We start from the raw sequence: 69,249 nt of genomic DNA on the forward strand, positions 1-69,249 counted from the left end.
TTGAGAACCATTAGCAAAAAATAATTCTTCAGTGGACTTTCATAGTATTTACTAGGAATTATACCTTATTGGATACAATTCATATCAGCTCCTAAATCAATCAAAGTAACTTTGAATTCAAATTCTTGGCAAACAACAATCTTTACTTTGAAAAACCATTTTAAAGGAATGAAGCGATCAATTAAACATATTTTATCAGTGTCATGAAGAGGTTCTTGATGACTGGGGCCAACATCATCATCTTGCTCATCAATATCGGAAACATTGTGTTGATCAAACTATTTTTCAATTTTCAAAAGCAATAACTCTTGTTTAATAGAGTTATTATCAATTTTAATATTGTTCAACTCACTCTTGAGTTTAACAATTTATTTTTTTAATAAAAAAAATCTCATGTTGGAGATCATTAACAGAAATTTCTTTGAATTTCTTCTTTTTGAATCTTTCCACAATTTCATCAAGGCTAATTTTGGGTTTAACAGTTTTCTCAGGGTGCTCTTTCACCATGGTTTTCTAGAGTTTTTGGAGATATTTGTTCTTAAGCTCAAGGTTGGTCATTTGGCTAATAAAAGTGATCAAAAGATTTATTGTTCTTCACCCTTAGTGAGAACATTAAGGGTTTTGCAACAAGAACCTTGACAACCAAACGTAAAATTAGGAAAATTAGACTCTTCATTAGCAGAGTGATAGTTTTGTTTTTTTTAGACATTAATCAAATGCACTCGACTGCCAAATTGTTCCGCCATAACATTTATCCTGACAAAGTTCTTTGAATCGAAATTTGACAAAAAAGAAATACTGCAAACTGAAAGTTCCTCGTCCAAGAACACATCCATGGGAGCATCCAAACCTTTTCCAACCAACATTTTTCCTAAGCCACGAGAGTGCTGGCTGTGGTAGATTCATATTTCCATACAGGTGGCAGCTTCTTTGTTTTCTTGTAGTAGCGAGCTAGGTGATGGATCCTGCTCTCAACCAAAATCAACCTGAACTTGGAATCTGTCCTTCCTATTCCTCTCCAAATGTTTGCGGATCGAGATTGCTTTCTTTATGAGGTGGTACAGATCCTCCAAAATTTCATGAACAAGTCCATGGGCCTTCAATATACGCAAAATCTTGCTTCCAGTAACAGTCTTCACCTGAGCAATCCCATGAGAATCTAGAAGAATAACACCAATTTGAGATGGGGTCAAACCCTTCTTGGCAAATTTGCAGATGTTCTCCTCGACATCCTAATAAGAGATCTTCAGCCAACTTGGTGGTGTCCTTTTGTGAGGGAGAGCAGAAGCCAAATACCCTTACCTCGACTGTGCAGGTGACCCATGGTGACGACGAATGAGTGTCTCTGGCGAATGAGCAGAAGCCAAAATACCAGATAATTTAGAAGATCTTGATTCCAAAATACAAATCAATTCTTCTTTAACATTGTTATCAACGTTTAGCTGATTTATCCTCTTTTTCATCCTGCCAGGTTTGCTATTACAGTCTTTACTAAGGTAACCATACTTACCACTATTGAACATTTTCCTTTAGTAGGATTTTGAGTAAAGTGTATTTTGGAAACATATTTCATTTTGTAAAAATCATCACATTTTTTAGACCTATGTTTTCTGGATTTATAAAACATATCAGGATTTTTGTAAACAAGGTTTTTCCTTTCTTGCCTAGAAGGGGCAATAGAAGGTAAGCCAAATTGTTCACAAAAATTTCTCATTCATATTTAGATTTCTTGGTATTTTTCAGCTGTTGTCGTAACATCTTTTGATCATTACATATGCTAATACCAAGTTTTTTAATAGTACTGATAATATCTTCATACGTGAAATTATCAAACTTAATCAAACCAGTAGCATTTGTAAGTTCAAATTTGACTTTATGAACACAAAGATGAGGCAGTCTCTCAATGAATTTCTCTTTCCAATAAGGTTTCAAACTATCTTCCAATAGCATTATTCTGGAAATGAAAACATTTTGTTATCATCTAAAAGAAGACATAGTAGGACATCTTCAATTATTTAAATAATCACTTATACGATTAATAATATTAGAAAGGGTACCAATAAAATGTTTAATAATTGCGTAATCAAAGTGTTAACATCATCAAGGATACTTTGATAGATAGTATTATAAAAAATAGGCATACCATCATTATTATGCTTAACAACTTTGATGGTTTCTCTTGAATCATCAGTAAGATGCTAATCCCACCAATGACAAAGAGTACTGGAAAATCTAATGGCTAACAAATCAACAATTTCAACATGAGTAAGATTATGGTTAATATAAGCATTAGCAACCACATACATTTTATTCATTGTATTGAGAATTTTTTATTTAGATAATTTATCAATATTCTAGTTATAAAACTTATTGGAATAATAGTCTCATATATAGAAACCTACTTCTTCTAATTTACAGTTTGAAAATTTTTTTTTCCTAACGCTATTTTTTGTTTCTTTTGATAAGCTTTATGAATCAAGGAATTAGCAATTCAGCACCAAGATTTGCTTAAAGAGATGTAGATGATGATGTCACGAAAATTTATGCCTCCACCATCTTAGGAATTTTTTCTATATATGAGACTAGTAATTTTTTTTTTTTTTTATATATTTTTTGTACGTGGTTTGATAACAATCTAGACAATTGTGTTATGGATAATTTAGTCAATGGATTTGAATATTTGAATGGGATACAATCATACATCTCTTATGATATGCTATATTATTACAATTTAAAAATATACAAATTTAAATAGTTGAATTTATAATAGTTAGTTTGATGGATTTCTAGTACTGTATATATATAATAGATATATTTATAATATATTAAAACATATATCAGATAGCTTTAGTTTCTATCATAAGTTAACTAATTAATGTAGATTAATAAATTAGTTTAATAGATTTAGGTACATAACATAGAGAAATGACAATTATGTTATGCTGTTTGAACATAAACTATATTATTCGAACGCAATGTATAATGTTCGAACTCCTAATATACCGTTCGAACGACTTACCTCGTTTGTTTTTACAACTCTTCTAAACTCATCTCATTTAATCATTACAACTTTTTCAAATTTCTACACAAAATAAAATAAACAATTCAACTTTTTCAAATCTCAAAACAAAAATAATATTAAAAAAAATATATTATAACAATATTTTATTCAATTTTTAACTTTCATCTCAATTCATCTAATCTCATCTCATCTTCGAAAACAAACAAGTTCGATTGGATGTTCGAACACTAAATTATCCGTTCGAACGGAAACTAGTGTGAATAAATACTCGTATACTTCCCTCCTTATGCACATCGTTCAAACTTCTCTCACATCTTTCTCACATTCGTTCAAATACTCAACCGCCATTCACCACCATATTTGCCACCGCCACTGTCACACACCTCTCTAGCTGCCAAAAGGTACGTTGTTCATAGATGTATTTAATATTCATATACCATTTGGCCAATGGGGTTTGGATCTTGTTTGTGGATTAGAACCCCGTTCTTTTATTTTTTGGCTACCACACACGGTGAATGGTTGTTTGAATGAGGGAATAAACTCACTCCCATCGTTCTTTAGGGGAGAGAACACATGTTTTAGTTTTGGGAACATGTTGACTCAGCCATTGATATCTTCTCAAATCCAACATTTGAACGCCTCCTCTAAATGTTCAAACTTTTAAAGTTGCCAAATAGTATTTCAATACATTTGAACACTAAGTAGTAGAGTTTGAACACCAACCTGAATACTGGTTCGAGAATAACTTTTGATCAAATACTGCTCGTTGATCGAATGAATACTACATTAGTTTGAACAACAACCCAAATAAGTGCTCAAGTTAATAGTAAGTTTACATACTGCTTCTTATTCAAACGTTGTTTACATTAGTTCGAGCACCAACTTGAGTGCGTGTTAAACATTTCCAGTTTTTTGCAATTTGCTTGTTGTTCGAATGAATACTACGTTCGTTCGAACATCAACCTGAATGAGTGTTCAAGTTACGGCTTGTTTACATACTTTTTTTGTTCGAACAAACTCTACAATAGTTCGAACACCTACATAAAATAAGTGTTCAACTTCCAACTTTTTCTTGTATTGCTTGTTGTTCGAACAAAGCTAATATTAGTTCAAACACAACTCGAGTTTGGATTCTAGGTCTAATAGAATTCTATCTCTTGTTCGAACTACATTCCTGTTCGTTTGAACACAAACTAGAATACAAAATCTACTTAAAATACCAATGTCTCAGAATGCTTAGAGTATTTATTAATCTTAAAGTTCGTTTTCTTTAATTCGTAGATTTTATACATGATGTTTACTTCTGGATCGAAATGTGCTAGGTCATCATAGGGAACATCGTTGACTACACTGAACTAACCTCCCAGGTAGATACTTATTGAGAGGGCCATTAAGTTCAGTGACTTCAACAACATCATTTGGGAGGGCAGGACCCTGAAGTCTATATTCACTGATAGGGGATGTGGTCCCATCTGTGACCAATCGAGAGTTGCCTATGCTGACCTAGTGTATGAGTTATATCATGGACTTGATGAGATGAGTGCCGCAGATGAGACATTCAACTTCATTGTACGGGGGGTCAGTATTACATTCTCAACTGACAAGATAGCTAAGATTCTTCACATCCCTCGTGACCTCGGTGCATATCACGCATTGGAAGTGGTTCAACAAGACGATGGAACCAAGGAGCTCATGGAGCAAACTTCCCAAGAGGACAAGTTTTCCAATAAGGAGGTACGTTGGTTGATGGTTGAGGATACATCTCCTCCTTATCATGGCAGTAAGGCCATCAGACAGGTTAATTGCACAACATTCTTTTGGATGTTGGCACTGATTGTCTCATATAACATAGACCCAAGGAAGTATACGATGAATTTTAGCATCGATCAAGCTAGATTCATATTGTGATTGGTGAGAGGCTATCTAATTGATCTGCCCCTATATTACCTATTCTGGATCATAGATGGGTCTAAGTCTACGTACTTGCCCATGAGTAGTTTGCCATTTATGCCAACAATCTCTAGACTACTTGTGTTTGCGGGAGTGAAGGCCACTTGGTTTGAGCATCGACATCGGCCTGATAAATATCATCACCTTGGGTAAAAGCACGGGTCACCTCCGTACTAGGCAGCAGTCAGAGCCTACTGAGAGCATGAGTGTTGCACCCTTAGGGAGATGTACTACCACCACTGTAATAGCTACAAGTATAGATGAGGTTGCTGATATTGTGCGCACAGAGATTCGTGCAACATTTACTGATATTGTTCACGAACAGAGATATGTGCTGCCATTACTGATACGTGATGCCTCTCATTGATTGACATAGACAGGACGTATGCTCGTTTGAAGAAGATAGAGCTAATTACTAGACATTAGCTTTTGTTTTGTGACATTATATATTTTAATATAGGTTTTTATCTAGTTAATGGTTTTACTCAATGGGCATCATGTAAAAATATTTATACATGATCTGTTTTTATATTTAATTAAACTAAACGTTGTAAGTTCGAACAAAAAATTTTCGTTCGAACAACATTGTCTACGTTCGAACGAAAAATCTTAGATTCCAACAACATCCAATACTTTGCGCCCGAACTATATACAATTATCTCGTCAAAATGTCAATTCGAACTACAATTATAGGTTTAAATAGAAATTTATGTTAGTTCGAACAATAAATCAGTTTGGTGACAAAATATTTTTTTCCCCAAATTCTTCCATTCGAACGTCACGTATCTTGTTCGAACGATAATCAGACTGTTAGGACTTTCTAAGACAAACGATGTATTTCATTGCTAAAAGTGACATTTGGGGACGAAAAAAATTCATCCCGTCCCAAATTAAGAATATCAAATTTGTTGTAGTACGTTGTACTTAAAAGTTAAAATACCATGAAAAGTTTACTTTGAAAATGGAGAGAAAATAATTAAAACTTTAGGTACATTAATGCAGTGTATATAATATACACTACAAGAAAACAGGCCTTTCTCAGCGCCAGTTTTCGTCACAATTACCCCCCAATTCGCTGCAGTCCCTCGCTCTCGACGATAAGCAAAACGTCGCACGTTGGTTGAGATTAAATGCATTTTTTTGATGATAGTCAGCGAGATGTCATCATCGCTGAAACTGGTGTTCCTATTCCCGCGAATAGATTTCGCCGCAAAAACTGAAATACTCGCCACAAATGCGTGTCAAAACATGCCAACTTATCGACGGACTAAATTGCTTTCGTCAATTTTATTCGATGCAAAAAATATAATAACTCGACGCAATTATTTTCGCCTCTCGTCGGCGTCTCAGTAATCGCCGTAATTATGATTTATAGCCGCGATTTATTCCGACGTAAAATCTGCCTCTATCGCCGGAAATCTGCTGTCTCGACCAAACTTAGTCTGCCGCAATATGTCTATTCCGGGATTTAATTTCTTCTTGCGGCGTTCCTTTATCACCGCAATAAGTTATTTCCCCAACGATGTTTGCATACGACGGAAATGTGTATGACACAACGTCTGACTCTTGCGTCGGCATTTTTTTCGCCGCAATAGACCTACTTTCCAGCGATTTGTTTGTTCGACGCGCTGTAATTGGCCGGATGCTGGGGTACCCCAATTTCATTCCCATTTCGCCGCAATAGGGATTTTTTTACAGTGCTATTTCAGGCCAAAACGTGGACGTATTAGCGTGGGAAAAAACCCATTAGTGGGCACTTAAATTGCTACTGTCCTGTTGCACTACGTTTGGCACAATTTTGCATACATACCCCAAATACATATATGTTTGTTTTAACATATATGTTATATTTTGCAATATATATTTGCATTAAAATCCAAGTGGTATATAAAGTATGTACCATCGATGGTACATACTTTATAATTAAACAAACATATATATATATATATATGTTTAACAAATTATGACTTAAACAAACAAATTCAATTATAATTATATTTGCAATCTGGATGCAAATTTAACCGACTAATTATGACACTAGTCAATGCATAGTAGTCATCTAGTATAATATAGCATCAAGTTGAGAATGACGATCCTGCTCAGCTAGCCGCTATATACATATATAGAAACACATGATTCCTTTTTCTATATTAAATAAACCATCATCATGAGACAATAGATTAAGATGATCATGATTCATTCATCAAATATCTCAACCAGTTCATATCAACAGCATAGCCCCCCAAGAGGTGTACATCATGTCATTTTAACAAAGGCAGAAGCCACTATATAATTCTGGTCCGGTGCATATTGGATATAGACATGTAGAAAGATTTATGGCTTGAGCAGTTAGGAATGATACCCTATTTCAGAAACAGACATTGACTCAATGACCTGAAGCTTTCTCCTTCAGTCCATATGCCCACACAACTCTTAGTTCACTCTGATATTTGTTGCTGCATGCATGACTATTGGATCTCCACCAACATAAGTACTGCATCTACTTTCCCGTCTACACACTAGCAGCATATTTTTTCCTTTTGTGTACATTAATCAGCCCTTGCATCTGGGTTACAACCCTGCATCTCAGTGTAAATACATCTTTAACATATATCATTAGTGAGATTACAAAACCACTTGAATATAACCATTGAATATAACCACATGACATACATCCTTTCATTGCTTATATATATATACTACATGACATGCACTGAACATTACTTCTCTCTCTGTAGATTCATGGTATCATTAGCCCCAGTCCCACGAATGATATATCATTATATTTACCATTATTGGTCTTGTAACAATGATACTTTGCCCATTTGATCTACAGAGAAGTAATGAAATTAAATCGATCTATGGTAAGCTGATAGAACTAATATTGTGGCATAAAAGACTCAGAAAGCTGACTCAAAAATTCCCCTGGACCTTCAGGTAAAGATGGGCACTGAAAGGATCAGATTTACATGATTATCCTCATGATATAATAGCTGAGGAATATGCAGAGATCTTGTTTTTAATTTACACAATTAATTAAATGAATATCCTCATGATAACATCTATGAGTTTGTTCTTTGTTTGTATCTTAGTACTACTTAGTATTATTAAATCATCCACAAATTTACACATCTCTCTCTCTCTCTGTCTAGATCTTGTCAATAACCCTTCAAATATCAAATCATTTGACAAAATGCGATTAAGCTAAGCTAGCTTCAGGTCTGTATTCCCAGGGTATCCAATATGTAATGTTACCCACAATACAACTCAGTGTGGCTATGTTGTACATAATTAGCTAGTTGGCTCCCTTCATTCTTAATTAGCTAGCCAGCTTCCTTTTCCCTTTTTATTTTAATTAATTTTTGAATGTCTATGTTGTTTTTTACCCAATAATGAGGGATGTCACTTTTACATGATATTTCTTGAAGTTTTTCTTTATTGAGTGGAGGTATATATATATATATATATATATATATACCTCACCTATGCATATATATATATAATGGTATATATGCAAATACCATTGAGATACTAGTTAGAAGTTAGTGCATATATTGTAATTCCCAACTTCCACTTAGCATTCCCCTTCTGGGCTTTGTAGGATTTTTCATGTATTTGGTCCCCGGAGTGTGGAAACTAGTTGGCTAGTTTTATTCAATTTTTGAGAAGGCCTTTTTGTTCTCTTCCAGCATGGATAAATTACTATATATACCATCAATTAATGGCATTGGGTAATTTGTGTTTGTTGTTGACATTAGATTGATATATGCTGATAAAGGTGGGCTATAGTCGTGGACTGATTTCAGCATATATGCTGATATATCCTGGCACTGAGGATGGATAGTTATAATCTAAAAGTTGCTGCAGTCATTTTTCACAAGAAAACAGACCGAAAAATGAGAATATGGCTGTACATGCTTACTATCTCAACAGGCTGTGATGATTTTATAAGTCTTGTTGTACCTATGAACACCCTATGGCAGAGTATTAATTTACTGCTGAAATCTAACTTTGTAGACATCATGCAGGATGTCTATTACACTCTACTGCCCCTACATTCAAAAATTCCCCCACAAACGGAAAAATTCTGTTAAAACTCTATTGGGAGGGATGACAAGTATATCATCAGAATACTTGATTGTTATCATGGAATTACAAAATCACGATCATTTATGTTGTGATGTTCAAATATCATCAGCATATATTGACACTATTGTATGTAGTCTGGAAGGTAGGGAAGATATGTGATGGAGGTGGTTTTTTTGCGAACAAATATCAAACAGAAACATGCTTAATTTCATCTTCCTATTATGCACAATAATATATTCTTAATCTATATAACATGAAAAACAACCGCACCTGAAATGCACCCCAAAGGAAAACACTGGCCTTTTCCCCAAGTATGCATCTTAAATACAACTTCAAAACGTCCGTCTCTCCCATCTCAGTCTTAACCACAACTTGGGTTTCCCAATTTAACCCAAGTCTGCCCATCAGAAGTGCCTGTATAACAACATTATACAAGAGTTAGATAGCATGCCAGTAGTCACAATTTTTATCACTGCAGTGCAGGAAAATATAGGGTACCAAAATCTAAAGATCTTACCTTGTTACCATTACAACACAGCCTGTTGTGTCCCCCCCAAAACCCATATTTGCCAAAAAGCAACATGCATATTACTAGATCGGCAGATCCTCTCATATCAAAAAAGATGTACATGATTCATATCAAATGACAATAGTTTTCATCGAGGTTATTCTAGTTACCACAAAATACTATATCTTTAACCTCCAATGCATATAAACTGCCCACCCACCATCTCTCTACCAAAAATGCACCCAAAATACTAAAAAAGATCCCACCCAAAAATCTACTGATTGTATCTTGTTCACTGAGACCTCCGAAGAGAGTCAGTGAGCTGAGAAGGGAATTCGGCAAAGAATGTCGTCATCATCCTCTCCATCTCATTCTGTCTATCCAAAACTCTGTTCAACCTTTCCTTCATCTCGTCTATTTCAGCTTTGTGCATCTCTGCATCTCCCTTATGTTTGGCCACTAAATCTAAGTATCGTTGATCTCGCTCCCGGTCACGAACTCTAGTAGTCTCTGGTATCACCATCTCACCTAGCCCTCGTGCATAACCTGGTCGACTTCCAAGGACCTCCCTGAAGACTCTCGCCGCTGCCTCCTCAGTACGTTGGGAAGGTTCTAACTCATACATCTTGGAGACCATGGATTTCTGCACATGGTCAGAGAAGATTTGTTGTAAGTGCTCCTATGACATTGATTTGTATATCACGTTTGGAACAAAAATTGAACCAAGAAGTAGTAATGGCTGAATGTAATTGCACATGTATGTCTTCTGTGGTAGGCGTCACAAATTTTTCCATCTTCTTCGACCAACGAACTTCCTTGTAGAAGTCCACCAAGTTGGCTCGTTCAGCCCTCTACAAATTTGTGCATATGACATGTATCAATCGAATATACACTTTGTATACGAAAGATGATTATTCTAAAATATATTCCGTTACTCAAACAATGCTTATTTTGACTACCACAGCTAGCTATAGCAAAGCTAAATCTGTTTTTAGTTTGCATAATAGCATATCCCACCCAAACTATGGCAATATTACCTTCTCCTCTAGGATCCGGACAAACGATTTACGGCCTGCAGTGTGATTGGTATTGAGTCTCTTCCGGTTCTCCCGATTTTGAGCTGACATTTTCTGCCCAAAAACAACCATTCTTAGTACTACTACACGTGTGATCCCACCAGCCAACCTCCAATCTACAGCACTATATATTGTATTACTTATCTAACTAAGTTCAGAAAACAACCACACCATACCTTGAACGCGTCAGATCCCCATCGACCACATAGCTTTACCCATACGAGATTGTCGACCAAAGTAGTCCCAGACGCCAACGCTTCTTCATGGCTGCCATAAGCCATGTACTTCTTATGCAACTCATGGTGGAAGGCGTTAAACCTCTTTCGCAGCTGTTTTGTAACTGCCAATCGATGATTATCTAGCTCCCAATCTAATTCGAAGTCACCCTACATATTTATAACAAAAAATGTAGTTATTTACCAGACATATATGCTAAGTTCACTTTTAGTTTTGTCAGCGAAGTTTTTAGAAAATTACCCGGACCCGTTCAATCAGCTCATCCTTCTCTGCCTTCGGTACGTCACTCCATCTAGCATATGACATGTCCAAATGATGTTTTAATATCCATGTTATCCGCGTAGTAAACATTGACGCGTTCTCACAACAAGGTGCGGTTTCTCCATCATTAATCTTCAACTGAATTTTCCCATGCTTTCGCAATTTTTCAAACTCTGTGCACTTCGCGGGCCCCCGCTTCCGTTTATTCTGAACTTGGTTTACAATAGGCACCATCGTTGCCTCCATGTCTGTATGAAAGACCCCAAATTAATATATAAATCTCACAATAATAAATGTCTATTATTGCCTATTGTACTACTACATGATTAAACTACATGATTAAAACTGTTAATTAGTGTTAATCCAGTTATCAACACTAATTAACCTTACCAATTTCTTCTCTAGTAGGTTGCGGTTGTGGGATTGGATTGGCAGGTGGAGTCTCCCAAACGTGTGAGGGAGGCTGTGTTGAGTCATCTGAGTTGGACTCAGATGACTCAACAGGGCTGTGGTATGACGCGATATGAACACCGCGTGGTCGGCGGGCTCGAGTTGACCACGGTGGCAAACGTCTTCTAGGACGGATCACTGGTCCTCTTCCTCTAAAACGGCCACTTGTCTCCATGAGGGCACCTAAAAATATAACTCATTAAATCTTGTCAGTTGTAGTTATTTAACAATTTATTAAAAAATAACTCCCGGATGCATTGACCATGCCAAAGTACATTTAAATATACTGGAACATAAACTAATGTCAGAGCATAAGCAGCAGAATATTCATATATAGTCGGCCTGCAAGTGATTGCAGCGAATTGGGGGGTAATTGCGACGAAAACTGGCACTGAGAAATCCATCTTTTCTTGTAGTGCGCAAAGCAATAAATCCTTTAGTATCGTGCTACGAAATGAATATATAGTACTCGATCGGTCCCTGTCTGGGCACCACTTAATGCATGCAAGCTAGTGTGCATACTTTTGATCTTTTGAAGGCAGACCAAATTTTATATTCAATTTGAATCTGGACATTTGGTTTTTCCTTTGTTTTTCTATCCCAGCCTTCCTCCATGCATGCATCTAATTATTATAAGAATTCACTTAATATCTGTATTTATTTTGAAATTATAATTGATCTAATATATCATCAGTATATACCGATGTTTAATTATATATATATATAATTAATTAACTACACACTAGCTATATATGTAAGTATCATTACAAGAAAAATTCTGAGCAAATGGTCAATTATATACGATAAGAATGACTATTTTCCATCAATATCAGAATGGAGTAACAATCCTAATAATCAGAAATATAAATATTTCTGTATGTATTCTAATGATCATGTGCATATATATATATCAAGTTCCATCGACATTTTGCAAGCCTAACAAAAGAACTAGTTTCACAACTTTTGGCCTGTGCTGCTGAAAATAGCTTCTACATAGGCATATCTAATATATTATATAGATCGATGGAACTTGATCTTATTAACCACATTCAAAATATTATATACTTCATATATATATATATATATATGGCAATATATATATACAAGAAAACAGACAAAAGGATCACTGGGTTCAACCATTGTATACTAACCTTCTGTTTTGGAGATTTGGCAAGTGGATGCAATACCATATTGATGGCTGAAAACAAATCTAGTTCCCGTTACAGAGAACCAGTAAGTAAACATGCTTTCTTTAGCTTTTTACATCAACTCCACGTATTAGAATGGATATAACTATGTTGTAAATAGCTACCCCCTCCCTACATGTTATATATGCTGACAAACCCCCCCCCCCCCCCAAGCCAATATACATCAGGAGAACACCCAGAAATTGCAAAACACCTAATCTCAAACATGTTTCGGGGAATCCTCACACTTTTATGGACAAAGTGTGCTTAAGGGTCTTTAACAATACGTATAACTAATTTATTGCAGAAGCCTACCATACTATACCAGCCACAACTCAGATGACTTGCTTAAAAATGGCTCCAATGCAACCACTTACCAGGAAACAGCTTCTGTTATGGAACCTTTATGGAGTAGATCAGCACTGGTCCAGTGCAGCTTCCAGGTATGGACGTGGGTTGGTGAAAAGCTGAAGCTTTTCTTCAGGTTGCAGCAGGGCAGCTAGAGGTGCATAAAGGCAGGAACATCTATATTCTTCAAGTGTTTTCTGGTTCTACCGTGTGAAAGTATGAAGAGGTGCATGACTTAAACTGTCTTAGCTCTCAGTCTGATCATGTCAGCAGCATGAGATTACTATTTTGCCCTCAAACTGTCTCAGCTTTTTGTAAAACTCCCGCCCATCTTCTCTTGGATGTTAGCGCCAACTTTTTGGGATTTATCCTGAGATACATAATATTCGAATATTAGTAGTATATTTGTCTATGCTAATTGGCTTGTAACTCCCACGGTGACAGCTGTATATATACTTAGTGTAGAGAATAACTATCATTTTGAAATACAGAGTGTAAGGGAGTGTAGTTCATGCTAAATTAACATCGTACTGAAAATCCTTAGCACCTCTCTACTTGGCCAGATTTCATTGTTATTATCCCCCAGTCTTTAACATATGTAGTTGACACCATTTATATAGTTGTGCTTTGCATCATATTTATAGAACATATGGAAATCACATTTTACTGGCAGCAGTATGGGATCACCCGTTTAAGTCTTTAGCTGAAATTTGAGAGCTCCATATAACATATTAAATTTCAATCTGGGTAATATATATATATATATATATATATATATTTATATACTTTTTCTTGGGGAACTCTATTTATTCATCATTCGTACCTCACTTCTCTCTAGGCCTTGAAGAAATGTCTTACTTTCATGGTTGGGGGATTTTATTGTCAACCTGCTTATTATCCAACATGCAATTCCTTCAATCCAAAATAGAAATTAACTATGTTGCTCATATACGTTTTACATGCAACCAGTTTTTCCATCCCAATTATAAAGTTACACCTGATGAATTGACCATCTTGCATTAGATTTCTAACATTACTTATAACATATTAATTTAACACTCTCATCACCATCTACACTCTGTTTGGCAAATGTTGCACCCAAGGGTGATGTCATTTGTACCACTATATTCCATTTGACATACTTTTTCAGATTTTAAACAAAATCTACGTGGTATTCCAATATGTAATATAGCATTCGAAGCACCAGATTAATCTCCCATTAATCTGGCAATACCAGCTTAATTCAGAAAAATTTCATTTAGGGGGTGGGAGGATGAGTTAGGAAATGCTGCAGAATTGTCGTAGGATTTTTCATGGTTTGTATAGATTTGCTAAACAATTAATGGACTGCTTTCTTTAGATTTAAGTTGCCGCTAATGGTCATGCATATTGCTGGATTTTGGGAATTAGCCTATACATTACATCTATCTTCTAGTAATATTCATTTGAAGATCTCCCATCTTATATCCCGTGCCACGTCTTGCGAACATGTACACCAACCTCGCACCTATCACATGTGTATCAAATAAATGAGGTAAGTGGCATCTAAATCTTATATATCTTAGTGGGTGAACAAAATGTGTTGGAAAAAATCTTTTACCAGCAATTACAAGAAGTTAACTTGTATTATTGATGAAATGTTGTGAGTTGGTGATCTCGCATCAATAGGGAGCATACACCTGTTAACAACACGACAACAGTTGGGTTAGCTCAATAAGGATATGTAATTATTAAGCATATTAAGCAATTCTGCAGCAATCCTGTGTCCAACATCCCATTTCGGGGGTTTCAGAAATACAGAGTATTTACCTTCCAAGAAATATTCCCCACAAATTGTGTAATTTTACATGGACTCCTCATCTGTGGATATGTCTTCCTCATCGGAATATTCTCCATCCCCATACCCATCATCTGAACCAGACATGGCGAGTGGATCTTCCATGCTTGCTCTTGTAATTAAATCTATGCCTGCTGGACCCATCATCGCCACTTCACGTGCATCAATTTGCCTAGGTTCTATATCAATCCGACTTAGTGGAGTCACCACAGGAACTTCATCACATTGCATGGGTACGTAATCATATGCAGATTGATTTTCTTGATAAGCATCATCGTCACTACATTGACCATCCAAATCTTCTAACACCCTCATGATCGGTGGAATGTCATATACATTCCTATTATTGAACTTCTGCACAACACACCAATTTCCCCTCATTCTTAGATCTCTAATGTAAAAACACTGCAAAGCCTGGCATGCCAACACATATGGGTCATCCTTATACCAAGTCCTGTCCATATTAACACTAGTCATGTGGTGGTCTACTCGTACACCCCGTTTCTTATCGCCAACATCAAACCAATCACAAGAGAACAAGTACACTCGACGCCCTCCCATGTAGTGTAACTCCACGACATCATTGATAACACCATAGAAGTCCACATTATTAGAATGTTGGTCCCCAGTTACCACCACACCTGAATTTTGTGTTCGTCGCCAAAGTTCGCGCTGCTTTGTATGGAACCTTTTCCCATTTATTATGCAAGCAGAATACGATCCCACCCAATTGTCAGGACCACAAGCTAACGCATATAGATCGGCAGATATGCTAAGTGGGTTGCTAGCTCGCTGGTCTTGAACCTACAAAATAGTGACACGTTAACTGTCCGATGTAAGTCACACAGGACATATATAATGGATTGGATTGGTCATTCTAAGTAGACATGCATCAGTCTAACTTACACGTTTCTTGAACCACGCTGGAAACTCATGTTGATGTGTTCGATCAATGGAATTTTGGTTGTTCACCTGACATTTCGCGTAGTGCTCCCTGCACACAGGACATAAAGGAAATCTGCGTCAGTTAGTACTACCGCTTGATCGAACATGCAACAAATTTTGCCACAAATGGGAAGGACTGAAAAACGTCGTCTGTGGGTAACAAGAAATTAATAATGGCAATGGTATATCAAGGATGCTTACTCCAAGTAGGGGCCAATTTCAGCGCAATTGTTAAGCACGTACCAACGAGCTACGATAAAGAGTTTGTCTTCTAATCGCACATCAGAAGCAATACCCAACAGACGAACTTTTTGGTTAAAGATTGAAAATCCATCTATAGTCGGCTCTTCTTGAACATCAACATTGCGGTCTGGTCGATTAAACCTCGTCTCAACATCATTAAGATACATAGAGCAAAATGTCAGGCATTCGGTGTGAATGTATGCTTCCGCTATTGAACCTTCTGGGCGTGCTTTATTTTTTACGTACCGCTTCAATTTGCCCAAATACCTCTCAAATGGGTACATCCACCGGTATTGTACTGGACCCCCAAGTATGGCCTCACGGGCTAAATGGACAACTAGGTGAACCATGACATCAAAAAATGATGGAGGGAATATCATCTCCAATTTGCACAGGATGCTTACAACATCAGTTTCAAGCTGGGACAGGCGATCGATATCTAGTGTTCTCGCACACAACTCTTTGAAGAAAGTGCTTAGTTCAGTCAACGCTAAAGCGATATCACTCCTTAAGTACCCGCCGACAGCAATAGGCAGTAAGCGCTGTAAGAAAACGTGGCAGTCATGGCTTTTCAAGCCAGAGATTTTGCAATCATGTACAGAAACACAACGGGAGATATTGGATGCGAACCCATCTGGAAATTTAACATTGGTCATCCAAGAACAAAATGTCTTCCTTTCATCTCCGCGTAACGTGTACAATGCATGAGGCATGGTAATTTTCTGCCCTTCAACCTTCAAATGCAATTCCTTTCTTAACCCTAATAACTGCAGATCACGTCTAGAGTTTATATTATCCTTTGTTTTCCCAGGAATATTCAATAAAGTGCCGAAGATGTTATCGCATATATTCTTTTCAATATGCATGATATCTAAATTATGTCGAAGTAGTAGTGTTGACCAATAAGGTAACTTGAAAAATATGCTGTGCTTCGTCCAGTTCAACTCTACAGCAGTCCGTTTTCTCTTCCTAATAGATTTTCCAAATGGTACATTCCCAACCATCTGTAGCTGACTTAAAATATCTGCTCCCCCTAACAGTCTTGGTGGAATGCGATGATCTTCATTACCATTAAACAACAACTTTTTCTTCCTCCAAATGTGGTTTTGCGGGAGGAAACGCCGATGTCCCATATAACAGTGTTTCCGGCCATACTTCAACCAATTAGAATCTGTATTCTCATTGCAACATGGACATGCAAATTTTCCTTTTGTTGACCAACCGGAAAGATTCCCATAGGCAGGAAAGTCATTGATTGTCCACAATAAAGTGGCATGCAGCATGAACGTTTCCTTGGTGGAGGAATCATACATAGGTACCCCATGTTCCCAAAGTTCAAGCAATTCATCGAGCAACGGCTGCAAATAAACATCGATGTCATTCCGCGGTGATTTTGGGCCAGGAATAATGAGGGATGTCATAAAGAATTGGTCTTTCATGCATAACCACGGTGGCAAGTTATATGGTACAAGGATCACTGGCCATATGCTGTAAGGCTTAGCCATATTGTTGAAGGGATTGAAACCATCACTTGCCAAACCAAGCCTAACATTGCGAGGATCGTTAGCGAACCAACTATGTACCTCGTCAAAAGCCTTCCAAGACTTAGAGTCAGCGGGATGACGCAGAAAATTCTCATCTGTCACTCGCTTCTCTTTATGCCATCTCATTTCAGCTGCTATCTTTGTAGACAGGAAAAGCCGCTGTAATCTTGGCTTTAAAGGAAAATGCCGCAACACCTTATGAGGGATCACCCGGGTCCCATTTGTAGTTGACATCCACCTTGAGGCCTTACATATAGGGCATGAATTTAGTTTTGAATATTCCTTCCAATATAAGATGCAGTCATTGGGGCAGGCATGAATTTTGTTGTACTTGAAGCCCAAACCTCGCTCCAATGAACGAGCATCTTCATATGAGAGTGGCAATTCAGCATCCGGAAAAGCAGACTTCAACAAGTTAAGGAGCATATCAAATGACTTGATTGACCATCCACCAAGGGTTTTTATGTGTAACAATTTCACAATGAACGAAAGTTTAGAGAATTTTGTACATCCGCCGAAAAGTGGACGTCGAGCATCCTCTAATAGCTCGTCAAACGATGACACTGGTAATGCTTCAGGAAATGAATCCCGGGTCGGCAATGGAGTGCTGCTTTGGGGAACATCAACGTTTGTCCCAGCCAATATGTCGTCTAACATATTGTCCATATCATCGATGAATTCATCTTCATCACTAACAGCAACTTCTTCATCGTCCACATCGAAATTTCGGGTTTCCTCCTCACCATGGAAAATCCATTCAGTGTAGTTCAGATCGATCCCATTTATGAACAAGTGAGTCTCAACGGTAAATAAAGGGAGGAAGAGATTATTAGAACATATTCGACATGGACACCGAATGCGATCACTTCCCCTAGCATGGTTTTGCGCCATCTCAAGAAAATTGTTAACGCCTGCAGCATAAGCAGGTGATCGAAGTCTATTGGGCTCAGTCATCCAGCTTTTGTCCATCACTACAATAATGATACAACATTATTAGAAGAGTATAGCAACATTGTCGTTTGGAAGATATTCAAAATGAGAATATGGCAATATTAGCTCTCTGTTCTGAACACCTAATGGCAATCAGAACAGAGAGCTAATAAGGGTGGATGACAAATGTTGGGGTCTTTCTAAATAATTAGAAAGACCCCAACTACGTCTTTATGCCAATATAGTTACTGCATCTGTGGGAGAGCTAAATTAACTTGGTCTGCCAACCTCCAATGCCAAAAATGGATATATTTCTGGTGATATATATGGTGATAGAGGGGAAGTTGGCGGGGCTAGTTGGTTGAGATGAAAAAATGTAGGGTTGAGAGCGAAGACGTCTATTAAAACCAAATCGCCTTGGAGAGTTGTGAAGTGGGTCTTGAGTTCAACGAATCCCAATCTAATTCTTTGAACTCAATAAGCAAAGGTTTATTGATAGCTGCAATAGCTTTAAATCTCACATACCAGTAGGGTATGCAGTCAGCGTTCAAATGCTCGAAATATAATCGTTCATATTCCGAGCATAGGCCCTATGGATGAGAGCACTAGTCTGTCTAAATACAATAACAATTACGTACAGTTCATGAGAGCACAACATCTTCACAAATTATCTAGAGAGAGAGAGAGAGAGAGAGAGTTTGGCGTGTGAAAAAACAAAGGGCCAGGAGAAGTGCATAAAAAGAAATGAAACATCTAGGAAAAACATTATTAGATCATATTGTAGACCATTGAGAGAAGAAAACAGAGAGTAACACCCACATTGGATATGAATCTAAGGAATATATAGGGTTGCAAATACATGAGGAATGTATCATGTATTTCCACAATTTCTTATGCAATGATGTAGGTAGAGCTCCACATGGTTAGAATGGAGTTTTACAGACAAAATCATGTTATAATCTAACTTGCTGGTCCCATACCAATTTTTCAAACTTTGCACAGTAGGAAAAACTTTTGTAACGTGACATTTATGAGAAATGTATTACTTTTATATTCCAAGGAAGGAAAAGTGAGTAGTTGAGTATTATTCAAGGTAGAACTAATATTGTAGTTCTAATCCAGACTCAATTTACAAAGCCAATTGAGTCCCCCTTTGATCCGCGTCATTCCCCAAGTATGCACAAAACCATCAAACTCCCAACTAATATTTAAAATAGCGGTGTTAGACAGTCATTTGCGGGTTTTTGGTATCCAAGCTGATTTTAGGGCATACGTGATTGGGTTACGTAAAGAGAACAGATCCACATAAAAAACTATAACACTTCAAATTTGTTATTTGAATTGTTGCATGGTAAGCATTTCACATTCACAATTTTCCCCAATGGCTTTTGACGTTAGGATCAGATTTGAAATCTTACCAAAGATTATTCAACCTTTTATCGGTACACAATAATGGCCTAGAGGCGAATCCAATGTGGTGAGTATTCCTTACCATTCATGTATCGCACATGAACAGTACTACTATCATTTACCAGCAATTAGGAATTGAAGTTAGTTTTCCATCGAGGTTATTCAATATGGTGAACGTTGCCATAAAGTTAGTAATATTTGGCCTTATTGATGCTGGCATCACCTGATCTATATTTGTGGGCTTCACAGGGGTACCCTTCAAATTTATACGCAAGTAGATGTGAAGCCTGCGCACAGCTTGAAGTCAGCCAGCTTTTATCCCAATTATTAGTGTACTATGTGAGTTCCTCAAGTGGCAATGGGAGTTGTTTTCCATACTAATTTATGGTGGGAACGAGTTTTCTGTTAAGCCCACATTTCTGGCTCAGCTAGCCATATCTGGAAGTTATGCAAATTTATTGAGTTAATGTCATGATGATTTTAATCAGTGTTATGATCCACTAACGACTCATAACACTGAACTGGCACACTAGAAAAATAGTCCAAATGCACCAATTAAACAAACTAGAGGGCTAAAGGACAACCTCACACTAACAGAAAAATTCAGGTTTTTATCCTCTCATTGCTGAAACTAAGTTATAGAGAAAGAGGAAACACATGAGTTGATGCAATTGAATATATATTACTCGCGGAGACGACGAAATAGTAAAATTTCCATATGAATTGACAGGTAACAATGAAGATCTGCACAGTAGCATGCAGCAAGATAGGGTACCAAAATAAGCACAGAGCAAAAACTCCCCTTCTTGATCACACTCGTACAATGACAAGTCAAGTTGTCGAGTACCAACATAGAAAGTAATAAGCATCTTGTAGTAATTATTCGCATATGTAATGACCACTATCATAAAACAGAGAACATATTATGTAGTGGCAGTTAGGAATGATTAGCCCTTCCAAGTAGTGGGAGGGATTCAGTCAAGTAAGATCCATTAAGTAGGTAGCATGAATGGCTGCCAGCTAAGATTTATGATGGCTATAGGGAAAATAAATAAAACAACAAGTCAAGAATCCAAATGGTGCAATTGGTTGCACAGTTGAATAGGGAGAGAAATCCTGAACCCAGAAATTTTCCCCAATTGAATGTAGTATATCAATTGGTTGTTCATGAGGGGCAGGTGAATTTGATATATTCAACAAATGCAGATTCTCTGTCCTAAATGCCACGGGGAAATTACAAAACAGTTCGGGATCCGCTTAACATTACCCAACAAGACTCTATATACTTTATGCCTTAAGTGTCTCTATAAACTTAAGATATTTCCTGAATAAATGCAGGATATTTATTGACGTTAACAATAATTAAATTTGCCTTTGTTGATGACATATACCTAGTAGCTACAGTGATGAACGAATATTTGGAGGATTTAACCATCTATTAAACAAGAAAACAGGACTTATGAGAATTTGCCACAATACATTCACTAATATAATTAATAAACTCAATATAAAGATCTAAAGATATTTAATGAGTTTAATTGTAAGAAAGATACAATTTAATTACACTCAATATATATCCAAGAACCAGTAACTTAATGGGGATTCAGGTGGGAGGTGTCAACCATTCTTAGTCAGTTTGATGGAGGTCTAAAGACTGAGGTGCGAGATGGTCCAACATGCATATATACCTCATTTAAGTCACTTTTATAGACATGCACCATTATGACATGTATGTGGGTTGCTAATAATGCCAAAAACAAATGTTGAAAATATTGCCAAAATAATGGTATGTTTGGCATTCCAGTGCAAAATCCATGCATATGTGCTGTGTCAACTGCAGAATACTACCCAAGGAAAAATTCACCAGAAACTAATACCCACATCATAAGAATGGCACACAGCAGACAAAAGGCAGATACCTAGAGGAATTTGTAAGTATGTACTAATCACTAAAGATTAACTAAACCACAGCAAAATAATGAGTAATGGAATATGGCAATGCAATATCGAGAACTGCAAGGGTGAAGGGGAGCGGAAATCCATAGAGGTATAGAGTTACCTCTAGAGTTGTAAAAATTCGGGAGAAACTGAGAAATATTCAAGACAATAAACCTCCGATGTGGGTTGCCCAACAGTCACTCGACGGCGACTTAGTAGAGTCAATTCAGGTCAAAATTGGTGCCAAGAACAATTCGGGTTCCCTGTCACAGGGAACCAGAATTTCCACACTTTGTGGAGGGATCTTCTCTGCAAATAATCAGTAGATTTAGGTGCGGTGGAAGACGTTGAATGAGGAGGAGCTATCAATTCGGCGGATTTGCGACTTATCCCAACCTTTGGCCGAAAATCTTCTGCGAGTCCTGTGGATTCGAAATGCTAGGGGCCCCTCATTGTGGATGCGAATGCAACTACAGGGAGAAGGTGACCGAAGATTGCGACAATGGAGTGGAGAAGGTTGCTATGGAGAAGGGATTTCTGTGTGAGCACTGTGATTTCGTGGTAAATGGAAGAGGAAATATGAGAAGGGGGAAAGTTTTTGTGTGTTTTGTGTTTTGGGTTTCGAGGGTTTGCGGAAGGAAATTTGGTGCGTATAAGACTGGCGCCCAATTGATCTTATCTTACCGTTGGAGCACGGTTTTTGCCGACGGAAAAACCGACGTAACAAGTTATCATGAAGTTGCGACGAAAAATTCTGACGTAGTAGACCATAATATCGCTGCAACAAGTAAGGCAATACCCAATAAATGAAAACAATTTAAGTTGCTGTTAAATGTGACCAGCGACCACAAACTCGCTGTAATTAACCGCATATTGCGGCGTTTTTTATTACGGCAAAATTAAAACCGCCGCAATAGACCTGTTTTCTTGTAGTGATAAAACTTTAGGTACGTACATATATATTTCAAGCCGCAATCAACAATATTTAAAGACAGATCGTTACAATATTCCAAAATGAGAAACATTTCTATTCTCAGCGAGCTCAATGAACTTCTGGATATATAGGTATTGGTCATTGCCATATTGGCAGATAATTTCTACAGATTATCTTTCATGAATGTCGCCATCTTACCCCTGATCTTGAGGCCGAGAGACGTACGTTATTCTTGTCCATTATCGTTGCTGTCATTACATACCATAAGTACATGAGGGGTGATCTTCCTTAACAAGAGGGACAGTCGCGCTAGATTGAGATGAATATATATATATATATATATATATATATATATATATATATATATTATCTATCAGGTTAATTAATTACAATAAAAGGCAATCTTGATCATGGTACAGGAATTAGAAATATCGATCCTTATAATTCGCAGTTATAAATTTCTATATACGAGCTTAAAGTACGTACTAGCTAGCTTTAATGTTTATTTCATATATGAGATCTCCTAATTAGGCTGGTGTGTATTGGTTTATTTGAAGGGCAACTTCCTTAATTATATCAGTTTCCATTTTCTACGATCATTGCGTTCTTGCATCAAATAGGGTTCCATGGTCTTCTTTCAAATAGATAAATGGTTTGTACAAACTCGAAATGATCATTACTCATCATGTTATACTTTTTAATTAATTCCTCATATGCTTGTTTAACTTTTCACTGTTGTAATTAGCATATATAGTATGGAAAAAACTTTAGCCACAAAAGGATTATATAAAAATAATATCACAAACTTATGTGTCTTAATATAATTCATCAGATTGTATAGTTATTTTTATTAGAAAGTATATCTAATGGATCACGTGGCTTCTCAGATTCTGAGATTACTTTTATGTAATTCCTTTATGGTTGTGGTGCTCCTCATAATATAGTATAGATAGGTTTTCACTAGTTTTGCTTTTGGAAAATTTTTAACCCAAAATTCTTTTACTTGTAAATGATATTCTCCTGTCAAAAGTAATGAGTACTATTTATAAAATTAGGATCTATCTTCTTGTTTATATATATATATATATATATATATATATATATATATATATATAACTAATCCCATATAATTATTTGCAGTATCAAATTACATTTAAACTTGCACTTTAAAAAGATTAAAAAGGAGAGGGAGAAGTAGTCTGTCGTTTTAGTACTATTTATTTAGCAAAAGCCCCTAGCCGTCTCCCCTTCTCTCTCTCTCTCTCTCTCTCTCTCTCTCATAAAAAATAAGAACTCCAAATCTAATTTTCGCCAGAGGAGGAGGAGGATCGAAGGTCTCGGCTTCCTCTTCCTTCTCCCCCTCCTTCTCTTCCTTCCTCCAACCACTCACCTTGTCTATCAAGGTAGTTCTTTTGGTTTAGTTTTATTTTGCTTCATTCAAGGTCGAAAAAGACAGATCTACAACTTCCGAGAGTCACACGCGGCACAAGTAGACTCCCAAGTTGCAAATCGTTTAGAAGAAAGTGGAGGTTTTGCGAAAATCACCATGAGTGGTCCTCACGCGCCACCCTTTCTTGCCACATGCATAAGATCATCACACTCGCTACCACTAGATCTTTTAGATCTGACTTTTGTGGTTAAAAAGAGACAAGCGTATTACCTTCATGTGCTGTCATAGATTTCGAAGTTTATCGGAGTTGATAGAAATTGTAATCCGTCATTTTTTGTATCTATCTTACTGATTTCTATTTTTCTTTTCTTATTGTTAATTAAAAAAAATAAAAAGAGTTTGTCCTTCGGACTTTTGTCTGTAGAGGTTGAGTCATCTCTTTCTATAAAGAGTGTGGTTGGACTATCTCTTGGACGTTTGTCTGTAGAGAGTATCAACAGTAGTGAAGACCAGACTAATCACAAAAAGAAATAGTATACTTGTAGAGCTCTAAATTCATTATTTTGGTCTATGATGTCATGTTTGATATGGAGACATCTTGAAATGTATTCATTCATGGATGTAAGTTTCTTGATGAATGAATAATTATAATTTCCCTTAAAATAATTAATAAAAAAGTTGCTACTGTTGTAATTTTTTAAATCATTACAAAGGACATGTAAGGTAACTCATGATTCAAGAATTTCATGTCCTGCCTTCCTATACTAATTAATTCAAAATTTATTCTTTCATATGATTCACATATATTTTTTATATGAGTTTTGTTATGTATAATTATTTTTATATATTTTTTGAATATTTTATTAATATAATTGATCAAAATAGTTATTTTATATTAAAAAAATGACACAATCAATCATATTAAAAGAATTTATAAAATATATGTAAAAGTGATTACATTGAATTTTTATTCCTATATATATCATTTTTCTTATTAAAAAATGAGATAGAAGTGAAGTGCACCCAATGCATTATGGGTGGTGCAGATTTGATATGGAACAGTGGCTCATGCATAATCCTGTGGGAACCGAAAATTTCTATTCTTTTCTTTCCCTTTTGTTTTGCTTTTGCACCTTTTGGGGGTGGGGCCTTGGGAGTTGTCCGAGACTACAGCAATTTCAACTACCAATTATCTACCCCAAGGTTCTTCATATGTGAGAATTTTATTAGAAATGCAAAAGATATATATATATATATATATATATATATATATTCTTAAGACAGAAAAATGAAAAGGAATTTGGCAACTTGGGTATTCCACAAAGAGTCATTCTATATAGTATCCATTATAGTGGTATACATAATATACACATTACGTAGATGCAAGTGGTCCATTTGTTTTTTTTTTTTCCTTTGCAAAACGCACAGATGAGACGCTACCTCTCTCTCTCTTCCTCTCTCTCTCATCATCTCTCCAGCATCTCTCATCATCTCTCTCTCTCATCAACGACTCTCTCTCTCATCAACTCTCTCTCCGACTCTTTCTCTCTCCTCAACTCTCTTTCTCATCATATCTCTCGCCGGCTCTCTCTCTCCTCGACACTCTCTCATCCCTCATGCTCTCTCTCTCAACTCGGCCTCTCTCTCTCATCTCGGTTCTCTCTCTCATCTCGGTCTCTCTCTCATCTCCGACTATCTCTCTCATCTCGGACTGTCTCTCTCTTATCAGCAGCTCTCTCTCTCTCTCATCGGTTCTCTCTCTCTCATTCTCTGTCTCTCTCTCATCTCCGCTTCTCTCTCATTATCTCTCTCTCAGTCAGATGATAAATTAGACTTAGGGAGATGTGTGGTCTAGATGATGCCACATCATGTATCTAAAATGGTTGCTCATAAACAGTGGCTGCTCTCTATATTTGCATCCCAGGTCGATCAATAGTACATGATCATCATCAGAATGACAGTTGTGATGTGGACCTGCAATGCCAATATCAAGCTGTGGACCAGAGTAGTTAGATGTCTTTGTATTTTCATGAAAGTCAATAAACAATATAAAAGATCCCTTTTTTATATATAAAATAACAATTCTGCTTTGTACAACCGCCCTTGCGGAACCTTGAGTAACCAAATGACGTGATTCTGACAGAATTTAACAACTCACCTATCACTGTCACACACACTCTCTCTCTATTCTCTCAAAAACCGAAGTGTTTCCAGACTCAAGCGGAAGAACAGAAATGAACCCACCATGTTATGTCTGAGACCAAACCCTTCATTTTTTTTCTTCTTCTTTCTTTATCTGTCTTCCTCTTCATCTCTTCAGCCTTCGCAAGCTCTCGAGTCCACTTATATACCTCTCTCTAAAATTCAAGATCATCTGCCGTTGCTTAGCACAAGATGGAATCTCAAGTGAAGCATGCGGTGGTGGTGAAAGTAATGGGTCTGACCAGATCAAAATAACAGGTGACTCAGGTGAGAGTCAAGTTTCTGGACAATCAGAACTGGTTCATCATGAGGAATGTCAAGGGACCTATGAGGGAAGGCGATATCCTTACCTTACTCGAGTTTGAAAGAGAAGTAAGAAGATTGTGTTAATTGGCTACTAGTTGCTCCCCTCCTTCTCAAGTTCATTTTTTTTTTTTTTTGGGAGATAAGATGAAACCATCTTGCAATCCAAACTCAAAGTTCATATCCATCAACTATCCATCAGCAATTAAATCAACAATAGTACATCTATAAGCAATATATACAAGTAAAAGAGAAGTTCGTATAATAACTTGGTATGAAGTTTCACAAGTGTTTCAATACTACAATTGCATCAGGCTTGAGAGGTGACAGATCCATTTTTTCCTAGTTCCCGTTGTCTTGCACATTCCATCTTTCGTTTACGCCATTCCTCCATCTGCAGCAGTTTGCTTTGTATCTTTTTGCTAGACCGTCTCTGGCTTTGCATATGCTTCTTGCTCAATTTCCATCACTCTTTTGATCAGTTCCAATGGTTGCATAGCAAGGCGGATCTCTTCAGATTCTTTGATATACTGGATTTGCACAGAAGTGAATTGAGATGTAGAGATTCTATAGCGGGAAGATGCCGAAGAGAAGAAGTTATGAAGCGAGAGAAGAGCAGCGACGACGTTCAAGAAGCAGACCACAATGGTTGCGTTCCTGAAGGAGAACACTCTCCATGACTGCAGTACCTCCATGTTTCTCCTCTTCTTCCTTCTTTTTCTTCTCGAGCTAAAATAGCGATAGAATTCCAACAAGAGTTGCCTCTCTCAACAAATTGCCTTGTTTGTGGGTCCCCAACAAAGACTCCAACTTTGGTTGCATCTTGCCTCTTGGGATCCTCCGTCTCTAGTGGGCGGTACCCCTACGTCTAAGTCATCCCAGTAGCAACAATTTGTGGTCCTTCTCAAGTTCTTGCTGGTTTCTCATTGTGGTTAGTCAATGGCACTTTAAGTACCGTTGATTTAATGAAGTTTGATTTTGCAATTACCGAGTCTATTATTCTTTGAGGTGTACACAATACCATTCCATTTCAGAAAGTTTTGATTGAAGAGGGTCAGAAATGTTTTGATTGAAGAGGGATTGGGAGTTGGGAGTGATAAGTTTCAAAAAATTTTGCGATGTGCAGAGGAGAGAAATGTATAAGAAGGAAGAAGAAGAATGTCTAAAAAAAAAATTGATAGAGAAAGAGAGAGGGAATGAAATGATAAGGGCAAAATATTAAAAAAAATAATATTTGTCATTAAAAGGAGTGCCGATTGCATGGGGTTTCCCAAGCCCGATTGAAAGTAGAGTTTCTCATAAAATAAATAAATATTTATTACATTCTTATCTCATTATTTTCTTACAGTGTTGATATAACATTAATATTCATCTACTCTTTATTTGTTTTTTTTTTTTTTTTTGATAGACAATATCACATCAATATGGTATAATCGATCATAATATATATATATATATATATATATATATATATATATGTATACATATATATAACTAAATAAACGACTAGAAAGGGAATTGGAATTGGTATCACTAATTTTTTTTTCTTAACCCATATTTTATTTTTGAAACTAAAGAACAAAGAACTGGAAACTAAATTGTCCTGTTGAGTATAGTTTTGTCTGGGAATAATTGTGTGCCATAGATTGCCATATCTATATATATGTGTGTATATATATTATTATATATATGTATATAGAAAGAAAAATGCTAATTGTATTTAAAAAAAATTTACAAAAAACTTACTTCTTCGCGTGTCAGTTATTGATATTGTGAAAATTATAAAATTAGAAAAAAAAAACTAACAAAATGAGTTTTGTATTAAAACTATAAAAAAAAAATTATAAGCATATATATATATATATATATATATATATATATATATATATAACATTACTGATATAGAAATGGTCGGTCTTGAAGATATAATATAATATATATATATATATATATATATATATATAAAAGATTCATATAACATATTAGGGACTTAATTAAAATTGAATTCCAAAACAGGAATGAAGTTAATCGTGATAGATCATTGAATTACGTATGGTACTAGCTGGCCAAAAAACGAATACTATGTATCAGTGGGTCCTACATGATGAGCGAAACTCACGCATTAAGGTGCGCACCTTTAAGTACAAAATATGAGGCCCAATTTTTTTTTTTTTATTCTTTTTCTTTTAAGAAACATAACTTTCAAGAAATGAGATTACAGACATTTATCAAGTCAAAAAATTGAGTAATAAAATCTAGAATACAATCCCACCAAGAAAACTAAATTCTTCTCTCTTTTCTCTCTAAAGAAGAGGTGAAGTGCGAGGGGTGCGCGAATGGCACGTAAAGACGGTTATAACGGATTTTGGTCTTTAGGGGGGACCACGGTGAGGGGTTTTTGAGTGGAAACAAAGACAAAAGGAAAAGGACACTGCTGGTGCACGGCGGTGGCTACGGAGGTAGAAGAACTTTTTGGTGAGCTTTTGGAAGGTGTGAGAGTGAAAAATTTTTACGGATTCTGCATGGAAGGGTTGGAGGAAAAATGGAAGGGATTCAGGTTGATGGAGGAAGAGCAAGTTGACATTGAACTTGAAGAGGACCCCTCAGCAGAGCTGGTGAGTAAAGAACAGAGGAGTTTGCTGGGGAAGATATGTTCCTTAAGGCCAATCAGTAATGAGGTGATCGGGTCGACATTTGCGAAGGTTTGGCGAATCAGTAAGGCAGCGAAGTTTATTGAGGTACGACAGAATGTTTTTGCTATTATTTTTGAGACCTTAGCTGATAAAATGAGAGTGTGGTCTGGAAGGCCTTGGTTGTTTGACAACCAGGTGTTGGTTCTTAAGGAGTTTGAGGGCTATACTCCCCTTCATAGAATAAATTTTGGTACAGAGAGTTTTTGGCTGCGTATTCACGAGCTGCCTCTCTCTTGTATGACAAAAACTATAGCTGAACAAATAGGAGGTACAGTGGGAAAGGTGGAGGCTATAGAAGTTCAGGAAGATGGGAGTGGGTGGGGAAGATTTCTGAGAGTGCAGGTTCATTTGAATCTGTCCTAACCTTTAGCTAGAGGGAGAACTGTGAAATTGAGAGGTTGTAGTCTCTGGGTTCCTTTTACTTATGAGAAGATGCCCAAGATTTATTTTTCATGTGGTTGCATAGTGCATGGAGTGGAGGGTTGCAGTAGTGACAAGACTAGTGGTGAGGGGTCTGAAGAACAATATGGTTCTTGGTTGAGGGCAAAACTGTTGCAAAAACCTAAGGGGTACAATGGTGGTACGTGGAGAAAAGAGGAGGGTAGTAATGGGAGAAGAGAGGAAGAAAAGGTGAATCAAAATAGAGGGGAAAATAATGACAGTGAGTTTAATATTGAGAGAGAAGCTAGTTGGGTAGTGAAAGATGTTTCGGGTGAAAAGATGGGGAGGGGAATAACAGGGAGAATGTGGTTTTGAAGGAAAGTAAAGGGAAAGAGGTGAGGAAGGAAAACAGTAAGGATGAAGGGGAAAAATATATAAATGTGGAGGGGGAGAGGGAGAGGGATGGGAAGACCTATTCCAGAGAAGGAGCAAGTGTGTGAGCTGAGTGTTGAAGTTGCTACTGATAAGAAGAGGGTGGAGAGTGATAGGAAGGATGGGATGAGGGAGGAACAGACAAAAAAGAAGGGAGAGTGGAAGAGGAAAGCTAGAGCTAAAGGAAAGCAAATTGGGCTTGTCTCTCTGGAATCTATCCAGAAGAAAAGAGAGGGTGATGATCATGTGGAAGAGGAGAGGGAAAGCTCAAGAAAAAAAGGGAGATGGGTCAAGGAAGGAGTCTTGGATGTTATGGCGGTGGCTGAGTCTCAGCCCCGCCAATTATTATGAAAATATTTAGTTGGAACTGTCAAGGGTTGGGGAACTCTCGAATAGTTTAAGATCTCTGCAATATGGAAGAGAAAAATAAACCCAACTTAGTTTTTATAATGGAAACTAAGTCTATGAAAAACAGTTTGGATTCTATTAAAAGAAGGTTACATATGGATGGTTGTTTTGTTGTTGAAGCAGTGGGGAAAGGAGGGGGATTAGTTCTGTTTTGGGACTCAAAGGCGAGGGTGGAATTAGCAAATTACTCTCAAAGACACATTAATGTGAGGATAGAGGATGAATGGGAGAAATGATGGTTGTTAACTTGTTTCTATGGGCATCCTGAAACTACAAAAAGAAAGGATTCATGGTAGCTGCTAAAATCTTTTAAACTAGTAGGTGATGGAGGGTGGTGTATAGTGGGGGACTTCAATGAAATTCTTACTAATGATGAGAAATAGGAGGGAAGAGAAAGGCCAGAAAATCAAATGGAGCAATTCAGGTCAGTCATGCATGAAGGTAATCTGTATGATTTGGGTTGGAAAGGGGAAAAATTCACATGGGGATGCTTCTTTTACCAAGGAAAGACTGGATAGGGCAATGGCTAATTCAGTTTGGTCCAATCTTTACAAAGATACATGGGTGGAGGTGTTGGCAGCAAGAACATCAGATCATAAACCCCTATTGATGCACATCTTGAAGCTGAAAAGAAAAAGGTGGGAAAGGAAAAGAGGGTTCAAGTATGAGGTACGCTGGGCACTAGAAGAAGAATGTGAGAGGATCATAAAGGAAGTATGGGAGAAGAAAGTAACAGCAGCCCCTGAAGCAAGCTCTGTGATGGGTTTACTACAGAAAAGTGGTGTAGCTCTACAGAGTTGGAAAAAAAAAGATTAGGCTGGGAGGTGATAAGGAGATAGAAGTTAATACTAAACTGCTACAGATATTACAAAGTGAGGAAAATGGCAGTAACATCAATGAGATAAGAAGGGTAAAAGAAAAGCTAAACCTACTTTTGGAAATGGAAGACCTTAAATGGAAACAAAGGGCTAAATGCAATTGGTATAAGTATGGGGATAAGAATACAAAATATTTCCATACTTGTGCCAACCGAAGAAGGAAAAAGAATTTTATTAGCTTAGTGTATGATGAAGACAACAGAAGAATGGATGGTTTTTCAGATGTTGAAGCAACTTTTAGAGGTTATTTTCAAATTTTGTTTCAGTCCTCAGCACCATACAAGGAAGACATAGAGGAATGTTTGGTTGGGATGGAAGCAAAGGTTTCAGCTGAAATGAATGACTCATTGATGAAAAGTTTCTCTAGAGTAGAGGTGGAAGAGGCTTTAATGCAAATGGCACCTTTAAAAGCTCCTGGTCCTGATGGTTTTGGACCATGTTTTTATCAGAATCACTGGGAAGTTGTTTTTGAGGAAGTGTGTCGAGCTGCTCTATCAATCCTGAATGGTAATTCCATGGATCCCTCTATAAACTATACCCATATAGCCTTAATTCCAAAGTGCAAAGAGCCTAAAAGAGTAAGTGAGTATAGACCAATAAGCCTTTGCAACGTAATGTATAAAATAGTTTCTAAAACTATTTCCAATAGGCTTAAAAAGGTGCTTTCTGTTATAATTTCTCCTACTCAAAGTGCATTTCTGCTAGGAAGATTGATTAATGACAACATTATGATGGCTTATGAATTGTTACATTCTATGAAATCCAGAAAGAGGGGAAGGTGGGTAACATGGCTATTAAGTTAGACATGTCAAAAGCGTATGATCGAGTAGAATGGGTCTTTTTAGAGGCTGTAATGAAGAGAATGGGGTTCAATAAGAAATTGGTGGAGTTGATAATGGGATGTGTGAAGTCTGTTTCCTTCTCAGTGCTTATTAATGGTCTTCATGATCATAAATTCTGGCCTAAAAGGGGTCTAAGACAGGGTGACCCTTTGTCACCTTATCTCTTCATTATTTGTGCTGAAGGTTTGAGTAACCTTCTGAACTTTTATGAAAACCAGAAGCTTATAAGGGGAGTGCAAGTGACTAGAGGGGGCAGTAGCATAAACCACTTGTTATTTGCAGATGACTGCATCCTTTTTGGAAAAGCTAAGTTAGAAGAGTGGCATAGGATTCAAGAGGTGTTAAAAAAGTATGAGAAAGCCTCAGGACAATTCCTCAATAAAGAGAAGACTTCTTTATTCTTTAGCAGCAACACTAGGGAAGGAGATAGAAAGGGGATTGTGGAAGCTGGAAATTCTATAGCTTGTGGCAGCTATGAAAAGTACTTGGGTCTTCCTACCCTTGTGGGAAGATCAAAATTCAACACATTCAGATTTTTAAAGGAGAGAATATGGCAGAAAATTTCAAGTTGGAAAAACAATTTCCTTTCCCAGGCTGGGAAAGAAATTCTGATTAAAGCTATTCTCCATGCCATTTCAACATATACTATGTCAGTTTTTAAACTACCTAAAAAGCTTTGCCTTGATATTAACATGTTGTTTTCAAGATTCTGGTGGATAAATAGCAGGGAGATAGTAGTATTTGTTGGAGGAAATGGAAAAAGATGGGGGAGCAGAAGAGTAAGGGGGGGGGGGTTTAGGCTTCAGGGATTTGGAATCTTTTAACATGGCCCTCTTAGCCAAGCAAGGATGGAGGTTGATTAGGAACACTTTGTCTTTAGCAGCTGTAGTCTTTAAAGAGAAATATTATAGACAGATAAGTTTCTTGGATGCAAAGCTGAATTCCTAGCCATCTTTAATTTGGAGGAGTATTTGGCAGGCTAGGGAGTTGGTGAAGGATGGTATAAGGTGGAAAGTGGGTGATGGTAGCAAGATTAAAATATGGGATGAGAAGTGGTTACCCTCTCCCTCATCTTTTTCTATACAATCACCTATTTCTATTTTGCAGGCTGAGGCAAAAGTGGAAGAACTAATTGACAAACAAAATGGAGAATGGAAGGAAGGCTTGATTCGTACAATTTTCTCTTCCAATGAAGCTGAGTAGATTTTGAGTATCCCTTTGAGTCGAGGCTTGGTACAAGACAAGCAGTTTTGGGGGCCTTCCAAAAAAGGGGAGTTCTCTGTGGGCAGTGCATACTTCCTGTAGTTAGATAGATTAAAGAGCTTTCAAGGTGAAAGTTCAAAGGAAGGGTTTGTGGATGAAAGATGGAGCAACATTTGGAATCTTACAGTGCCTAGTACAGAAATTTTATTTGGAAGGCTGGGAACAACTTATTGCCAACAAAGGAGAATTTGTTCAGAAGAAGGGTAGTGATAGAAAAATCCTGCCCAATCTGTTTTGCAGAATCTAAAACTACTATGCATGTTCTTTGGGAATGTCCAGCAGCTAATGATATCTGGGTAGATACAAGATGTGGAGTTCAAAAATGGAATAGAGTAGAAGTTGACTTTATGCTACTATGGGAGAAGATGATAAACAAGTTGAGCAAGGAACAACTAGAATTTGTGGCATTTTGTTCAGAAGACAGTGGCTAAGAAGAAATCTATTTGTGTTCGAAATGAAGATATCTTGCCCCAAAGTATTGATGCAGAAGGCAAGTGAATATTTATTTGACTATAAGGCTACTCAAGCCCTTCTGAAACAGACAAAACAAGGCCAAGTGGGTGGAAGGGGTGTATTGAAATGGGAAAAAACCAGTTACTGGTTTAGTAAAGATAAATTGGGATGTTTCTTTAGACGTGAAGGGTAGAAGAATGAGAGTGAGAATTATCATTAGAGATGAGGAAGGGGAAGCTCTAGTTGTTGTTTGTTATCAAAAGGAACATGTGGATAACCCTATGGTGGCAGAGAGTTATGCTTTGAGGTTGGCTCTAGAACTATGTGGTGAACTTAATATTCAAAGGGCAATTTTCGAAGGGGATGCAAAATCAGTGATTATGGCAGTCCAAAGGGAAGCTGAGGAGCTGTCTATGGTGGGTTCTATAGTGGAAGATATCAAGTTTTCTTTTCACAGGAGGCCTGATTGGCAATTATCTTTTGTTTTTAGAAAGAAAAATACTATAGCACACATGTTAGCTAGAAAAGCTTTGAGTTTTAAAGAAAAATTAGTTTGGATAGAAGAGATGCCAGAATTTATTGTAGATGATCTGGTGAGAGATAGAATTTGTACTTCTTGACTTTATCAATGAAATATTGAGGTTTATTTAAAAAAAAAAAAAAAAAAAAAAAAAAGAATACAAGCCCACCACATACTAATATCATTCACATACTTCGCATAACGAAGCTAATCTAGGGGCTGTCATATTTCCTTCTTTATCAACATAAACAAAATTACATTCAATAAACTGTGAAGAAAGTTACATGATTTCATTATATATCAGCCCCAATATCGATCCTTCCATAGAATTCTGCTGCTGCAATGCTTCAACTACTAACAAACAATCAGATTCAACTTGAATATGTGAGACGCTCATTCTAGCACATAATTGGAGACCATGGAATACAATAGTTAACACCTTTAGGCTCCTCAAACTCATTCTCGCTCTTGCTAGCAGCCACGAGCACGTTCCCTTGATCATCTCTCAGAATGCACCATGTTCCAGATTTACATAACTCAACAAAAACAGACTCATCAACATTAAGTTTGAGCCAACCTATTGTGGGGGGTTTTCAACGAAAATGCTGCTTCAGCTGTACATTTGTCTCGGGGTCGGCTCAAGGGGTAGGCAACTAAGGCCACTACCTAAGCCCCCCCACCTTGAGTAGGCCCCCAAATTAAAAGAAGAAAACAATTATTAAAACCCTAAAAAATAAACTATAGAAAAAATATTAGTTAGCATAAAAGGTGAAAATTTTTTACCTAAAATAAAATCAGTCTTAAATGGTAAAATTTGATTAAAAAAAAAACCAGTCAATATAAAAGTTTTACTAAAAAAAAAAAAATCTTACTGCAAAATTTCCAGACAATAGTAAAATTGGAATAAAAGTAGCAAAATAATGATATATTACTCTTGAATATTTGATAAAATATGATGTTTATTTTGATATCGAGGGCCTTATTTGCAATGTTTTGAATACCGTACCGAATGTCGTACCTGTCAAGGCACTGGAACGAAATATTTAAGTACCGGTACCGTTTCGTGTACCATTTCGAGATAGTCGATATATAAATAAATTATATATATATAAATTATATTCTAAAATAATAGTCTATATAAAAATAAATTATATATAAATACATATATATATAAATTATAAATATCATAGTCTGAATTGGGGGTCAAAAAATAAGTTTGTAGTTTAAAAAAATGAAAAGAAAAAAAATTAAAGGCCGAAATATAGGCCAGTACGGTCGGTATTTGGACCGGTACGAAATATATATGATACCTGTACTGGCCCAGTGACCGGTACGGCAAATACCGGCCGGTTAGGTACGAGATTAAACACAATGCTTATTTGTTTTCAAAATAAAGTATTAAAAGAAGTATATATATGGATAATGGATAATACTCTATATACAAAAAAATTAGATTCTCTTTCAAATTGTTATAGGACTTATAGATATTATTAATCAAAACAATATTAATATTTGTTTTGCATCTCATAAATTTTCAACAAAATTTTATTATTTAATATATAAATATTATTATCATTTTTAAATTAAAGCGTAATGTACTTAATAATCGCCTTAGGCCACAAAATATATTGAGCCGCGCCCTGATTTGTATTCAATCTGACTTTTGTGTAATTCCTTATCAAACTCAAAGCACTTTCAGCAACCACTCTTGGATTTAATAAAACCTGATCACGCACCATTTTATTACTTCTAAACTCCAAGACAAACTAAAAAATATGAGGTGAATTAAACTGGAGAAATTATATTTATAATTATGGAGTGTTTAAATTTTTTTAAAAATGTAACTAAATATGATATTTAAATGAAAAAATTACTTTTTTAATAATAAATTATATTCTTTTTTAAAAAGATTGTGCCTTACTTGGTATCTATTATTACTCTTGTGCAGATTGATCATTAATTTATACGCGATATTGATTTTATATTAATATATATATATATATATATATATATATATATAAGGGAAATATCCCAAGTACTTCTCGACCAACAGTACGTACTACTACTCCATGCATATATGGTGCAGATCATGATCATATATATATAGAACAGTAAGATATTACTCTTCTTCTCTGGACCAGAATTAATCTTTTTGTTTAGATCGAAGAAAAGAGTAATCTTTTTGTTTTAGAATATTTTATTATAATTCGACTTTCACTCCCAATCTAAAATATTCTGAAAAGAACATGATCCTGATCATGCATGGGCCTGAAGATCTAATAAGCTGTTCGTTGGAAAGGAAAAACAATCAAATCTCAATCTATTTATAAAGAAGATTTTGGTGATCAGCTAAAAAGGAAATCATTGGAACTTCACATGCATATTATTGGAGAAGTCAATCCTCATGAAAACCATAACACGCGATTTATAAATTAATCCCAACGCATGCATGCTTACGATCCTTTGACCTTTCCATGATCTGCGATCTCTTGACCTTTCTCTCTATCTTCTCTCTTTATCTCTCTTACGTCAGGATTACCCTATCCTTAAACTTAGCTTCCGGTGACTAATTACCGCCTCAGAACTATATATATATGTTCACGCGAAAAGAGAGACAGAGAAGCGCACGAACGAGTTAAAACCTCGCGTGTAGTGTTTTCGCAGGGGTTGTTTTTTATCCGTGGAGTGGGGTTCGAATTAGAGGGAGAGATGTTTTGACTTTGCTGGAATGAGAAGTTTGATGGAAGGAGTTAGAAGGTGCTGTCAATTTGGGTTTCATCAACTTCACACTGGGATAGACTCTCAAATTCATGTTAGATGGCTTACTAACAATTCTTGTTAAATGGCTTATTAGGGGAGAATGTAACATTTGGTATTTTGAGGATTTTTTAGAAGAACTTCAGACCTGCCCAGAAGGCATGGCTTATAGAGTGAGTCATGTGTTACGTGAAAGAAATGTTGTGGCTAATTTCTTAACTAAGCATGGGAGCTGAGAGTGTTAACATGGGCTGGATTGAAGATAGAGATCATTTGCCCAGTAAGTTGAGATGTCTTCTTCGCATAAACAGAATGTGTATTTCTTATTTGTGAATTTCGTAGTGAGATTTTATTATATTGCACATGTTTTCCTCTTTCTTTTATTCTTATCAATGTTAACTTACTTTTATATGCAGGATGGTCTTTTCTTTTTTATTTTCTAAGGTGTGCTTTGTTATTTATTAACCTGTAACTTTTGTATAGTAATCTATTGGTGCGTTATTTTAGATCTTTTGAATTTCTAAATTTTGATCCTTTATGATTATTTGTAATCCTCACGTTTTTGTTCCTAACCATAATTTTCCTCCACCATGCCTATCAATAAATTGGGTACATTTTCTTAAAAAAAAAAAAAAAAAGTTTTGACTTTGAGGTAGCTGACAGAATGTCAGAAACGCTTGCCTTTCCATAGAGAAACTGCCACGTGTTGAAGAAACAGTCCGACGGAGTAAGTGGGGTTCGGTCCGTTTCTGTCAATATGCATTTACCACGCCACAGTAAATCAATAAATTACCAGAGTTATGGCACAGAGATGGAAATTCTAGAGGGAGAGAGGGGGAGAGAGAGAGAGAGAGAGCCAGGAGAAGAAAAGTCAAAAAAAAGAAAAAAAAGGAAATGTGAGAGCAAGAGTGTGTGTTTTTGAGGGGGTCTGCAGGGAGATCGATCAAGAGGCAAAACTGGGACAGATTTTCTCTCTTCCTCTCTTTCGTTATTCCGAAGTTTGTACCGCGTTTTGAAAAAAGGAAAAAAAAAAAAAAAAAAAAGAACACCGACACAGGTGGGTGTGGTTGAGGGTGTATTAGAATTAATTTACTCTCAGTACTCTTCTTCTCGATCTTCTAATTCTTCTCCTTGATCTTCTTCTTCTTCTTCTTCTTCTTCTTCACTGATTAATGTTTTAAATTTCGTTTAGCTTTTGTGCAATGTTTTTTGTTCCTTTATACATGGTGGTTTTTGAAAACAAAGTGACCTTGAATTTGGTTTTGTATTAATACATTTGTGATCTAGAGGTAATGTTATTGGTTTTAAGAGTGCTACAATATTCTCTCTTCCTCTCTCTCTTCGCCATTTTTGGAACATGCATTATCCCTTCCGTTTCCATCTTTTCTCTATTACAAAATGATCCGGACCTATCACAAACGTTTTGGCCATGTTTTGTGGTGTTTTTCTCGAGTTTATCATGGACTGCATGTTAATATTTGCATCAGGGTTTTCCATTCTGAGCCTATTTTCCTCTGTGCGATACTTGTCTAGAACTCCAGTTGTAATTCCCCCCTTAAGTTCTGATCTTGAAAAATCTTGTGTTTTAAACACAGGTCAGGTTCAAGTGGATAAAGTCTCTTACATATAGCTTCGAAGCTAGTGAAGAACAATGTATGGGGATTGCCAAGTAATGCCAACCATGGCAGGTAATGTAGTTTCCTCAGAATCACTCTTCTCGTCTCCGCCGATCCAAAACCCTAGCTTCAACTTCATGCCTGGCATGCCTTTCCAGACTTTCCCTCCCATGATTGCTGTAAGTTCTTCATTATATATCTTTTTTTTTCATTTCCCGTCATGGACTTCTTGTCCAAGAAGGGTGTGCCATGGAATATATGGTGAATTTGGTGCAAGTTTCTGGCAGAAAGAAGAAAACGGGCTTCTGAGCGGAAAGGATGAGATGGAGAGTGGGTCAGGAAGTGAACGAGTTGAAGAAAAGTCAGGGAACGAGCACGAGAGTGAACAGCTTCCCAAGAAGATCAAACGTTACCACAGGCACACCGCTAGCCAGATCCAAGAAATGGAAGCGTACGCACTGATCTCTCTCCCTCTTGTTTTCTATATATATATATATATATATATATATAGTAATTTGAACTAATATTTCATAGGTCAAACCCTCCTTTCTAATTCTCTCTGCACTTCACGCCATAACTGTTTCTTCTACAGTTTGTTTAAGGAATGTCCACACCCAGATGACAAGCAGAGGCTGAAACTCAGCCAAGAACTTGGCCTCAAACCTCGCCAGGTCAAGTTCTGGTTCCAAAACCGGCGAACTCAGATGAAGGTACTGATCATCAGAATACTGCGGGCAGTTCGCAAATCCATTTAAAGGTTTTTATTTTCAATGGTAACCCTTGCAAGTGCCAACCCTTGGCCTAGAGGCTAGAGCTAGTACCTTTCTCAAGGAAACGCGTTGATTAGATCCGGCCACATCAAATATTTGAAGCCCTAAACAACTAAATAAGGAAGCTGGATCTCATTAATTACTGAGTTGGGTCACTTTTTTCTTATCTATGGTTTTAATTTGTGTACGTACAGCCTGTATTTCATTGATGTGGGCAATTAAACACGCCGGTACAACAATATACACGTGCTTCCCAAAGAGTGCTCGAGAATCATTGAATGCTATGCCGTTTAGGGTTACAACGATATTAGTTTTCATTCTAGCTAGGTTTTAGTGTGTGTTCATAAGTTTGATGGAATTAAGTGCTAAATATTGTTTGCAAGGTGTGTATTATTTAAAACTTTGTTATGATTTGATAGGCACAGCAAGACAGGACAGATAATGCGATCCTTAAAGTGGAGAATGAGACTCTAAGGCAGGAGAATTTCCGGCTGCAAAGGGCGCTGAATAATGTTGTGTGCCCTAATTGTGGAGGTCCATGTATGATAGATGGGGAGATGGGCTTGGACGAACAGCAACTTCGCCTTGAAAACTCCCGGCTCAGAGAAGAGGTATACATGTATGGTGGTGTTTCGTTAGGAGAAATTAATGAAGGAAAAAAGTACTCTTTTTTGTTGCTTCTGTTTTTTAAACTTGACCATATCGAGAAAACATCTTCAAAACTAGAATGGCTTTTCAGCTTTAATTTTTATGAGGTAATCATTCCTTTCACATGCTGTATATATATATAGATCAGATAAGTACTTATTTGTCATGTGCTCCATCCTAGAAGTTGTATAAATTTTGTTTTTATGCGGTTTCCATTAATACTGCAAGCTTCGATCGAGTCGGAGCAGAAATATTTAAGGGGTACTGATGATGATTATAAATATTGGGATGTTTTACAGCTAGAACGTGTTTCTTCATGTCTCGCTTCCCAATATGCTGGCCGGCCAATAGAAGCAATGCAAGCAGCTGCTACATTTATGCCGCCCCCTTCATTGGATTTAGATATGAATATCTATTCGAGGCATTTCCAAGACCCTATGGCTTCATGCACAGACATGATTCCTGTGCCCATGTTAATGCCTCCGGAAACAGCTTATCACTTCCCTGAAGCCGGTTTATTATTGGAAGAGGAAAAGCCAATTGCATTGGAGCTTGCCGTTTCATCCATGGATGAACTTGTGAAGATGTGCCGAGGAACTGAACCCCTTTGGATCCGTAACAACGAAAATGGAAGAGAAGTGCTTAATCTTGAGGAGCATGCAAGGATGTTTCCGTGGCCCTTGAACCTGAGGCACCACTCGAATGAGCTCAGGACAGAAGCCAGCCGTGATAGTGCCGTTGTTATAATGAATAGCATCACCTTGGTCGATGCTTTCCTTGATGCTGTAAGTCCCCTACCTTGTTTAACAATAAGTTAATTAACTAAAGCATGCACTAATTCCCGATCAATAGGTTGGCTATATATAAGATCATTTTATATATAGCAATTCATAATTTGGTACTGGATTATTATAATTTGTTACCTTAGCCAAAAATATTCATAATTTGGATGTATTGATCTTATAATTTAGTATACTTCAATCTGATCAATTTGGAACTTATTTTCCGCCCTTCGGATTTCAGAATAAGTGGATGGAATTGTTTCCTTCAATTGTTTCAAGAGCAAAAACTGTTCAAGTTCTATCATCAGGAGATTCTGGTCATGCAAGTGGCTCTCTTCAACTGGTATGTTGATACTACTGTAACTTTTTAAATATTCTACGTACCATCTGTTCTTGCACTTTGTTGTTTGAATCTATGTATACAGAATTGTAAAATTCTATATATGGCCATAGTTTTTTTATTGCACATTAATTTCTCATCTATATCATGTTTACTAGCTAGCTACTTGAATGTTTGGGCAGATGTATGCGGAATTGCAAGTTCTCTCTCCTTTGGTACCCACTCGTGAGGGTCACTTCCTTCGTTATTGCCAACAGAATGCCGAGGAATCTGGGACATGGGCAATTGTTGACTTTCCAATTGATAGCTTTCATGATAACCTTGAGCCTTCCTTTCCCAGATACAAGAGACGGCCCTCTGGCTGCCTAATTCAAGATATGCCAAATGGCTACTCAAGAGTGTGTTCTACTTTTCAAAACCTAGCTAAAGCTTAATTACAAAATATATGTAATTTCTCGGAAATATTACTGAAATAATTTTACTAAGAGCTAGCATTAATCATGCATAATGAAAACTAAGTCAATATATGTGTGTGTATATTTTTGTCTTGTTATTGGTTTTTCAATGTGTCGAATCTCCTTCACTATATTGTACGGTTTCCTATGCAGGTTACGTGGATAGAACATGCAGAGGTAGAGGAGAAACCGGTACATCAATTTTTTAGCGACTTCGTCTATAGTGGGATGGCGTTTGGAGCACAGCGCTGGTTAGCTGTCTTGCAGAGACAATGTGAAAGAGTAGCAAGCCTGATGGCGCGAAATATCTCCGACCTTGGAGGTTCTTCTTATAACTCTTTTTTCCGATCTTTATCTGTCATCATGTGTCTCTGATATAACATATATTAATTGTGCATGCGAGTCATTGAATGTATAGTTGCATTCGTCAATACATCACCTGACAAAAATTATCAATGCAATTGAAAAATATGTTCATACAGGTTAATTATAAAATTACTTGTTTAAAGTGGACATGTGACTTCATTATCTTATTTAACCTTGTTCATGCTGCCATCTACAGTGATACCTTCTCCGGAAGCACGAAAGAACTTGATGAAGCTGGCTCAAAGAATGCTCAGAATATTCTGCGTCAACATCAGCACTTCTAGTGGGTTGATTTGGACGGCTCTATCAGATTCCCCTGATGACAGTGTTAGAATTGCTACGAGGAAAATCACAGAGCCTGGACAACCAAACGGGCTCATACTCTGTGCTGTATCCTCTACTTGGCTGCCGTACCCTCATAATCATGTCTTTGGTCTCCTGAGAGATGAACGCCGTAGATCTCAGGTTTAGACTGATTGCAACCCTTTCTGCATCACTCTTCTTCTTCTTTTTTTCTCAACCTTTTAATCTTCTATTTAATCCTCACTCTTTATGTGTATATCCCAATCTTCAAACTGGCCAATATTTTAAGAAGATGATTTATTGACTATATATATATATATATATATTGTACAGCTGGATGTTATCTCCAATGGGAATTCCTTGCATGAGGTGGCTCATATAGCAAACGGCTCTCATCCAGGAAATTGCGTCTCTCTTCTTCGCATCAACGTAAGGAAATTTTTAACTGTGATTAGTGTTTCTTTCTCATTAACCTAGCCCTAAATTAGTAGGGTGTGACAAGCTCGATCGAGTTTGACGAGCAAAGCTCTGGTCGAGCTTGAGCCCACTAGATACCCTGTTTGGCGTTGCCTAATCAGCCATTGCATTTCCCTGAAAAATGAATTCCAAATGTTTCAAACATCATATCAAGGCCGAATTCAATATCACTTGTTCCAAATTTCTGTGAGACTTTAAAGATCGAGTACAGTACTATATATCAATTGGTGCATGCATAAATGGTGCTTTCAGATGATCATCATAGAATTTTCAATTCATTGTGGATGCATGTTCATAACCAAAATAGATTATTTATAGACACTTTCTTAAAACCTTCCTAGTATAAACTAAAGAAGATTCCGTTCACTATTTGCATGCATGCATGCAGGTGGCCAGCAACTCATCCCAGCATGTAGAGCTAATGCTCCAAGAGAGCTGCACCGACGATTCCGGGAGCCTCGTTGTGTACACCACCATCGACGTTGACTCCATTCAGCTTGCTATGAGCGGCGAGGACCCCTCCTGCATTCCCCTCCTACCCATGGGGTTTGTCATCGTTCCAGTTGGATCCACCGGCGAAACAACTAATATTTCTGAAGATGGCAACCCAAATATCCCATCATCCGAAGAGGGAAATTCGCCTACTTCTTCGGGCTGTCTCCTCACAGTTGTAGTCCAAGATCTTGTAAGCACAATTCCATCGGCAAAGCTCAACCTCTCGAGCGTTACTTCCATCAACAACCACTTGTGTAACGCGTTGCACCAGATTACTGCCGCTCTCAGTAGCACCACCAGCAAAACTAGCTGCCCTGATAATGCTAGTGCTCTAGGCTGAACCCACTAGTGCACCACCCAAGCATTAATAGCTTAGGAGGTGCAAAATGTAGAAATTACCCAGAATTTCCTCCCACTTTTCCGTCCTAGAAGAAAGAGCTGCAGGATATCCAGCCGGCTCTTACTATGCATCCATCTTTTTGTTTACAGATGAAGATTGGGGAGTAATTAAGAGTGGGGAATTTTGGGTAATTTAGTGTGGGAAAGCAAGCAAGGGTCGATGTCAAATAAGATAGGAGTAGGTATGTAGTATTTTGGTAAATTAGGGAAGTATTAAGTAAATGACAGTGGTGGATATTGCTTTTGTTAAGTGGTGGGACGAAGGGGAGGGGGTGAGGGTGGGGTGGGTTCTGCGAAATATCAGTACGTAGCAGTGGTATGCATTAATTAAAGATGGTAGTGGAAGAGAACGTGTGTGGGTGAGAGAAGGCCAAAGGGGGAGTCAAGAGCGCACCAGATATGACCCTTGCTTTTTGGTAAGGCTTTTGCTTTTCTTTATTTTTATTAAAAGAAAAAGAAGAAAAGATGGGCCTCACCAGCCAGCAAGGGTGGTGGTTCGGGTATTGACTTCTATTAGCTTGTCTGTCGGCCTTTTTTGTTTTTTATGAATTCAATGCTATTCTGAATATTACCGTTTTAAGTGTTCATGATCCAGAACTTGTATACCTCTCTCTCTCTCTCTCTCTCTCTCTCTCTCTCTCTCTCTCTCCTCTTGCTACCACGTATGTGTTCGAATTGATATATAACTCCCAATCTTGATATAATTTTTCAGCTTCTTGAGTGGCCGAAAGGTGTTTAATTGTCTCCCTTAGAAGGGAGGTATAGGCCTCAAAATATCGAGACAGGGAATGACAATATTGCAATTAATCATTTGGAATGCAGCGGTCGTGGAAGGACTTGACTCATGAGTGGCTGTCTAACAACTTCATAATCAAGATAAACATGAACCTATTGATCAAGAATATAAAAAAGGATTAGACTAAGATTTGAAGACAAGATTATGATAGATGCATGACATTAAGTTATCAGGATAACAATTGCTATAATCTCTTGTGGTCGTATTGTTCAAGGCGATGTTTGGAAATAATTTCCATTCCGTCTCATTCTCAAACATCATTCAAACACAAACATTTTCAAACTAATCATTATAACTTTTTCAAATCTTCAATAAAAAATAAAAAAAAATACAATTTTTTCAAATTTCAAAATAAAAATAATATTAAATTAAAAATAATATTCTAACAATATTTTAACTTTATAATATTTTTTTCAACTTTTTTTTCTCTCATTTCTCAAGACCCAATAAATACTTAGCTCAAACTATTTCACTACTATTCAGAAACCATCTTACTACTATTCACAAAATTCTCATTCTCATCTAATCTCATTTCATCTCATAGTTGTCTTAAATTTTAGCTCATGGTTCTATTTAGTAACTCATGTAACATTAATTACTCTATAAAAGCAAGCATCTTCACCCTAATTTGGTAAGGTTGTAAAACAATTCCTAAACTCTGTAGATTTTGAAAAGGCAAAAAACAAATACTTGCATTCTCTCTCGCTCTCTCTGCCCAATGAAAACCTTTTCTCCATCGTCATTCAAACTTTCATAGCAATTAACGGATTCTTCATGGAATTTTCGTAGAGACTCTCATGGAAGTTTTTGTTCATCCGAAACAAAATGAAAACCTAGGCCGCCTTCAAAGTTCAAATCCTATGCTTCTATAGTTAATTCTTCAAATAAGCTAGATCTCACGCTATCTCTATTGTTGATATATATTCTCATTCATCTTAAACAAATTTAGTCCAAAGATAATAAGCCAGCAGTTCTCTTCACTCCATTGGAGTTTAAGCACTTGGAGTCTCCCATGCAAAGCTCATTAATTGCAAGGTTTTCTAAGGGAAGGCCTTCTATGTAGCCGATCAAGTTGCATAATGCTACAAAGTAGAATCTTGAAAAAATGCATGTCATTGGTTTAATTGATTAGCGTCATGTGCTTCTGAAACTTCAATCTGTAGAGGATTTTGCAAAAGCTTGGACTAGAGATTCGCATGAAATGGAGGGGAGGGAGCATTTCGCCTATTCAAGTGGTTCATAGACTTCTTTGCAAAGGAGGTGTCACAATCCAATACATCTACCAAAGTGGACCGGAGTCTCTGTGGGCCTTGGATTGGGCCCAGCTATGTTGGCTATGTTTAGGTCCATGTCCATTTCTTTACATTTATTTTGCCTTTTGTGGATCGTGTTTGACTGGGTGTTTACTTTTTGTTTTAATTGTGTTGGGCCTTGGCCCGCTAGTGAGTAAGATTTTAATTTTATCAGTATATGTAGAAGAACAAGACCTTGTAAGGTAGTCAAAATCATAATCAAAACGATTATTTTATTTCTCTCTCTTTTTTTGGAGGATTACTCCCATTGAAGTGAGTAGGTTATTGAGCGATTTTTGAGCGATTTAAGCAAACAGCTGGGGTGTTACAAAGTGTGTCGGAGAGATACCGATCTCTATGCTATTATGAAATAAACTCTTGTATCCCTCAGCAAAATCAAAGAGTCGATGTAACAAATACAAGAAAATCTCAAAATTCTCCATCAACATGTAATTCATGGCAGTAATGATTTTGAAGAAACATTTAACAATTTGGAGCAATAGCTTCATGTGTTACAAAAAGAAAAAGAACGAGCCACGGAGGGTGATCCCGCCAAGATTTTCCTTCCCTCTGTTCTCAGAAATTCAAAATTATTGTCTCCACTTTCATATTTCACTTCTCCTTCAATTGGTAGAAGAGGAGGAGATCTAGCGTTCGAGATGGATTTCGGCATCATATACTCTTGCGTGAGCATGCGGCAACGATCGCGTTGAAATCAACACACCATCAGGTACGAACCTCACCAAGGTATCTGTTACTGCTAAAAAATTCTTCCTAGGGATCCCAAACAAAGGACCACGTCTGATATGGCATCCTCCATGGAAGTCCATCCAAAATTTATGGGGTTTCTTGACTCTTCTGTTGGCTGAAGAGCACACCTTCTATCTCGATTCATATTTCCTACACCAAGACTAGAACAAAAGAAATCCCAAATTACGTCTGGTAATGGCAGCCCTTACTATGGTAATGGATCCAAAGCCTTTGTTCGAGCCACCCTTTTCATTCCTACCACCAGATCAGACCTCCATGGCATCTTGACGGACTAGATGTCCAACAAGGACAACCTTTACAGATGCCTAAAGTCGTTGCAACGGCAACTGGAATCCTGCCACTTCATCTTCGTTCTTATAGCCTGTGTCAAGCTCTACGACGCCGCCCATAACCACCATGCTGGCTCTCTCCACCTTTCTCCGGGTGACAATCTCTCATGTATGGTCATCATCATCCTCGTTTGTGAGCCCAGCATGCCAGAAAAAGTCATTCACTATCTGTTGGTATATTTATTTAGGGGATATCGTGTCTGTTTGGCAATGGGTGAGCACTCTTGCCAGATGAACTTGAAAATGTTTTCCAAATGTTTGGGCATAGTGTACAGCCTAAGAAAGATGGAGATGGGTTTGTAGTATTTGATTTTTGTTTGGATGTAGAGAAGGCTAACATCTGTGGTGATTTTGATTTTTACCAAGTTTAGGAATGACTACTCTTTCTTTTAAGTGGAATTTGAATTATGCTAAAAATGTGTTCCAAAAAATGGGTGTTAAAGGTGTGTCTATTAACACTCTTGGCTTGATGTTCTTTGTGATATTTTACTGGATTGTGGTTGCTTGTGGGATTATAGAAGAGGAGAGGAAGAGAATGAGGGACAGTCTCTGCATATTAGGTGTCTCTAGTATTGTAGGTAATTGACAACAAAGGGTGCCAAAAATTGCCATATTAATTGGCTACTCCTCTAAGCTTCTGACAAGTAAGATGATTCGGATAATAATTAATAGCAGTTCTAAGGTATCTTGTAGAAGGAGTTTGGAAGAGGCCATTGTCATGTCTAAGAAGCTTGGCGCCATTGTCGAGGATCTTGGGAAAGTTTTAGCTTCAGAAATAGACTTTATGGATGATATTTTTTATATACTGAGAAAGGTGATGGTGGTGAGGACTTACAAAAGAAAGGCTTATTCAGAGTTGTCAATGCATAAAGGTGCAGCAAGAGGCATTGCTTGTATCCATTCAGAGAATGGCGGAAGGGTTGTTCATGGCAACATCCAATCCTTGAACATTTTTTGGCATGAATCAACAAGGCGCTTGGTTATAATGCACTGCCTTGGTTATATTGTGTTTCTAAATGTGTATGGAAAAATGGGTATGCCTTGGAATAAGATTTTAGGTCTTGTTGCCAGCATGAAAGATGTTAGGGTTCCCTTATCTATCGGGTTCTACTAGGAAATTATTTTTTAGGGCTTCCAATGGTTGGACAAGTAAACTTAAAGAGCTTTGAGCAAAAGTATATTTCTCTCAGTGGAGAATTCTCATTATATATAGAATACAAGTTGATCTTCAGCTCTTAAAATCAGCTAAACTATCATATACAGATCTTTCTAAAGATAGCCTACAACTAGTATATCCTAATTAAGGAAAGAATAAACGATTTACATACATAGAAGATATTTGTCAAAGCTGTACAAGGCATAGAATCTGCTGACTTTAAATGGCCAGCTAATTCCGTTGATATCCCCCCTCAAATTGATTCTGGTAAATCTACAAGCATCAATTTGCTACAAGGAAATTATGGCGCTAACGGGTCAAGGATTTGATGAAGATATTCGCGATCTGTAAAGTAGTGGAGATATGTGGGAGGGTGATAATCTGGCGGTCATAGGCCTCCCAGATGGAGTGGCAGTCAAACTCTATGTGCTTCGTGCTTTCATGATAGACATGGTTGGCAGCAATTTGGATGGCACTAGTGTTGTCAACATGTAGTGGAGTAGGTTGAACTTGGGAGAAACCAAGCTCTGTGAGGAGACCACGCAGGCAAATGATCTCGGAACATGCAGCAGACATGGCATGGTACTCTACCTCAGTTGATGACTTGGAGACATAGTCCTGGTTCTTGCATTTACAAGAGATAAGAGCATCACCAAGAAACATACACCATCTGGTAGTAGATTTCCTGATGTTTGGGTAGCCGGCCCAATCAACATTATTGTAGGCTTGTAGCTGGAGTTAAGAACCAGTAGGAAAAATAAGCCATGACTAGGTATGCCAAGGATGTATCGAATGATACGTTGGACTACGAATAGGAGAAGATGTCGAAGGGCTTGCATAAACTTGTTGATGGTGTGGACTGCATAAGAGATGTCCGGTCGGGTGATGGTTAGATAGATAAGACTACCAACCAACTTATGATAAAAAGTAGGATCCTCAAGAAGCTCCCATTCTTCATGTCGATACTTCACATTAAGTTCCATGGGGGTGTCAATAGAAGTTGTGTCCGTGAGTCTGGCTAACTGAACCAGATCTTGAATATTCTTGTGTTGATTCAAGAAGATACCTTGAGGTCGATGATGCATCTCTAACCCCAAGAAGTAGGTGACCTGGCCAAGGTCTTTTATGTGGAAAGTAGAATGCAACAATTTCTAGATCTTAGAGATGGCCTCCATATCGAAACCAGTGACAACAATATCGTCCACATAAACAAGGAGAACAACTATGCCCTTAGATGTCCTCTGTAGAAAAAGGGAAGAGTCATACTGATTCTGAGTGAAGGAAAAGCCAAGGAGAGTGGATCGAAACTTTTCAAACCATACTCTCGGTGTCTGCTTCAATCTATACAAAAAGCATCTTATTTTGCAAACATCATTAGGTGAGGAAGTAGGCATACCCGAGGGAAGTTTCATGTAAACTTCCTCCTTGAGATCACCGTGTAGGAATGCATTCTTAATATCTATTTGATGTAAAGGCCATGATTGAGATGCAGCAAGAGCTAGTATGGTTCTCACGGTGGGCATCTTGACTACCGGTGCGAAGATTTCATCGTAGTCTAGGCCATACTCTTGCTTTTTGCCAAGATCTACCAACCGAGCCTTATGACGGACTATGGATCCATCGAAACGAAGCTTGATTGAAAACACCAACTTACTGCCAAGGGTTTTCACGGATGGGGGATATGGAACAACATCCTAGGTCTGGTTGTCTTCAAGTGTGAGAAGTTATGTTTCAATAGCTTTCCGCCAATACTCATGCCCCATTGCCTGTTTATAAGATGAGGGAATATGAGTAGAAGACAAGGTGGCTGTCAAGGATAAAGGAGGGGTGAAACCAAACCTATCTGGGGGTCTACGAAACCGAGTACTATGTCTGAGAGGAGCGGGTGCAGTTGCTAGAACAGGATCAGCAGTGGGGGAATGAAGTTGAGGGGGCTCATGAGGTGCAGAAGTTTGATCTGAGGTGGTGGAGGAGTGTCGCTGATACACTAGGAAAGGCTTAGATGGTACGGGATCTGCAGAAGAGTTAGTAACAAGGGAAAAATGAAGGAGAAAGGGGGTTGTGGTGAGTGGAGAAAAAATACTAATTTTCTAGAAAGATCACATTTGTAGAAATCCAAATACAATGCAGATTTGAATCATAGCAAAGAAAACCTTTTTGGTGTACAGAATATCCTATAAAGGCACATTGGATTGACTGAGCCGTGAGCTTTTTGCGTTCATGTGCAGGAAGATGAACATAGCACATACAACCAAAGGTATGAAGGTTAGAATAATTTGGAGTGTGACCAAATAACCGAGTGTAAGGAGAGACATGGTTCAATGAGGGAGAAGGCAATCTATTGATAAGGTGGACAGCAGTGGAGAGAGCTTCACACCAAAATCGAGAGGGAAAGATGACTCTAAAATAAGGGTGCAAACAACATCGAGAAGGTGACGATTCTTTTTTTCAACCACCCTATTTTGTTAGGGGGTTAAAGGACAAGACTGTTGAGAGATTATGCCATTAGTTTGCAGAAATTCCTGAAACACATGAGACATGTACTCACCCCCATTGTCAGAGCGAAGGGTTTTGATATTGGCAGAAAATTGAGTCTAAATATGAGCATGAAAGAGCTTGAAAACAGAAAATATTTCATCTTTAGAATGCAGGAAATAAATCACATGAACAGACTATAGCCATAAATAAAAATGATGAAGTACTTGTAATTAGCATGAGAAGTAATCGGTGCCATACCCCACACATCACTATGTATCATATCAAAAGGCTGGACTACTTTTGGTGTGTGAGTGGAAAATGGTAGAGTTTTGCTTTGCCAAGTTGACAATAATTGCAATCAAATTGAACAACACTAAGAGATGGTGACTCTTTATTCCCAAGTAAACCAGAATTTAGCAAATTATAAAGTACATTAGAGTTTGGATGTCCTAGACGTTTATGCCATGCTCGGTAATCAACATGAGCAGAATTACAAGTGACAAAAGGTAAAGAGAAACATGGATACAAAGGAAATTGGAGAGGAAAAAGACATCCTACTTTAGGCCCCCTCGCAATTATCTTCCCTGATTGTCGATCCTGCACAACACAACCAGATTTAGAGAATTCCACTTTACAATCATTGTCAACCAACTAACCGACAGAAACAAGATTAGTGGTAAGACCAAGAGAGACAAAGAGATCGATTAGAGAAGGAGAAACATCATTGATGGCCATCATAGGTAAATTGTTGCCATCAGTAGTATGAATCTTGAGATTTCCAGAATATTTGTTTATATTGGTAAGGAAATGAGCATTGTTTGTCATATGATGGGAAGCCCTGGAATCAAAGTACCAAGGAGGTGATGTAGAGAACGTTTAACCTGAAAGTCCTAAAGCAGAGAATGTAGAAATGATCATTTGTTGAATCATTTCAGGGGTCACGAGTTGAACAGGAGCATGAGCACTTCGGGTCAGAGGTGTTGTATCCACAGAACTACCAGCACTAGAAGAGGCAACTGAGGCAGTATATGCTGTTTCAAATCTCTTAGGGGATCGGGTAGGGAATTTCTTGATAATATGGCCATCCATTTTGCAATAGTTGCAAAATATTTTGGGACAGTTTGATGCGAAATGGCCAAATCCTTTGCAACAAAAGCACTGAACAGTGCTCATATCCCTGCCTCTTGGCTTGCCTTATGTTGCATAAGCCACGGGAACAAAGGTGGATCTACATTGTTCCATGGTAGTTTGAGGGAGAAGGTGCTGCTACTAACGAAAAAAATCATTGAGGCATGCATCCAAGGAAGGGATAGGTTCTTGATTCATAAGATTAGACCTGGTGCCTTCAAATTCATATCTCAATTTCATGAGAAATTGATCCTCTTAGTAGTTTCATGGATAGATTGAACAGAACTAAGACCTTCGAGAGGTAAGGTAGCATAGACTATATAAGTATATTCAGCCCAAAGATTCATGAAGCTAGAGTAAAAATCAGAGATAGAGAAAATGTCCTGTTAGAGATTGGCCATTTCAAGCTGGAACCGACGAGTAGTGTTGTATTGACTATAGAGCTTCTTCAGGTAAGTCCACATCTCGGTTGCTGTCTTGAAGGGTGAAGGTTCAAGATGATGTTGGATTTGACATATCCTAGAATCCACGCCATGATTTAAGCATCATTGACCTCCCACTTGGCGTGCTGATCCTTGTTTTTTATCCTTGCCTTTGACAAATATCATGAAGTGGAATGCCCATACTGAGTATTTTTTGTGATTAAAACGAACCAAGAAGGCAGCAGACTTATCTAAAGACATGCGGCCGATAGAACTTAATCAAGAATAACCAAGAACAAGGGACTAAACTAGGGCTAAGTTGGACTTGAGAACAAGAGACACGTGAGAAGAACAAAGACACGTGAGGATTCAGAATTGTGGCTTTGATGTCATGTAAACTTAGATAGCTTTGAGCAAAAGTATATTTCTCTCGGTGGAGAATTCCCATTATATATAGAATACAAGCAGATCATCAGCCCTTAAAATCAACTAAACTATTGTATACATATCTGTCTAAAGATGGCCTACAGCTAGTATATCTTAATTAAGGAAAGAATAAAAGATTACAAGCTGGTCTTTAGCCCTTAAAATCAGCTAAACTATTGTATACAGATCTATCTAAAGATGGCCTACAACTAGTATATCCTAATTAAGGAAAGAATAAAAGATTTACAAACATAGAAGATAGTTGTCAAAGCTGTACAAGAAATAGAATCTGCTGACTTTAAATGGCTAGCTAATTTTGTTGACAGGACAGGAGACCTTCATCTGATGGATTACTTCTTGAATTATGTATTCTCTCTACGAGATTGGCTAGTGTACTCATAATTTCTCTCCACTTCTCTCATGCACTGTCTACTAAGAGGTGCCTAGTTCTGGTGGTAGCAATGGGCCATCACTTTATCATAATGCAACCACCAATTCCGTTATCATGGACTTGCAGGTCCAACTTTATCAAAGTTACTCGTTGATTAGTTGATGATATGTCCATCTATGGTTTCATGGCCACAAAGCCTACATAGCCATCTTGGTTGCTTATTTTGGCAATTTGCTTACATTGACAGTTTTTATGCCCATCATACGAACTAAGTTTGTGGTTAAGTTTGAGATCATTTTACTTGGCAGCTAAAGGGATTTTGGGTATTTGCACATCGATTGACCTTATTGCATATGGACTCTTACCAAAATTTACAAGACATTTTCCTCTTGTAGTTAGTTTGTCAACTTCAAATGAGGACCAACTTGTTTAGGTCCTCACTAAACCAAAAGATATTGACGTGGCTTCGATTGAATTGATTCCTTTTCACAACTTCGTTTACCTGCACCAACTTAAAGAAGTGTAACGCGCCTTGTGGGCAAAATGCTTCTAAGGGGCAAGGTTTGTCACAATCCAATACATTTACCAGAGTGGACCGGTCATTGTGGGCCTTGGATTGGGCTCAACCCTGTTGGTTATGTGTAGGTCCATGTCCATTTCTTTGCATTTTATTTTGAATTTTGTAGGTCATGTTTGATTGGATGTTCGACCTTTTGTTTTAATTGTGCTGGGCCTTGGCCCACTAGTGAGTAAGATTTGATCAATATATGTAGAAGGACGAGACCCTTGGAGCATTAGCATTGGATTATGCATATGCAAATGTAAAATTTGCATAATATGACATGATTTTGCATTTGACTATTTCACTCAAAACTTATTCACACATTGCATTATCTATCTATTAGTTAAAATAATAATAATTTTTTTAATTTTTTTGTTCTATTATTTTTTTTTTCTAAATTAAGAGTTACATGAAAATATTAATGTTTTACAATATTAATTTTTTTGATTCTATGTCAATACTTGTTCCTTTATTGAGCTTGATGCACTTTGTATGGAGACTGGACTGGAAAAGCAACTACTTCACATTAAAATCGAGGGAAGAGAGAGAGGAAGAAAATAATAAACATTTGATTGAACTATAGTATTAAGTCAAATACGACCGAAAGAATTGAATCACTGTCGCTAAAAGTCATTTGATTTTACACTTGGATAATCCAATGCAGCCCGTTTTCATGTTTTGTTAGCCATTTAAGCTTGAGGACGGATCCGCCGCTATTTATCACACACAACCCACACCTCACGTGGATTTTACCTTTTTTGTTGTTTTTTTTTTTTTTTCCTTTCCTCCTGAAACGCGCGTTTGAATACCCCTATAGACGGTATCACCATTTCCCATTTGAACCATCCCGTGTCGCCCTCTCTCATCGCCCTCTCTCGTCGCCCAGCACCTAGAGAGAAATCGTCGTCCCTCTCGTCGCCCAGAGCTTCCCCCACCACTGCCCTCTGATTCTCTAATCCTTCCCAGTGCCTCTCCTACCCTTGAAACCCCGGAGACAGCTGTCTCGGCCAAGCTCTAAAAAATCTAGCTTTTATCTGGCCTCTCTTTGGGGGAAGCTTGCGTTTTTCTTCTTCTCAGGGTTGGTAGAAGCTGATGCCATGGGCTTAAAAAGTAGATTGATCTCCGCAAATATGCAGGGCACAAACAGAAAAACCAAAGAAAAAGCTAGAGCAGAGGTCGATGAGTAGGAGTGGTTGGAGCTTTTGCAGAAAACTTCTAAGCAAAAAGCAGGGTCTGTGCGTGAAACTACACTGTAGTTATGAGCGACATAGGAGAAGGAGAGTGGGTTTTGGGAGATGGGGCTTGGCTGTCGACTTTTAGTAATTTAGCAGTTCGTTTTTTTTCTTTGTAATGAAGATGAACTGAGTGTAAATTTAGATATTTAATTGCTTGCATACGTGCTTTACAGAATAAGCAAAGCTTCAAGTTAGGATTCAAGTGATGGAATAAATTGAAAAGCATTTATTAACATCTCATAGAATCGATCAAGTGGCTAAAATTTCAACCTCGGAATGCTCTTTAGATCACCATATCTGTCAAAGTAATCAAATGGGTGAGAGGAACGGGCTGTGGGGAGAAGGAGGGAAAAGAAATGAAAAAAAATTGGATGACCTTTACACGTAAGGTGTGCTTTGGCTGAAGCAAACAGTGTGCTGATGCGAAGCCTTTTTCTTTAGGTTTTGCATTTGCATTTGGATATTCCAATGCGAATGCAAGGAAGGCAAAATCGTAATCGAAACAATTATTTTCTTTACCTCTCTTTTTCTGGATGATTACTCCCCTCGAAGTGAGTAGGTTACCGAGTGATTTGAGCAAATAGCTGGGGTGTGTTACAGGAAGAGTCTCCAATCACGCCAGTTTGGGTACGTCTTCCATTACCTTCTCTGAATTTTTGTGTTTCTTCGTATCTAAAAGTTATAGCTCAACCTTTGGGCAAATTATATGAAGTTGATTTAGCCACACTGACTCATGCTCGTCCTAGTTATGCACGCATTTGTGGTGAGATGGATTCATCCAAATCGCAGGAAGTCTTTGTTTGGATATGCTCTTCTCTTAATGATGGTTTATGGCAGCGAGTATTATATGAAAGATTTCTAAAATTTTGCACACACTATCACCTTCAAGGACATGTTGAGTTAGAATGTAAAAAGAAAAATCTCTAAAGAAGGAAGAACTCGCTACAGAAGTTTTTTAACAAGCTGTTGGTGTGGAGGAGTTAGTGTTAGTACATGATCAAGCAGAGAAGATTCTTGATTTTTTTTGTTGAAAATGGTTCAAAATACATGCCAAAAGAGGAAAATTCCTCTATGATTGAAGTAATTTCCCTACAAAGGAGCAGTTGTCTGTTGAACCTCCTTTGGTCCCAACCTTGGTAGTAAATGAGATCTCTTTGAAGAGTGCTAGTCACCTTCAAGTTGAAGTGGATTCTTCTAGGCAGGAAGATCTCATTCTCATGAGGAATTCCTTGGAAACTCTCACGGACCAATTGAACTATTGAATATAGATGCTCAGCCAGAAGAGGAAATTGTTGAATTCCAAGAATCCTTTTCTGATAAAAAACACTTTCAAATTTGGATATAAAGAAGAAGAAAGGCAAAACAAAGGTTTTGGTATGGTTATCAGAACCAGATCTCATAAAAATCTATGAATAACTTCCTGTTGTGGACTGCAAGAGGAATTGCAAATAGGAAAACCTCTTGCGTCTGAGAAATTTGACCAAAACTTATAAGCTTGAGTTTGTAGCTATTTTGGAGCCAATGATTGAATATTTTTTTTAAGTTAGAAAAATGGGAAGGATGCTTGGTTTGCCTAATGTGATCTCGAATGAGTTAGAAGCAGGCAAGATTTGGTTATTCTTGAAAGAGGATTCTGAACTCACTTTAGTTTGTGGTACTGATCAGCATCTGACATTCTCTCTACTATGCGCAAGGCCAGAAATTTTGGTTTCCTTGGTTTATGCAAAATGTTGCAGAATATTAAGAAGACAGCTCTGGTCTTCTTTATCTAGCATTTAGATTGAGCATAAGCCTTGGATAATCACTGGTGATTTTAGCGCTTTTATTTCAGTAGATGAAGAACTAGGGGTAGTTCACCTTTTGCAGTTAGAAGTGAATTCATCAATTTTATTGACCAAGTCACCAAGTTGGGCTTGCTGATATGAATTACATGGGTTCTAAATTCACATGGTTTAGTAATAAAAGAGGAAGAAGAACATGGAAAAGATTGGATAGGGCAGTCATAAACTCTAGATGGACTTCTAATTTTCCTGATAGTAGACCTTTAATTTTGGAAAGAGCATGCTCAGATCACTCACCTCTGTTGATTCAATATGTTGATACATGTGAGCCTTCCTCTTTTAAATTTCGAAGGATGTGGGAGTACAATCATCCTAAATTCATAGATTGTGTGAACCAGTCTTGGAATCAAAATTGTTAACTAATAGGGCTGGATAGGCTAGCCTTTAAAATCAAAAGGTTAAAGATTGCACTAAAATTTTGGACTTTCCAAGTTTTTGGTAACATATTTCAAAATTTGGCTAGAATGAGAGATAAAATTCAGGAAACTGATATGGAGTTGGAAGGAGATTGTTCCAATACGTTACAAGATCAGTAATCTGTATTGAGAGAGAAATATCACAATTTGTTACTTCAAGAGGAAATATTTCTGACACAGAAATCCAGAGTTAAATGGCTTAAAGGGGGTGATAGAAATTTGAAGTTTTTCATCAAATGCTAGCCTACATAAGAAGAAAAGCTACATTTCAAACCAAATTTTCCCAGATGGTAGGGAATCTCATAACAAAGAAGAAATTCATTTAAAAAGCAGTAAGCTATTTTCAGCATATTCTATCGAATGAAGAGGTGGTAATTCCTGAAGATTTTTTCTCATCTATTCCTAAGTTGGTTAATGATGCTGATAGTGAGATGTACATTGCTCCTCCAACTTTCAAAGAATTTAAAGAATCTGTGTTTCCTATTCCTATTGATTCCGCTCTAGGCCCTAATGGGTTCGCTGCTGCATTTTATAAATATTGTTGGTCTGTAGTTGTTTAAGATCTTCTAATGGTTGCAAGTGAGTGTTTTTGCAGGGGCTCTTAAGTGACTACATACTACAAAGCCTCTTTTATTACTCTCCTTCCTGAGGTGGAGAAACCCAGAGAGTTTTCTTCATTTCGGCCCATTAGCTTGTGTCAAGTCTCATGCAAGATATGTTCCAAAGTAATTGTGGAAAGATAGGCTAATTAATTTATTACCAAAGTTGATTTCTTCTAATTAAGGTGCACTTGTAAGTGAAAGGCTTATGACAGAGAATATTGCTTTGGCCCCGGAGTTGGCCTATAGTTTAGCTAAGCAAGCTAGAGAGGGGAATGTTATTCTCAAAATTGACATGGCCAAGGCATTTGATAAAGTAAATTGGTTTATCTTTCCAAAGTTTAATTTCACTTTGGATTTTCTGCTCAACGGATTAAGTTGATAGAGCAATATTTCATAGAACCAAAATTTTCCATTTGTTTAAATGGAACACATAAAGGTTTCTTAGCTTGGGCAGGGGCTTAAGATAAGGAGATCTTCTTTCTCCATTGCTTTTTATCTTGAGTGAAGAAGCTTTGATCAGGGGCTTGTCTCAAATGCTCCATGATGGAGTGATTCTTCCTTTCAAAGTACCAATAGGTTGTGTTTCTGTCTCACATTTGCTTTTTGCTGATGATATATTGATTTTCATAGATCAAGAAGTATCCTTACCAAACTGTTCAGATTGCTGGCAAAGTATGAAAAGGCATCGAGGCAGTTAATAAATCCACAAAAGAGTTCCTTTTTTATAAACAATTCTATATCGCATTCCAGAAAAGCAATTATAAAATCAGTAACTTCTTTTAGAGAGGGTCAATTCCCTTTCATTTACTTGGGGGCACCTATACATTTTAAAAAGCTCACAGTTGCAATGTTGGAGATTATTTTACATAAAATATAAAAAGTAGATAGCAGGTTGGAAGGGAAAATTACTTTCTTCAGGGGGTAGATTGATTTTGCTGAAGCATGTGCTAGCTGTCATCTATTCCTATACACATTCTATCTTGCTTGAATGTTCCTAAAGGTTTTATCAATCAGCTTCATCAAACCTTCACAAGTTTTTTCTGGGGGATTATGAAGGGCGTGGAAAGAGGAAATGAGTATCTTAGGCAAGTTTAACTTCATTGTAAACTTGCCTAAGATAGTTTTAAATTCATCATCTTTATGGACTGATTTCATTCATCAAAAGTATGCTAAAAACTTATATAGTTGCTCATTATCAATATCCTCTGCAGAAATCTCACTCTTATTTGTGGACATCCGTGTATTCCCTTTAACCTTTTAGTATGGAGCATAGCACTTGAATAATTGGTGAAAGGTGATGTTGGGAACATACAAGTAATAAAATTAAAATTATAATGAAGTTAAAATTGAAACAAAATCAGTTTACACTGAAGTACAAAAATCTCACTCTCTTTAAGGAGATTCAAGCTCTCTGCAGTAGATAAAGATTTAAATAAACCAGTGTAACAGGTTTTCTCTTGACTTGTCTCTTTTAGGAGATAATAGTTCAACTGATTGTTGTATAGCTCGAATTAATATTGCACAAGTGGTTGAGCTCAAAGCACTATAAGAGAAAACACCTATATTTTGTCTGGAAAATTCTCAAGAATATCTACACACTTTTATTTTCATTTTTCTATGAAACTTCTCTCTATATTGTATGAAAAATAGTCAATCGATTCAAACTCTCAAAACAGTCATCCTAGGCGACCTCGCCAAATACCATAACTAATTGCCAGGTAGTAAAGTCTCGATAAAGGTAAAAGAGATTCCAGTAATAAGGATTTAGGCTCTGTTAGGGATTGCGTATGAGTTTTAAAAAATGTTTAAATAGTCTTAAAATTTTTTTAATAGAAAATTTAGACTTTTTGGATATTACATATGAAAGTATTTTTAATCTCAAATAAGCTAAAAAATATATTTGAGGAAAAATATCATTTTAATGTTTTTCTTCAAATATGTTTTTCCGGATAATGTGAAACGTAATTCGAATTTTAAAAAGATTGTCAATAGACGAAAATATCTATACAACTTTCAGATAATTACAACTTTTAAACTTTCAAAGATATAGTCATAATCTTTAAAAATTTAAATAATCGTCATTTTTACCTCGTAAAGTACTTTTTTAATTTGTTTTAAAAAAAATATATAACATGTTTGAAAGTACTTTAAATATATAGTTACCAAACTACTTATTACTTTTTAACATTTTAACAATAAAACTTATTATTTAAGTTATAAGTTATAAGTCAAGTTATATTTATCATCGTAATCTTAAACATGGACTTAATACTGAACTAAAACGTTCACTTACTGTAATGAAAAGACATAAGCAATTAAATAATTGAGGCAGCCAACGTTAATACAAAAAGCAATAAAAAGCTAAACTACTTGGAAGCTTGTACGGGCGTTTTATTTTCTCAAAAACTAATGAGAGGCTCAAAGTTAACGAGAGCAAATTAGCTGGACATTGACCAACGTTATCATTCATAAATCTCTTTGAAAAAAAAAAAAAAAGCTGATTTAACTTTAAAATTGCACTCAATGGCCAAAAATTAATCTAATATGATTCCCAACCTTAATGACTATGAATTCCCAAAAACCACCATTATTAGACATTAAACAAACGTTACAAATAATTCTATATATTAAAACATACCAGCATTCCCCCACTAGATTTTAATAATACAAATAATATAAATAAGAGAGATATTTACAGATAAAAAAAGATTATTATGCATCCTAAAAGTATAATCTGCATTGAACATTCACTTAGTGAAATAATATTTTTTATTCTAGAGTTAGTAATGTTTCAAACTTGAACAATAACTTGTAAAGGGAAATAAAAGATTATTGCTCTCGCATAACATTCTAAGTGTTAACATGAGCTTTATTAGGCATGACGTTACGATCTTGTGCTAATCTCGATTTCATGAGTGTATTTGAAAACAAGTCCAATTCTCATAGTAAGCTGCCCTACTCCCCACACTTACATAGGTGTCAAGGGTGCTCTTATAATTCTAACACCCTACTCATAAGAGTTACAGATTTTTATTAAGAGTTTTTTTTTTTTTTTAAACTCGTCCTCTCAATTATTATAGGATGAATGCACTTACACCATAAGAATGTAAACATCTACCAAATAAAATATATAGTGCATTTCTTATGACCACCAAATAATTCATTCTTCCCATTGAATCCAGTTCTTAGAATCTCCGATCTCCAGATTGGGTATCCTCGTATGTGATTCATGATTGTATAGACTTTAATCCAATGTTTTGAATACCGTACCGAATGTCGTACCGATCAAGGCACTGGAACGAAATATTTCGGTACCGGTACCATTTCGTGTACCGTTTCGGGATAGTTGATATATGAATAAATTATATTCTAAAATAATAGTCTATATATGAATAAATTATATATAAATACATATATATATATAAATTATAAATAGTCTAGTCTGAATTGGGAGTCAAAAAATAAACTTGTAGTTTGAAAAAATGAAAAAAAATTAAAGGCTGAAATACATGCAGGTACAGGCCGAAATATAAGCCGGTACGGCCGGTATTTTGACTGGTACGAAACACCTATGATACCTGTACCGGCCACTAGGCCGATATAGAAAATTTCGGCCATACCGGCCGGTACGGTACAAAATTAAAAACACTGCTTTAATCTCATTATCCTCGATATATTCTAGACCCTTTCTCTTGTCAATGCCTTGGTCAATGGATATGCTAGATTGTCACGTGATTTCACATAATTCATGTTAATGACACCACTACTCAAATAGGATCTCACAGTATTTTTCTTTCTTTTTATTGGTCTAAAATTACTATTGCAATAGTGATTTTGTACTCTACTAATAGTAGCAGTGCTGTCGCAATGAATTAATATGGGTGGAACTAGTTTTTCCATAAAGGAATATCACGTAATAGATCTCTAAACCAGTTTTCTTCCTCACTTGTTGGAGCCAAAACTATAAGCTTAGCTTCCATGTTGAGTTAGCAATAATTGTTTGTTTTTTAGACTTCTAACATATAGAACCACCACCCAAAATAAAAATATAGCCAGTGGTCGAAAGAAAATCATTTTACAAGGTATTCCAATCGACATCACTAAAACCTTAGAGTATAGTAGGATAATTCCTATAAAACAAGCCATAATATTTTATACTAGATAAATATTTCATTGTCTGATCCATTGCATACCAATGGTCTATTCCTAGTTTGGTAGTAAACCTACTAAGTACTACTGCATAAGAAATGTCAGGTTTAGTACAATTAGTCAGATAACGTAAACTACCAATTATGCTAGCATATTCCTTTTGATTAACTGCATTTTTGTCATTTTCAACAGAAAACAAATGAGTACAAGAATCAAAAGGAGTAACCACATGCTTGCATCTATCATATTATATTCTTTAATATCTTATTAATATAGTGCAACTGATCAAGAAAAATATGATAACAAGATTTAATGATTTTCATACACAGGATAAAATCGGCCTCACCAAGATCTTTCATATCAAAATGATTACTAAGCATGCTTTTTGTTTCATCTATGACATGGAGATCAAAACCAAATATCAATAAGTCATCCACATATAGGCTAATAATAACATGAAAAATTATTCTAAAATTTATTATAAATATATTTATCACTCTCATTTGACTTATAGTTTTTCTTGATCATGCAAGAGTCGAAGAAAAAATATTTTGTCTAGATTCTTGATCCCCAATATTTTTGGATTTAAAACAAAAAATTTCTTTGTTAAGAATTGCATCAACTGATTCAAAAATTACATTATTAATATAAAAACTCTATAGGATGTGATATATTTTGCATATCAAAAAAAGACGCAAGTGGTAGTTCTCACACCCAATTTAGGCCTTTTAGAATCTGTTAGCCTTACAATTTACAAATGCTGAATAGTCCTAAACTTTAAAATGTTCCAAATTTGGCTTATACCCTTTCCATAATTCAAAATGTTATAGTTTTTGAACTTTTATAACAAACAACCAAAATTTTTTCACCCTAAAAATTTGAAGGAATGCCTGAATCAATAAGTATGGCATTCATAAACTCAATCAGCGTTCTATTTTTCCTCTTAGCCACACCTTTATATGCTGTGAGTATGGTGTAATAGTTTCATGGATAATTCTCAATAACTAAACAAATGGATTAAAAACTCATTTGAATCATACTCTCGGCATCTATCACTTCTAAATCTTTTTAATCTTTCTACTAAATTGATTTTCAACTTTATTGAGGAATTCTTTGGATTTTTCAAAAGCATCAGTTTTATTTTTAATATATAAACACAAATGTCTCTCTATTTAATTTGCCTCCCAAGTGCAAAAGGTGTTTAGTTCTTATCAAGGGAGGGTCTCAAGGCCGAATTCACAAGGACTGTGATGTTCGAGAAAAAAAATTGATTCCAATGCATGCTAAAATGAGAATGACTTTGCTTAGTTGCTAGAAACTTAAATATGAAATTAGTGAAGAAATCTCAAGATGTTGCCTCTTGACCCAGTTTTGAGAAAGAATTTTCAAAAAAAAAGAATGTTTGTATTTTCAACTGTCAGGATATGCTTTATAGGAAATCAATTTAACAATACCAGATTACTTTCCCTACTTCTTCAAAAAATTTAAGTCTCAAACCAACAGTTGTGTGTAAAATTATTGCAAAACAAATTTTATGTATCTAAAAAGAATTTTATCAAACACCTAAGCTACGGATTTCCTTTTTCACAAATTGGTTTCAAAATAGATTCGAATCTCCCCTGATTCGTTCAAACATAGTTTCGGTCAAGACCAAAGTGCTTGGATGATTTGTACACTCCATGCAATTCGCAAAGAAATTTCTAAATTCTCTATTGAATTACTACCAATTTGACTCTAACAGTGCCTCATCAAAATAGTATTTCTGCACAACCCAAATGTTCACCGTGCCCTTCAGTCAACGATGAACCAAAGATTGGCAAGAAAACTCTAAAAAATGGCATTATGCAAAAGATTGCTCATAACTCTCTAGGTACAGAATCTCATAACAAACGGGAATAGAGCCAATCGAAACACAACCCATTCAAAAGGGTCTCTGAGCTTAGGTTTCAGAGATTACTCACACATGTTGTATTAAAAATTCAAAATCAAAGTAAATTGCAAAATTTGAGTTGATATGGTAAAAAATGGATGAACTCCCTAGCAAACACACTGCTTTTTTTCAAAGTGGGTTTTTGCTCATTTCGAATTATCCCTCTCTCCTTTATTCCCTCATTTTTATCCTTTTTTGGCACATCCTCTGTAGTGGGTGTAACCAACTCTCCTTCCTCCTCTTCCGAATATTCCATTTCATGCTTGTTGGTTACTAATTGCCTACTGTGTGCTCCTTTTTGTTGCGTGGGCTAGTTCTGTGAAGATGTAGGGTTGTAAGGTAGAAGAAAAGAAAGGGAAAGTTAGTCGAGGTTTGAGTATTTTTCTCTTGAGGGTCTATTATGCGGGTAGTGGGTTGTGGCAGGCTCCTTAACTCAAAAATAGATGAATAATTCCCAATTTTTCCTAGTCCATAAGTGGTGCCCCTTCTCTTATATTAATGTATAAATAAGCATGTAAGAGGCATTTTTATCTAATATTTGCTCAACTAACATGCTTATTTTATACATTATTATTACTTTATCAACAAGTGTATTTTAAAAAATCATCAATAAAAGTGATAAAATATCTATTTCCTCTGCGAGTTAAAATTCCTTCAAATTCACAAAGATCAGTGTGAATTAAATCTAACAATTTGGTATTTTCTCAATGCTTTTATTAGGTTGTTTTGTAATTTTTACTTGAATACAAACTTCACATTTTTTAAAATCATTTGTTTGAAAATTAATCCTAAACTACTCGTGATTGCAACGTATCTAATATTAATATGACATAAATATGCATGCCAAAAATTTAAAGAAGAAAGCATATAAACAGAAACATTCAATATTTTATTCTCAATATTCAATTTAAACATTTCATCACAAGCATAGTCATTGCCCACAAAAACTCTATTTTATGTAATTACATATAAATCAGATTTCATAGTTTGTTTGAAACCAGTTTTGTTGAGTAAAAGACTTAAAATCAAATTTTTCCTACATAGAAGGTGTATAGAGCACATCTTTAAGTGTTAGCATACGTCAAAAAGTGAATTTCAGTTCGACCTTACCACTCCCAAGAACTTTCGTTTTATTTGAATCACCGAGCAAAATAGTTTTCCCTTCTTCAAATGGAGTATAGTTTTTTAACCAATCTTTATCATGGAAGACATGCCTATTGGCACCAAAATCTACCTACCACCCTTCAGTAAATTGAGCTATGTTAATATCTGTAATCATTACTACAAATTGCTCCTTAGTTATTTTAACTTGAGGATTATTTTTTCGCTTTTGAAACTTGCAAATTCGAGCATAATGCCCACTTTTGCCACTGGCAAATTAAACATGTTTGACGTTGTGAACGAAGTCTTTGGTTCTTATTCTTTTGGCTTGAAAAAACCTTTTTTATGAGGTCTACTATTTTATTTTATTTTTTGTAGCTTCAAATGACTATTTTTTGGATTCTAACCCTTGGGCAAACCACCTTTTTCAGAAATTAAATTTACATTTTTTGTGAGAACGTATGAGACGTTGAGAAGGCATATAAAGAAGAGTACATTGTACTTCCATCTCTTGAAATAGGCTCCCTTGAAACCTCTTGAAACAAAAGGGCTTATTGAGATCTCCAACGCTTTTCATGTATTTATTTATTGGAGGTTTCATCTAAAATCTCCTTAAAATTGTTGATGAAAAACACATAAATAAAATTAAAATTACAATGAAAATAAAATTGAGACGAAATCAATTTAGATTGAGGCACGGAAATCTCGCTTTCTTTAAAGAGATTCAAGCTCTTTGTGGTAGATAAAGTTCAAATGAACCGATGCAGCAAACCTCCTCTTAAGTTGTCTCTTCCAAGATACAACTGATCTTTGTATATCTCAAAGAAATCCTACACAAATGGTTGAGCCCAAAATCCCACTAGAAAAAACACCTATATCTTGTCTGGAAAATTCTCAAGAGTATTACACACTTGTATTTTTATTTTTTCTATAAAACTTATCTCTATATCGTACGAAAAATAGTCAATCGGTTCAAGCTCTTAAAACAATCATCAGTGTGAATCTCTCTAGGTGACCTCACCAAATACCAGAACTAATTGCCAGGTAGTAAAGCCTCAATAAAGGTAAAAGAGATTCCAATCGATTATCAACACCACCATCACACCACCATCACTAATTCTATTCCAATAATGAGGATTTAATACTAAACGTAAAACATTCATTTACTAGAACGAAAAGATAGCTAGAATAGAAAGACTGACAATAAAACAATTGAGGCAGCCGACGTTCATACTAAAGGCAATAAAAAGCTAAAACTGCTCGGACCCTTGTACGAACATTTTACTTTCTCAAAACATAATGAGAGACTCAAAGTTAAAGAGATCAAATCACCTACACATTGACCAACAACTGATCAACTCTAAAAATGCACTCAATGGCGTGCAGTTTGAATAGTGAGATGAGATGAGATGAAATGGTTTTAAAAGAAAGTTAAAAATTGAATTAGATATTATTATAATATTATTCTTAATATTATTGTTGTTTTGAGATTTAAAAAAAAAATGAATTGTTTATTATATTTTGTGTGAAAATTTAAAAATATTGTAATAATGAGATGAGATGAAACACTTTCACTATCCAAACGAGTAATCTAATATAACCCCTAACCGACTAAATGAATTTAAGAAAACACCATTATTTAAAAAAAAAAAAAAAAAAAAAAAAAAAAAGCTAATTTCATTACCATAATCAATCAAACAATACAAGGTTTATCCCTCATTATAGAACTAAATATAGCAGCAAGCCCTTCCTCGATCCAGATCATTTCAACTTCATAAGACAAAGCACACTTTGCCAACAAATGTGCCACTATATTTCCTTCTCTAGGAGTAAACTGTACCTTCTAGTATGCTCTGCCAAATAAGAAACATTAAATATCTTCTATGATATGCTTATACCAAGATATTCTTCCTCTGCTCAGTTGATGGCACTGATGATGACTTATGCGTCTCCTTCTTGAAGGATAATTTATTGCAAACTTCTAGTGCCCTTGAAAGAGCATAGCATTTGACCAATACAAGTTGAGTAACATTCCTATTTTGTGCACCAATAGAAGCCAATATTTCCCCTTCATCGTCTCTTATAATGACTCATATCCCAATTTTCCTATTTTTAGGATCTAAAGCTACATTCGAGTTGGCCTTCACACAATTCCTTGCTGGTTTTTTCCGAGAATGCACAGCCTTCCATGTGGTTGTTTTTTTGGCTTCCCCTTCAACTGCACTTGTGCAGACAATTCTTCTGTGCTTTCTCTGGCTAATTGAACCACCTTTCTCAAGCTATGAAATTGATCATAAAAATGAACTCATTGTGGTTGCTATCCATTCTATCTCTGCCTTTAAGCTTCCTCACCAAACTCTCCCATTAAGGAAGTCTTCTTTTGAGATGGCCCATTTCTTAACTGGACTAGAGTCTTCAATATACACATCACTGGCAGTTAGGCTGCTCCATAATGCATGCACGACAATCTTCTCACCTTTTTGACATATAGGGCATAAGGGATTTTCAACTATCTTCTTGCTAAAAAGATTTTTCCTTGTAGGCAAAATGGTATTCCCTACTTTCCAGAGAAACGGTTTCACCATCCTAGGTACATTCAACTCCCACATGTTCTTCTATATTTCATCTTGGGTATTCTCCTTTATGGTTTCTCACTGCACTCTGCTTCTTCTAATTAAATGCACACAGTATGCACTATTTATCGAAAAAAGACCACCTATAGTGTGGCCCAAGTTAATTTGCTCTCAACTCCCATCTTGCTAATGGTGATACTGCATATTTGCTCAGCTTTTCTTCCACAAAAATTTCTTGAACAAGTGCTTCATCAGACTCTTCGGTCTGTTCATTGATGAGATCTTTTACTCTAGAATCACCACTAAGAATCTTCATAAGGAGACTGTACATAGTAAGAAGAAGGTGTTGATAGCCAATTGTGGCCCAAATTTTGATGTTGTTTCCATTTCCCACCCTCTAGTTTAGCCCCTCTTTGAGAAGCACAATTGTTAACCACACATTCATCCGTATCAAAGATGGACCACTCTCTAATTTTGCCTCCAAAAGGTTTGTGTTCTTAAAATATTTTTTTATAAAACCTTGTGCAACCATTGAGGAGGGATTTTGTAGTATCTTCCAATCTTATTTTACCAGCATGGCTGAGTTAAACTCTCTAAGTTTCTAAAACCCAAACCTCATTTTGCTTTCTACGTCTCTATCTTGCCCCAACTCCTCCACTAGATTTTCTTTTCTATTTGTTTGTCACCCTACCAAAAGCTTGAGAATATAAGGATGTATAGGTGGGGATAGCTTGTAAAATTGATTTAATAAGGATCTCTTTTCCTGCTTGAGGTAGGAAATTGTTCTTCCAATCGCTTATCTTCTGCCACATTTTCTCCTTTATTTTGATTTCCCCGCCATATGTGGAAGCACCAAATACTTCTCATAACTTTCCCAGACAAATGCTCATGTTGCTATTAAGATATTCCTTTTGTCTATTTATCTTATATTAGAGCTAAAAAATATGGAGGTTTTATCCTTGTTAAGAACCTAACCAGAAACTCTCTCATAGATGTAAAGAATGGCTTGTAATTTGTTCCATTTTTCCCTCATTGCTCTACTGAACATCATAAAAAAATTATAGTGGTTTATTTTAGTGCCTTCCCTTGCCACTAAAACTCCTCTGGTTTCTCATCTTCTATTAACTTGGTTGAACATTGAACTTAATCATTCTGCACACAATATAAATAAATAAGGAGAAATAGGATCTCCTTGTCTCAAAAACCTCTCAAAGGAAAGAACTGTTTCCATGGCTTGTCATTGATCAACACAGAATATGAGACAGAGGTGGCACAATTCATTATCAAAGATGTCCACTTTTCACTAAAACCTAGTTTCTTCATTACAACCTATTTTCCTCATTACAGCCTCCAAGTAAGACCACTCTATTCTAGCAAAGGTCTTAGACATGTCTAGCTTCAGAGCCATGCTACCAGTGTTTCCTCTTTGTCTAGTCTTCATTGTGTGAAGAACTTGACATGCCACCATTATGTTGGCTGTTATGAGACACCCAGGGTTGAAAGCACTTTGATTTGATGAGATTATAACAAATAGAACTTTCTTGAGTCTGTTGGCAAGCACTTTAGAGA

At 36.6% G+C, this 69,249-nt stretch overlaps 1 protein-coding gene and 3 pseudogenes across 3 annotated transcripts; 2 read left to right on the forward strand and 2 right to left on the reverse strand.

Annotated features, from left to right (window-relative positions):
* Positions 1-708: 708 nt before the first annotated feature.
* Positions 709-1,344, reverse strand: LOC121234296 (annotated as a pseudogene).
* Positions 1,345-26,445: 25,101 nt separating this feature from the next.
* Positions 26,446-26,895, forward strand: LOC121234298 (annotated as a pseudogene).
* Positions 26,896-26,944: 49 nt separating this feature from the next.
* LOC121234297 lies at positions 26,945-27,499 on the reverse strand (annotated as a pseudogene).
* A 10,785-nt stretch (positions 27,500-38,284) lies between these two features.
* LOC121234299 (homeobox-leucine zipper protein HDG5-like) lies at positions 38,285-44,689 on the forward strand. Of its 3 annotated transcripts, XM_041130186.1 has the most exons (13): positions 38,285-38,433; positions 38,471-38,488; positions 39,027-39,226; positions 39,335-39,498; positions 39,640-39,757; positions 40,237-40,428; positions 40,765-41,250; positions 41,489-41,590; positions 41,770-41,985; positions 42,196-42,364; positions 42,605-42,873; positions 43,045-43,140; positions 43,577-44,689. In XM_041130186.1, exons 3-13 carry the CDS (start codon positions 39,083-39,085, stop codon positions 44,021-44,023), a joined length of 2,403 nt encoding a protein of 800 aa, XP_040986120.1. In that variant the 5' UTR covers positions 38,285-38,433; positions 38,471-38,488; positions 39,027-39,082; the 3' UTR covers positions 44,024-44,689. The 3 variants fall into 3 exon arrangements, with proteins under 3 accessions (XP_040986120.1, XP_040986121.1, XP_040986122.1); XM_041130187.1 differs by lacking the exons at positions 38,285-38,433; positions 38,471-38,488 and adding an exon at positions 38,605-38,720; XM_041130188.1 differs by lacking the exons at positions 38,285-38,433; positions 38,471-38,488 and having other exon boundaries at positions 39,088-39,226; positions 39,325-39,498.
* Positions 44,690-69,249: the final 24,560 nt, after the last annotated feature.

This window comes from Juglans microcarpa x Juglans regia, chromosome 6D (genome assembly GCF_004785595.1).
Source record: "Juglans microcarpa x Juglans regia isolate MS1-56 chromosome 6D, Jm3101_v1.0, whole genome shotgun sequence".
NCBI classification, from domain to species: Eukaryota; Viridiplantae; Streptophyta; class Magnoliopsida; order Fagales; family Juglandaceae; genus Juglans; species Juglans microcarpa x Juglans regia.

Coding starts and splice junctions, on each gene's coding strand:
- LOC121234299 (XM_041130186.1), top strand. CDS start 39,083: ATGTATGGGGATTGCCAAGTAATGCCAACCATGGCAGGTAATGTAGTT. Junction 39,758..40,236: donor ACCGGCGAACTCAGATGAAG/GTACTGATCATC, acceptor ATGATTTGATAG/GCACAGCAAGACAGGACAGA. Junction 41,251..41,488: donor TCGATGCTTTCCTTGATGCT/GTAAGTCCCCTA, acceptor TTCGGATTTCAG/AATAAGTGGATGGAATTGTT.